This window comes from Homarus americanus, unplaced genomic scaffold (genome assembly GCF_018991925.1).
Source record: "Homarus americanus isolate GMGI-L3 unplaced genomic scaffold, GMGI_Hamer_2.0 scaffold32583, whole genome shotgun sequence".
Taxonomy (NCBI): Eukaryota; Metazoa; Arthropoda; class Malacostraca; order Decapoda; family Nephropidae; genus Homarus; species Homarus americanus.
This window is the reverse complement of record NW_024713129.1, coordinates 22187405-22259493: the sequence shown is the minus strand read 5'-3', so window position 1 is coordinate 22259493 and position 72089 is coordinate 22187405. Positions and strand designations below refer to the sequence as shown.

The 72089-nt window shown below is 39.7% G+C and overlaps 1 protein-coding gene across 2 annotated transcripts; it reads left to right on the top strand.

The window, feature by feature from the left end:
* Positions 1-21624: 21624 nt before the first annotated feature.
* Positions 21625-56026, top strand: LOC121869372 (guanine nucleotide-binding protein subunit alpha homolog). 2 transcript variants are annotated; one of them, XM_042370713.1, is made up of 8 exons: positions 21625-21707; positions 29299-29370; positions 38820-38966; positions 41056-41256; positions 47932-47982; positions 49104-49321; positions 50232-50397; positions 54437-56026. In XM_042370713.1, the coding sequence occupies exons 1-8, from the start codon at positions 21627-21629 to the stop codon at positions 54632-54634; spliced, it is 1134 nt and encodes a 377-aa protein (XP_042226647.1). In that variant the 5' UTR covers positions 21625-21626; the 3' UTR covers positions 54635-56026. The 2 variants fall into 2 exon arrangements, with proteins under 2 accessions (XP_042226647.1, XP_042226657.1); XM_042370723.1 differs by lacking the exon at positions 38820-38966.
* Positions 56027-72089: the final 16063 nt, after the last annotated feature.

Genomic DNA, 72089 nt, shown 5'->3' with positions numbered 1-72089 from the left:
GGGAAGGAGGGGGGTGTGAAAGGCATTTTACAATTGTAGATTAGTTAACAAAAGATAGTAAAGAAGAGATGTAGTTTCTAAAAATGTAATATGGAAAATGCCTTGTTAAAGTTGGTCCATATAAGATGTGATTTTTGGCTTGCATTTTATGGAAGCTAACACGGTGTCGTCCAGTAATGTAGACTCTGGTATTATGATAGTACTGGAGTATTGTCATGAGTTAAATACTACTAATCATAATATTCTTAATTATAAAGGTAAATTATAACTGAGTTATAAAGCAGAAGATTCATGTTATGATACAGAGATAGGCTATGTTGGTTTAACCTATAACAAATCACTGCATTATTTTTTTTATTTTATATCTTATCTCTGTTGTTTCATGTTCACAAGAATATGCTAGATATTGAAAAAGGAAACATGCCTTTTTCTGTACTAGTTTCATTTTCTTCTTTATGTGCTGTACTGCTTGAGCTATGATAAGATGGAGAGTAAATTGGTCATTGGTTACTGAAGTTCTTGGTCTGCTATGGTACCCAGATCACAACATTGCAGTGGTTATCTGTAATTCAAGTGTTTATTATCTTATTCCTTGTCACGTTTATAGGTCATTATCTTTGTAGAACATCATCAGATAGACTTTTAACAGTCTCTTCTATATTCATTATGAAACTTTTGTAATGTACTCTATGCTGTACTGTATTGTATACTGTATGTGAAAATGTGGTGCTAGTGCTGGTGAGTACTTGTATGTTCTTTGTTCTTTGCAATTGTCTAGTATAATAATGAGAGCATAAAAGTTATAATTTGTTTTTACTTTATATTCTTGATCATTTACTTTTGTACTTGCCAGTCAAGCTAATTCAGTGTAAATACAGGAGGAAACCAGAGTGTTCAGAGACACCTTGCCATGTTAGGAAGATCACACTAGACAACACTCATCACACATCTGGCCCAGGTGGAGATTGACTGAGGTAGCAGCAGTGAGAGGCATCATAGTACCACTGTATCACTGCAATAATATAGTAGAGAGACAAAAGTGAATGTCACAATATACTATTTAGGGATTTTTTAATGAAGCTATTTTACTGAAACCCGGTATTGAAAATATTGTTAAGATAATAATAAACCTAATTGAAATTTAATGATCATTGGTTGATGTTTGGTCAGTTTAAGTTATATTAAGTTCATTTTGGTTTTGTTATCAGCAGTTATCGGCGGTTCATACGACAGCGATAATTGTAAAGACACTCACCATGACTTTTACGAGTTTACATTCGGCTGTTTTCATTTCTCCCACTTGGTTTCCGTTTTATGGATTAAATTTTTTTTACAGTATATGTAAAATTGCTATTAAAAATCGATTGGAAAATAAAGTGGCAGGTGTTGTCTTTAAAAATTTGCTGATAAAATAAGGTAAAGGTTTGGGAGAAGATATCTGCTTTATTCCAAGTTACTTTCGTAAGATATCTTTATTATTATACTTACTGTAATGTAAATAATGTGTCCAATCGGGGAGAAAGAAATAACCAAGTGTGAATGACAAATACCTTAATATGGTAATCACAGCCACAAACTTTTTTAATATCTGCCACTTGGCCAGACATGACTTGTACTACAGACTAGAAAAACAAAAAACTTGGGTTATTTATAGTAAACTGCATAACATTTGTATAGTATTAATAAAGTTACACTTAAATTGAACACTAGGGTAGGCTGTCCTGTTTGATCTTTAAAGAATATTTTGGGTTGCACAGTACTGTGTCTAGATTGCTTTTTCTACAAGCATCGTGTGACTTCATCACACTTGGATAACTTACATGCTTTGTTGTAGACATGCAATTAGTTAATTGATGAAAGATAACATACAGTATACTGTAGTGTTAGGTGTGTCAGGTAAAGTACACACCAGGACAGTTCCAAAACATTTATTGCTGTTACTTCACTGCAGCCACTACACAGGTTTTAAATTAATGGGTAAACTGCATTAATGAATAGGACACATCTGGCATTTTAAATTGGCATAAAGTGTGATAGTATAATGGTGTGGGTATTGCATTAAGATGGTATCATCTTAGTAGCATCCTGTTTAAACATAGCATCATAATTGTTTGTCTAAAACATTATACTGTATATGATATTATGTTCAGTAGTATGTCTTTGTTTGTTTTGTAAGACTTCTACATCATAATATGCTTAGATTCTGTTTGTGTAATTAAATTAACACAGACAGGTGTGTGTTCATAACACAGCACCACTTTGTTGTGGTTAGTAACATGGTGGATGATCACACTTCAGCATATAGCATGTGGACAATGAATATTGCTTACTCCATCTTATTGAGCTCACTGACTCAATACATAACATTGGTGACAAGAAAATGTGGAAATTTTCATTCTCTGTTGATTATAAAAGTATCTGAATTCCATGATGCTATAAATTTTCTTCAATATTCATTTTGTATTGCATATGAAATTCATGTGACGTGTCATTTCCCTGTTTAATGTGTGGTTATCCCCTGCCTGGACAAGAGAAACTGACTCGGTGTGGAGTAACACTTGCTAATACAGTAATTAGTTTATTGTGTGTCATGTACCCATGCCCAGGGTTAAAACTTGCACATCCAAAAAACTTTTAGACTGGAGTATTTCATGCTACAAATAATCATCTGAACCATCAAAGAAATCATCACAGGATCATGTCAATCAGGTGGTAGTATATCAGACAGGATTCTTGATTTTGAGAAAGTGCAGTATGTACTGTACAGTATTTCTAATATGAATGATAGTTTTAGGGGTTTTGGTTATGATGTAGCATGAAATGATTCCCCTAGCCCTGCTGTTTCTTCTCATCTGTAATTGATATACATATACAGATATGTATAATACAAGTTTTGTATTTCTATTAACTTTGGACTGAATATTCCATTGCTTATTTGGTTGTGTACAAAATAAGTAATAAGATTGTTATTGATTTGATTTCTCTGGTGTCAGAACTCAGTTTTTTATTGGTACTGTACTATTCAAAATTGTATCTTTCTATATTGATGAAAAAGGTCTGGTACTTTGCATCAGGAATACAGCACTGTGGTAATGTTGATTGTGAGTGAAGCTCCTCTGCTTTTGAATGCTATTTCAGGCATGAGAAACTTAGTGAAATTACATACTTTGTAAAGAACAAAAAAATTGATGAAAAAATAAATGGAAAACAAATTATACCCAGACTTTGAAAATTAAATATTTTGTGTGAGAAGTGTCCATTTTGCAGATATGTTCACTCAACAGTCTACTGTACCTGTATCACATAAAAAGTTCTCTAAATTTAAATAAAAGCCTGACACCAAAAACATTCCATTGGTTATTTGATAACAGCAAACACACTGTATAAAGCTCAATGTGCAATTTACATAAACGTGTTTCTGAACTGTTTTATAATTAAATACATTAGAAAATAAAGACAAACATCACTGTATGTAGCTTCATTATTTGTCCTTGAAGTTTATCCTAATTACTATAACTTTTTTAAATGTGTGATGTAATGTAGAGAATTGTATGTGCAAGATACGTGTTACACTACAGTAAACCCTCCCAATACTACACTAATTTATGCTGGCCCCTGTCTGTTAATGGAAGGAATTATTTTTGTCCCCTTGTATATACATTAAATAATACAAGATTTTCACACATCTGTAAAAAAAAATTCAGTTCAATACTGTATAAATACAGTAAATTCAATTTATCTAAATTTTGGGGCTACAGTACATGCACTTCTTTGTGCTTGCCTGGCGCAGCTGATGCGTCCTCCTGTGTTGAGTTTATGAAGGCAGTGAAAAGGTCAATCACCATGCTCTGCCTTAATGGCAGATAGAAGATCCTTTTTCAAGCTTTTCAACAATTTCAAGCTTCTTTTCTACTGAGAGACTCACTCTCTTGTCCTTCTGTGGAATAACTTTTGGCAGTCATTTAATTTTAGCTCTGTCAATATAAAATGCAGTTACAGCACTCCACAATAATACTTCACACAAAGAAATGCATAAGAACACAATGGCACAAGGCATGGGAGAAGATAAAATAATCATACACAAGCAACAATGGGAACCCTCAATCAATCACAGTACAGCAATTCCCCTCCAGAGGGTTTGGTTGGCTGGGATGCTCAGCCACATTGTGTCTAACAAGCTCCAACATGCATTAGTTAATAGCAATTACTTCCATTAATGGGTTTTACTGGCTCATTCCGCTAATGATACTGGACAAAATGAAGTCTATTATTGGGAATAACTGGAATTGAGATGGATATTAGTGAGAGAGTTTATCATCTTGTGATAGGTAATGATGCATAGCATACTTGTATGTGCCAGGTATTCATGGAACCCTTTAAGTCTAAAGCCTCCTACAGCCTCTTGTGATGGAGTATAACCCCATGAGACCCTCCTTGGGAACCTTTGGGACCCCCATGGACTCTATAGGCCCATAACCCGACCACCCCTTGAGACTCGCCTGAAAACTCACACCTAAGGGAACCCCTGGAACTACCTAGGACCACCCTTGCACCCTCTGAGACCCACTGGGATGCCATAAGTCCCCAAGATAGAGGAATCTCTAGCACCTCTGGAACCCATGTGACTTCCTGATTTTCCCATGAAACACCCCAGGATCCCCTGGTATCTCCCATGAAATGCCATAGGACCCCATGGCATCCTCTGGGGCCCCATAGGACCATCCTGGGAGACCCAGGAACCGGGATGCCTTGAGGGCTAAAGTGGGCCCCTAGGGACTGGGACCTTGTAGGTCTCTGAAAAGGAAGCCCTAGCTCTTCCTGACATCCATTAAAGATTCTATTAGCCCCCCTGAACTTCACAGTGCCTTAGGTCCCCTTAGCACTGGAATCCCAAGGGACTCCCTAAGCACCTCTGGAATGCTGTAAGACCATGTAGGACCCATTAGAATAACCCTGGTGCCCCCCTAGAACCTCCTACGTGCCCATGGGGCCTCCCTGGCATCCTATAGAACCAACATGACACCTACTGGAACTGCCTTGGATTTGCTAGTCCCTGGAATCATCTGGGACCCCTTGCATTCTCCTATGACCCTCCTGGAACCCCATAGAACCACCTTGGTGCTTTGAGACTTTTTATAATATTATAGCTATCGAATAAGGAGATACTGAGAGTAACGAAGTTGACAGTAAAGATAATGTTATTCCAAGGCATAATTTGATATTACAGTATAATGTTTGTAAACTAGGTTTTGATTATTTTCTGCCCAAAGCAGCAGTTATTTTGTCAAGTTTAGGGAGATTATCGTGTATATATTGATGTATTACTTATGTAAGAATTTTCTAGAATGTATTGCATCATTTTTTAATGATTTGCTTCCGATTGTAAACCTCGATCAGAGTAAAATGTACTAGAACTTCTCAGACCTGTCTGGGTTGTTCTAGTGTCATTTGACAAGACATTTATAAACACCCACTGGTAAGCTCGGAGTCAGTCAACCGTTTCTGCTCAGAGTGTAAAGAACAAGCCGAGTATGACTGCTGAAGATAATTGTTGTGCAAGTATTGTGGAATTGTTGTGATCAATATAAAGTTAGAAGACTAAGGAATTGTACACTGACAGTGTGCTGACTATATATTCAAAGTGAGAAGTCCAGCTGTGAAGACATTACCCTGTGAACAGAACTGTGAAGAATTAGTGTGTTTCTGTGACCTGGTGGAAATCTGTCTACCTGTTGTGTGTCTGTACAATGATACTGATCGTCGGGAAATTACCGGAGAGTGGCAGGACAGCCAGTGGTAAATCGACAACACTTGTGAGATATCTACTGCTTCTGTACATACGACCTGGCCGCTGGTAACCAGCGGTGAAAGGAGGGTTGTAACACTAGTGTCAGGAGTAGGGATAGCCTAGCAGTGAGATATTAGTCAAGATGGAAGGTGAAGGTGTCCAGACCAGAAGCCAGGCCAGGCAAGGGGAGATTTCCATGGCTGATATGATGCAATTCCTACAATCACAAGGAGAAGAACAAAAACAATTACTGCAAGAACAACGAGAAGAACGGAAACTTCTATTGCAGGAAAAGAGAGAAGAACACAAGAAGCAACTACAGCAGCGGCAGGAAGAGATTGATAAGAAAATTCATGAACGGGATGAAGCTCTGCAAGTGATGTAACAGGTGGAATGATGCTGTAGGATTACGTGATATAATGTTGTCTAGCACTCAGGATGGATGGAAACTCTAAGGTGGTTTTCTCGTATAATATAAGTTATATGAAAGACAGTCTGGTGCTGGAGGTGCCGTGTGGTGAGGAGCTGCTCAGTAGAGACGTTCGGTGAGTAGCGTGGTTGAAGGAGGTAGATGTACAGGAGCTTCGTTAGAGAAGATGTTGCCTGTTGCTGGCCTCCTGGTTGAATGAATGCTGGACAGTGTGGAACTTGCTGGAGGAGGTGTTGCGTGTTGTAGAAGTGAGGCCAGAATGAATCTCAATGGAGAGACAGAGCTTATATACCCAGCAGCCGTGAGTCATCTATGAGTCATGTTGGGAAAACCCGAGAAGTAACCGGTCTTTGCCCGTTGCTAGATACGGTAGCATCTGGTGACGCCGCTGTTTGGTTGCTAGGAAGGCGTCGAGGTGGGATGCAGCTATGCAGTTTGTAGGGGAGACGTCCACTACAATACTCCCCTTCCCTCCAGGGTGTAGGAGACTTGTTGTCTGTAGAGTTGTTAGCACATGTGAGGCAGACCGGGCGGTGCATGCTTCATGTGACAACGGCGATGGCGTGAATGAGCCTGGTCGCTGATTACAACTGTCAATATACACACTATCTGTGGGAGAAGGGAGAAAAAGGGTGTGTGGAGGCGATGAATGTTGTGCTTCCTCATGACAGGTACAGATGCGCTGCTGGGGTGTGTGTGTGGGCCTGGGTCAGGCAGGCCAGCAGAAGCGGATAAGGGCTCGTGACAGCAGCTGGGTCCACGACAGCAGCAGGGTGCAGGACATTAGCAGGGAGTACCTGAGGGAGAAAAGAGGGGTGTGTGGGTCCGCACTCAGGAACAGAGGCCACGTCAGGGGCCACGATCGCCAGCACTGTGCCAAACGCCACGTTAGGCGACCCCATCACCGGCACCCCAGATGCTTCTGTGCATCCCCAGGCAAGGCAATGCCATGCTCCAGTATCTAACAAGCTCTCCCCGGATGTTACCCTGCGGGAATTTAAGTATGGCATAGTGCTTGGTCAGATTATGAAGAGTTGCTTCAGCTGAGGAACCAGCCACATCGAACACAGCTGGCTTACCCTCAGGTCATTACTTACCCGGAAGTAAGGGTCTGCCTCTGCCTGTCCGGGTATCTGAAGGGCCACCAATCGGTGAGATTCGTCCTTGAACTGATCAGGTAGCATCTACAAGCGGTGGAACATTGTTCTCGACGAATTATATTTTAAGGAACAACAGCAACACGATGGTAGAGTCTTTGATGAAGTTTTTTATTTTGCCCCTTAAAGACTGGCAGAGGATGCAAGAATTTGTGGGGCGGTGTCTGGAAGCTCAGCTAGCGATAACCATTATGACATCAGGAATCAGGTTAGCCAGACACGAAAGCGACTTCTGGCCATCGACCCTCCACACCTGAACTACTTCAAATTTTGACTTATGTTCTAGGTATGCGTAGTAAAAGGTCTGCTCAAATCACGGATGCTGGGTCTGGAAGCACCATTTGCAGAAGGTCATCGTTGCTGGCTGCATCTATGCAGCAGTTTCCGCCAAGAGACAGTTGGGGCGCCACCAGCATTGTGATGGTTGGCAGTAGCTCCACCTCATCCCGAGGTTCACGGCAGCAATGCCTGGGGTAAGAAGTGCAATAACAGCATCGCGGGCGTTTTTCGCGCGTATAATGCGAAACAGACTCAAAAAGCTCTTCGCGTCAGGAAAACCCTCAACGCCAAAACTACCGTGGTGCCTTACTGTATCAATTGCGGAGACTTCACAGAGTCCCAACCTCATGCGTCAGGCGCCAAAGGCCAGAATATCCACAACAATGAGTAGTGAAACCGCCCTATTCCACTCCCGACACTGGTACTGGGGCAGCCAGCTATTTTTTGCAGCAGTTAGGCATTAGAATTAACCTTGGCCTCCCTGGGAGGCCGAAGGACTTCTCATGGCTAGCTTGCGTAAATGAGCCTGGATCCTGAACATCAAAGTTGATTCATCTAACTACTGTTGGTGTACAGGAGCTGGACGGTGCACTACTGATTATGATTACTGGCATTCCACTGTCTTCAGACTACCTGAAGCAGATCAGGAGGCACTTCGTGATCGGCGGTGGGTCACCTGGTCTGGCGATCCAGCGTGGTGGTTGGGGCATGATCACCCAGTGGTCTTGAAAGTTTAAGGATGTCATTGATCCCAAAGGGATTTTCACAATGGTTGCAAAGTTACCGGCTATGTCTGGGGATCCCGCTGAAATTCTTTGGAAAGGAGTACGACCTTGCAATCCATACTCCTTGAACCATTCCTTTGAGTGTGAATCAGACACCGCGCCGATATGTAGTCCAAAGGTAATTCAATCTCTTTGGTGGTGAGCGTCTGGTGGTGTCAAGCCATTGGTGATCATTCCATGGGTTGGAAGGGTGTGTTTCGCATTAAAGTAAACTTGGCGAAACTCAACAAACGCTATTTTTACGTTCCGCCCGTATGCATCTCCCGACACCAAGCTGCTGCGTAAGCGTGTAACCCTGGGTTCTAGGTGCTTCGGCTGTGGATGCTATGGCTGCTATTGGCAGATCCGCTTCGCTGAGGACTGGCAGCCAGCTGACAGCCCTCCGCCGGGGAAGATCAAGTTCCTCGGGTCAAGAGTGATTTGTCTCAACAGGTTTGAGCGAGTTTGCAATCGGGGTTGATACCCTGAGTTATCGCAGCCTTCCAGGTAGTTGTTGATGTGGCAGTTTGGAACTCACTGTATGCGTAGACATGTTTTTGCTTCTGATCATTCATTGACGTAAGATCCTGGAACGTGAATAAGTTTTGTTCACGTCAGTCTGTGTAGTTGTTGTGGCATCACGGGTGGGATGATTGTTGACGTGGTATGGTCAAGGGTTATTATAGACTTCCCAGTCCTGTCAGCATTACTGATCTCCATTCCTTTTAGGTCTTGTTGTGAAAGGCTGGAACTTCAATTCGAGTGTCGCATCAGAAGTTCAATTGCTGCCTTCGCACGCTTTAAGTACTTTGTGTGGACTGAAGCATAAAATTCTTTTGATAAAGTGAAGTGGCTCTATTATCACCACCGGTGCTCGCCCACTTCTACCCCACACTTCCCACAATGTTGCAGACTGACGCCTCACATCTCAAGGGCCTTGGTTGTGCCCTCCTGCAGTTTCATGGTGAGAAGTAGAGGCTTGTTCAGTGTGGTTCTCGTTTCCTCAGTGTCAGGGAGACCAGGTACGCCACTGTGGATCTGAAGCTCGTTGCAGCAGTCTGGGCTATGTGGAAGTGTCGTCTTTACCTGATTGGACTACCACATTTCGACTTAGTCACCGACCACAAACTTCTGGTGCCCATCCTGAACGACTACACGCTGAATGCTGTGGAAAACCCACGACTGCAATGTCTGAAAGAGAAAACAGCACAGTATTCCTTCACTGCAAGGTGGTGTAAAGGTAAGGAGCACACCATCCCTGATGCACTCTCTCGTGCACCCTTGAAGACCCAACGCCTTCTGACTTGAAGGCTGAAATGAGGGTGACCCACCAAATCCGTAGTTGTGGAGGGCTAGGACAATGGAAGTGTCGTCACAACCTTTTGAACATTTGCATGACCCCATCATCGAATAAATCCGCAACACTGCTGCCCAGGGTGAAATTTACTACCTCCTGCATGACATCGTTGCCTTGGGATTCCCATCCGACAGAAAGAAGGTACCAGCAGTCGTGAGGGAAATCTGGAAGATCGGGGACACTTTAGCGGTAGAAGATGGCCTTGTTCTTCATGGTGCTCAAATCGTAATTCACACCGCAATCCGTCATCAGATCTTGGCTCGTCTTCATGACTCTCACAGAGGGATTGAAGCCACAAAGTGTCGAGCACATGTGACAGTATGGGGGCCTGGCATCACAAACGACACCGTAAACACTGTCCAGTCCTGTGTCTCATGCCAGACTCTGCTGCCATCTCAGGTTTAGGAGCCATTAATGTGTGACCCGGTCCCAACCCTGCCATTTGAAGACGTCTCAGCAGACCTCTTCTCCCACGCTGGAAAGGACAATATATTCTATGCAGATTGCTTAACTGGGTGGCCATACGTCGATACTTACAGTAGGGATGCGACTTCACGAAACACCGTCAAGCTTCTGCGCAGCTTCTTCGTAAATGTTGGTGTTCCTGTTCACCTTCGCACCGAAGAAGGACCACAGTTCTCCAATCATGACTTCCGGTCCTTCCTCAAACGATGGGGAGTCAACCATGACATCTCATCGCCACACTATCCACAGTCTAATGGTCATGCTGAGGCTTATGTCAAGCAAGTGAAGCATTTGATCATAAAGACCATGAAGGGTGGTAACCTAGATGATGAAGTTTTTGACCGTGGCCGACCATTACAGACAGCAATGCCAGCTCACTGGCGATCCTTTGCTCCCGAGTGGCAAACTGTAGCGAAGGAGTATGACAATCAGCAGTTAACGCCGAGGCAAAAGGCAGAACACTACAAGAGGTCTGCTCGTTCTCTCCCTCCTCTGAAGGTTGGCATGCCTGTCCACATCCAGGACCACACCTCACTACGCTTGGATAAGGTTGGGACAGTGGTAGGTGTTGGTCGCCACAGGGACTATCACGTCAGGCTTCCGAGCAGTCGCTTGTATTGGCGTAACCGCCGATTCTTGCATCCTCACCATGTGCCATCCCCAACACCAACACCTACTACAGCACACATCGGCGCTCGAAGTCTGCTAGACAAGCAGAGCGCCACGTCAATTTCTCCCTGCACCATTCTTGCTGTTTATCCCAAATTTGCTAGCCCACACTGATTAGTCTTCAATTAGAATATGACGTCCAATGTATATGACCCACTGTCCTGCATGGCAGTGAACAGTGACATCACCCACATGACTCTGACCTATATATACTGTTAATGAATATGATGTATTTCTTTGTGTACGAACCTCTGTCCTGCATGGCAGTGAACAACGACATCAACCTATATGAATCTGACCTATATATATACTGTAAATGAATATGATCTATTCCTTTGTGTATGAGCCTCTGTCCTGCGTGGCAGTGAGAAGCGATACCAGCCCCAGTGTCAAGACCTGACTGAATTACTCAGAATAGGCAAACTGTACTCCAAGCTTTGTCAATAATTTGTTAAACTAAAAGCCACCTGTTTCGTCCCCCAGGAGAAGCAAACGCCACCGCAGATGCCCTCACTGACTGGATATACGAGTCCTCGATTCTACCTCGGACTCCCCCAGGAGGGAGGGAGATGAAGAGTGTTCAGTTAGCTGGGTGTAAATGTGTATGTTGTATAATTTATGTAGGTCCATATGTAGAGTATATATGTATATTCTATGTATGTGCTGTTACCATTACTTTGTATTGTTATATTGTCCAACACCTGGCAAACTACCACGCCACCCAAACTACCGTCAGGGTAGTAAACCATATCAACAAGGGTAGGTCTGGCGGCTCATCCGGCAATCTTACCAGTCTGTTCATACAGAGCACACGTCTGTCCCATGCTCTTGCCTCTGTACTGATACTCCTTCAGGAAGCTCCAGTGAATTAATTCTTATTATTTGTCAACTCCTATCACCACAGGGCAGTGTATTGGGCCCACTGTTGTTTGTTTGCTTCATAATTGACATGCCAGAAGCTGTACACTCCAACATACGAATGTTTGCGGACAATACCAAGTTATTCAGGGAAATTATGAACCAAGCTGACTGTGAGGAGCTGCAGAAACATCTCAAAGGGCACTACTCAGTTGAGATGTTCTTACCTGGAACTGGTGGACGCTCGCCCCACAAGGGGTCACAGCTCAGGGTTGAAGAAGCGGCAGGTCCCAAAAACTGTGAGGGCTAACTTTTCCGGAGTGAGAGTTGTGAACTCGTAAAGCAACCTGCCAGAGTGTTATGACGGCACCAAGTGTGAGCTGTTTCAAGGCCAGACTTGACCAGCACTGCAGCAGGTTCAGATACATTCAGGAGCCATTGCATACCCAATACTTGCGTGACAGAGACCTTGAAGATCCTGTTCTGTAAATGGCTGGATGAACAAAAGGTCCCCAGTGATTGGAAAATGGCTCATGTGAGTCCTATCTTCAAGAAGGGCGATCGTCACCCCACGAACAACTATAGACCGGTGAGCCTGACCAGCATAATATGTAAAGTACTTGAGAGTATTATCTAGACTTTAATGTGTGGTGCTGCAGGGTCCGCCTCGTAATGGCCTTGTTCCACAAGTCTTAACTGCCTATAGTAAAAAATATATAAAATCTCATTAATCCTAGACCAAGGGAGGAGTTGAGAGAAGTGGAGTGGTGTGTAGTGGGAGGAGGTGAAGTAATGCATTTGTAGTGGATTTCTCCCCTACAAACGCTGTTTGTCGCTGAGTAGCCGACCCCACCAATTCCCCAGTGTATGCCTCGTGGTCTAGGTCAACCAGCGCCGCCATACATCACGGAGCGGGGGTCAACTACAAAGCCACGCCTACCCTCCGCTATTTAAGACCTGACATCGTAGTGACCTGTCTCTTTCTACCTACACCAACCAGCCAGCAACACCTCAGCATCCAGAGCTGACCCATCTCAGCTATCCTCCATCCCTGGATGAGGTAGCTACTGCCATCAAACAGATGAAAAAAACAAAGCCTCAGGGCCTGATGGAATCCCAGCCGAGATATATAGAGCAGGAGGACCTCTGCTTACTAGCCGTCTCCACTCTCTCCTGGAGAATATATGGGAAAAGGAGGAAATCCCCCAAGCTCTTTAAGATGCCTACATCATCAATATTTATAAGAACAAGGGAGGCCTGTCAAACTGAGGCAACTACCACGGGATCTCTCTGTTGTCCATAGCTGGCAAGATTATTGCGAGAGTCATCCTAAACAGACTTCTTCCTGAGGTGGAAAACTGCCTCCCAGAATCTCAATGTGGCTTTAAGCCATCATGTGGTACCACTGACATGATCTTTGCTGCCCGCCAGATACAGGAAAAGTGCAGAGAATAGCATCGTACATGGCCTTCATTGACCTAACCATGGACTTCGACTCGGTCAACAGGGAAGTCCTCTGGTGGACCCTCAGCCATTTTGGCGGACCACAAAAATTCATCACCATTGTGAGGCAACTCCACGATGGTATGAACGGCAGTGTCCTGCACAATGGTACCCAGTCTGAGTTCTTCCCCATCCAAACGGGGTTAAACAAGGATGTGTACTGGTACTAACTCTCTTTTCCATTTTCTTGGCTGCCTTCTTTACCTGTGCCAATGCCAATTTACAGTAGCTGGCAGGGTGGACATCCAGTACCGGATGAAGGATCTATTTAACATAAGATGACTCCAGGCAGGAACAAAGGTGTCGGCAGCCTCCATTACTAAACTTCAGTATGCACACGACCTCACCCTTATTGATCACACTGAACGCAACCTACAGGAGATCCTGAACACCTACTCAGATGCATATGTGCACACTTCAGTTTGAGGTAATTGTACCTAAGACTCACATTCTCTTTCAGCCTGCCACTGGTTCAGCCACACCTCCACCATCCATCCAGCTTAACGGTACTACCCTCTCTAATGTTTCCCACTTTCAGTTTCTCGGCTCCCACCTGTCCACCACAGCGGACATCGATGAAGAGATTCAACATTGGATCAGATGTGCATCTCAAGCCTTAGCCAGACTCCACACTCATGTCTTCAGCTGTAGGGAGCTGAAATTACCTACAAAGTTGCACGTATATCGAGCAGTGGTCCAACCCACCCTGCTATATGGCAGCGAGACATGGGTCACATACAGGAGGCACCTCAAGGCATTTGAAAACTTTCACCAACGTAGTTTACATTCCATCCACCGAGTTCGCTTGGAAAACAAGAGAACAAATGCCAGTATTCTCGCTGACACCAACAGTAGGAGCACTGAGGCTACCATTTTCCATGAACAACTATGTTGGACTGGCCATGTTACCCGCATGGACGACAGTAGACTGCCAAAGCAGCTACTTTAAAGTCACCTAACAAATAGTAAAGGTAATGCTGGTGGGCCACTGAAAAGGTATAAGGATAGTTTTAAGACAAACCTGAAAAAGTGCCAAATCGACCCCCTCACTTGGGAGACGATTACTCCACACTGTAACGCTTGGAGGAGCACCACACAAGGTGGTGTCAATACTTTCGAATTAGCCCGACCGTAAACCAAGGCAGACAAGCACCAAAGCCGGAAAGATGCTGCCGCTGCCCTCCCGCCCTAGCTGTAGCCCTCCATATGTGCAACATCTGCGAATGACTCTGCCGGTACCGTATCGGCCTCTTTAGTCACCTTAAAAATCACCAACGAAGGTGACATCCTTAGTAAGACATATCATTGTATCATAGCTGAATGATCATGATAATCGATTCCGAGTGACAGCAAAGTAGCAGTAGTAGTGGTAGTGGTAGGTGTAATAGTGGTAGTGGCAGGTGTAATAGTGTCTTTGGCAGCAAGATCTCTCACAGAAGAATCCTCCGGTGGGGTTCTGCCAATAAGCAAAGAGACATTAAAACAACTGTAAGAAAAACACCCCCCTGCAAGTGAAGACGAAGGCATCAGGTTCCAGGGTGACTATATCCCACCAAATGCTGTCCTGTTTGAGAAAATAACAGGAGGGATGGTGTGGAAAAGGGCACTGAAGACTCGAGGAGGTTCCGGCCCTTCAGGTCTGGATGCAAATGATTGGAGAGTCATCCTCAGCACTAACAAGTTTGGCCCCGTAGCAAGTGATCTCTGCACTGCCATTGCCGTCCTTGCAAGAAAGCTGGCATCCTCGTGCTGCCAACACCTCCATGCTCTGACGGCCTGCCGCCTCATTCCCCTGGATAAGAATCCAGGATGTAGGCCTATAGGGGTGGGGGAAGTGCTGAGGCGGATCATCGGAAAATGCATAATGGAGGTGGTAAAGGATGAAGTCAGGGCAGCAGCAGGGAACCTGCAAGTTTGTGCTGGCCACCAGGCTGGAGGGGAAGCTGCCATTCACGCCATGAGAACGATATTTGAGCAGCGTGATTGTGAGGCCGTTCTCCTGGTGGACGCTTCAAACGCATTCAACATACTTAACCACCACAAGGCCGCACTGCACAACATCAAGATCAAGTGTCCAAGCATTGCAATGTATCTTGAAAACTCTTATAGGAATCCATCAGACCTCTATATAGTAAACAACAAGGCTCTAAGAGGTGACACCATCATACAGTCAACCGAGGGAACAACGCAGGGGGACCCTGTTGCAATGGCATTGTATGCAATAGGCCTATCCGTGCTCCAACACACAATAAAATTTGAAACAACTGTGGTCAAGCAAGTGGCGTATGCTGATGACCTTACAGGAGCAGGAAAAGTGGAGGACATAAAAAAGTGGTGGGACCTGGTAACACGAGGCCCACAAATAGGGTACCACCCAAACGCCAGCAAGTCCTTTCTCATTGTGAAGCCAGAACACTATGAATGGGCAATGGAGGTGTTCGGTGGAAGAGAGGTCAAAATAACAAAGGATGGCCAAAGACACCTAGGCGCATTAATCTGCACGGTGGACTTCAAGACCGAGTACGTAACGGGAAAGGTGAATGAGTGGGTTAGGGAAATCCAATCTCCGTCTGAGATTGCAATCACAAAGCCACATGCGGCTTTTGCGGCATTCACCCATGGAGTCAAGCATCGCTGGAGCTACCTGATGCACACTATCCCTGATATCGGACCCCTCCTCCACCCTCTGGAAGAAGCTATCAGCGTCAATTTCATTCCCAAATTAGTGAAACACCCTCACCTAACCCCAGCAGAGGGATCACTCCTTGCACTACCACAGAGACTGGGAGGAGTGGGATTGACCAATCCAGAGGAGATTGCTGCCACCGAACATCAAAACTCAGTTAAGTTCACGGCAGCCCTCACAGACCACATAATGGCTCAGAGCACAACAGGAGGGGGTGGGGGGGTTACCAGTGAAGTAAACAGGATTCGAAGGTCCATTACGACAGAACGACAGTACGGCCAGAGGGATAAGTTGCAGTGACTATTGCTGCAGGTGCCAGAGAATTTGGAAAAAAGTAGCTATAGCGCAGGAAGTGGGCGCCTCGAACTGGTTAACTACGTTACCGATAAGGGCAAATGGTTTCAGCCTTAACAAACAAGAATTTACAGATGCCAATGCTCTAAGGTACGGTTGGCCAGTAGAAGGATTGCCCTCCCAATGCGTGTGTGGCTCTTCCTATGACGTCGATCACGCCATGGTGTGCAAGAAAGGGGGCTTCATATGCATGAGGCATGACGAAGTATGGGATCTCACACCAAATATGTTGAAGGAAATCTGCCGTGATGTCAGGGTAGAACCGACCCTCCTTCCATTGGACAGTGAGAATTTCCAGCGTAGGACTTCAAACACATCCAACGAAGCCCGTGTTGACGTCAGTGCTCGAGAATTCTGGACGTGGGGACAGCGAGCCTTCTTCGACATCAGGATTTTTTATCCCATGGCCGCATGTCACCATAACTAGCTCTCGATGCTGCACACAGGAGGAACGAGAACGACTAGATAAGGGCATATGGGGAGAGAATTCAGAACATTGATCAAGGCAGCTTCACTCTTCTAGTGTTCACAACCTCTGGTGGGATGGGACCAAGTGCAAGATGCCTCTACACCAGACTCGCGGAGGTGCTATCCGAACAGAAGCAGCAGCCGAGAAGTTATGTTACAGCCTGGATGAGATGCATCGGCCCCAAAGCCGTCAACAGTTGCAGATATTGACTACGGTATGAGGCAACAGTCACTGAATGCCGCATAGATCTACGGCTCAACTAACTCAACACAGCTAGGATAGTTACTTATGTATTAGGATATTTAATATTAAGGTAATAAAATGGTGGCGAAGGTGTGGCTATTGGGGGAGGCTGCAGGCCACGTTTAAAAAGAAAAAAGAAAAAAAGTATTATAGTGTAGTGGTTGGTGTAATAGTGGTAGTGGTTGGTGTAATAGTGGTAGTGGTTGGTGTAATAGTGGTAGTGGTTGGTGTAATAGTGGTAGTGGTTGGTGTAATAGTGGTAGTGGTTGGTGTAATAGTGGTAGTGGTAGGTGTAATAGTGGTAGTGGTAGGTGTAATAGTGGTAGTGGTTGGTGTTATAGTGGTAGTGGTAGGTGTAATAGTGGTAGTGGTTGGTGTAATAGTGGTAGTGGTAGGTGTAATAGTGGTAGTGGTTGGTGTAATAGTGGTAGTGGTAGGTGTAATAGTGGTAGTGGTAGGTGTAATAGTGGTAGTGGTAGGTGTAATGGTGGTAGTGGTAGTGGCAGGTGTAATAGTGGTAGTGGTAGGTGTAATAGTGGTAGTGGTAGGTGTAATGGTGGTAGTGGTAGTGGCAGGTGTAATAGTGGTAGGACAGGTGTGAGAGTAACTGTACAAAGTGTGACGTAAGTCCCCACTAAGACCAGTTCTTCACACTATCAAATCCTGTACTGCACGATAACAGTTTTTTGTTAAGTTTATCACAGACTTGCAATATTGCGACATGATTATTTCCATACTGCATCGGATTACGCCACTCTCTTGTTTCTGACCACACTGCTGGATAGTTTGCAGGAAATTGGACACAAACCTGCAGTATAATAATGATGTTTTTTTGTGATCACGTGGGCCTGGTGTCACTTATCACACATAGGTTGAGTTAGTACTGACATATTTTCCCCTGTGGTTTGGATATTTGGGAACACCTGTGAAGAATCCCCTTCCAAAGTGGAGAGGGCTGAGGTGAAGATTCTTCAGGTGAGGTCATTAAAACAAATGGACGTGGGGTGTATAACCTTGAACTCACTTGTATAGCTAACGCTATACTGTTTGAAGTGAAATGGGCAGGGAAAGATCTTAAGGTGGAGCGGGCTGGGGTGAAGAATCTTCAGGTGTACAATCTGGGTAGAAGATTCTTTAATGTTCTGATATCTATTTTGTAAGTCAGTTGGGTTTTGCGACAAGCCGGTGGTGGTGGTGGTATGGTTTTACAGTACTACTTTTACTGGCCCGCCGCGCACCCTCACCGGATATGAGTCATGTATTGCTCTCTCTCTCTCTCTCTCTCTCTCTCTCTCTCTGGACTTTAATCCGGGACATCTGGGCTGCCATCCCAGTAATATAACCATCCCGCCACCATAGTCTTAAATTAGCCAAGGTTAGGATCACTGGGGTGTGATATCTGAGCCGCTGAAAATATTTAGCGTAAACAGACCCTCCCTGTGTGGTGTGTTGCCAGATATAATTATTCGCGCCATTTGACGTCATTATTAGCAATTACTCAGAGCAAGTATAATTGCAGGAGACATGAGTAGGCAATTATTCAGGATTAACGGGCAGTGATTTATTTAAAACTGAGTTAAGAGAAAGTGTGAGGTTAATTGAAAGGATCATGACCTCGCTTGGTGCTGAACTGTACAGTAGCGTAGTGCGGCAATTTGAGTAATTAATCGGGACGAAAACCTTCTTTATCCCAAGTGTTTACCAAGTAACCTAACACGTGATCTCCCTCTTTCTTCACGGCCAGCCGCTTTACAGCCTCGTTTAACTGACTGTGGTTATACACTTTCACCTCGTTGTGTTAAGTGATATGGAGCGCGTACACACACACACACACACACACGCAGTTATCCCCCAGTCCCCCACACACAGTTATCCTTATTCCACACACACACACACACACACACACACACACAGTTCAATTAATACAGTTATTTTTATCTCTCTCACACACGCAGTTATCCTTCACACACACACACACACACACACACACACGCAGTTATCCTTCACATACACACACACACACACACGCAGTTATCCTTCACACATACACACACACACTATAAAGTATGAACAACCTCCTACACTCATACCGTCTAATTCTCTCGGTAAATCACAAAAACAAATGACTCACCACAATGTTTTTGTCAAGAGTAACTTTTGAACCACTAAATTTCCACTCCAATTCCGTCTGTGCTCTACTCCACCTTCACACAGTAGATAAACAGATAGATATAAGTAAAATTCTCATGCATGTTTACAATTATTGATTCATCATGTATTTCCAGCCAATGCGATAGTTGTTTGTTAGAGATAAAACTGTGATTTATTCCATTTTAATGTGTTTATGAATATACGATAATGGCCGGGAATATATTAATGAGCCTGGGTGTTAAGTGGTTGAAGGTATATACTGTAGATGATGTACTGTATTATAAGGTAGAGTGTGGCGGCCTGGGTGGTGGGGATCCTTGAGTCTGGCTCACTAGCTGACTCATTTAATTCACTCCGGAAATCCTCACTTGTACGCTATATTCCCACTTTCTTCCTTCTAGATGCTGTAGTGTTGGCTGATATCATGTTAGATGAATCAAAACCGTTTTATCGGAAATTATCATGTAAATAAATAAGTAATTACCATTGCAATAAACATAAGTGCCAACTAGACATAATCCTGATAGCTTTGTCCTCTTGTTCAACCTTATTACTGTACAACCCAGGTTGTACTGCTCCCCCATTATACTTATGTTTTTCAATTCCACTGTAATTTATATGTATATGTGTATGTATATGTATATGCATGTGTATGTGTGTGTGTGTATAATAATAATAATAATAATAATAATTAAAGGTTTATTGAAAGAGCTTGGCAGCCAGAAGGCTGAAAATATACAGTTACATATTTGGGGAATGGGTTTCGAATTACAAATAATATACAAGTAACATAAGTGACACAAATAAAATATATAATAACTAGATGGGGAAAAGCTCAAACTACAGTTCATTTCAACATAGTGACAGTGCAAGAAGTAGTATTTACTGGGAGTGAATACACTGTGTGTGTGTGTGTGTGTGTGTGTGTGTGTGTGTAGGTGTATACAGTATGTACAGTATGTATTTATAAATAAAAAATAAAAAATAATAATAATAATAAATAAATAAAATAAATCAATATTGAAGTGATAACCGTGGTAACATTATGAGATGTTCTTATTACCACTATGCTATTGTACTATTCCAGATGATACTTAATGTTACATAATACTTCCTTGAGATAAATGTATAGTATATATCAGGTGCCTCAAAGAGAGCTCAGGTTCTCAACTGGCTCAGTCATGTTAATATTGTTATTATAATCCACTCTGTATCTGTATTTTTCTGGCTAAATAAACTGTTTCAATTCAATTCAATGGTATTTCGTAATGGCTTTCAGTTTCCCTTTTTATCGAATTCTCTTGATTTACTTTATATTCTGAGATTATTTAGTGGTACAGTTTAGTTTTTAGTTTAACAAATTTATTGACAAAGCTTGGAGTACAGTTTGCCTATTGTGAGTAAGTCAGTCAGGTCTTGACACTGAGGGTGGTATCACTTCTCACTGCCACACAGGACAGAGGTTCATACAGTACTATTTTACTTACTTTTACTTTTATCCTTTTCACCACTGACCGGCTCGTTAGCCGCTTGGGCGATCGATCAGTCTCTGTCACGCACTGTTGGCAAGTACTGGGCATGCACCGGCTCCTGAATGTACCTGAACCCGCTCCAGTGTTGGTCAAGTCTTGTCTTAAAAGAGGAAAGAACTCACACTCGATGACGTCACACCACTTTCTGGTAGATTGTTCCAAGAGTTTACAATGATTTTATATTTACGTTTTCTACTTAGCCATCTTAATATTGTTATAATTATCAACTCTGTATTATTCTGGCTAATTAAACTTTTTCAATATTAGTATGAGTGTGATAGAGGGTGTGATGATGACGTCATAATTTGTACAGGGTATCTGTAGGAAGGGATGGAATCATTACGTCATAACTTGTATTATATGGAAGGACGGAATTATCAAGGATAATATCCTTGGGAATTATGACATTACAATTTGTACTTGTCGGAAGGGATGGGAAAATGATATCACAATTTGCAATTGTAAGAGAGGATGGAATCAAGACGTCACAACATACTTGTAGGAGAGGAAGGGATTATGACGACATAGTTGTAGGAAAGGGTGGAATCATGACGTCACAACTCGCCTGTCAAGTACTGAGAAAAAGATTGTTAAAGGAGGAACATAACTAGATGTGAGGTTATTTTAGAAATATATCTTGCAAGAAAGAAAATTTATAGCGATAATATATATGGTAAAAGTGTATGTCAATAAAGTAGCATAAATAAGACTACACTACTGAATATTACAAGAAAAGAAAGAGATTGACATTTCACAAAAGTAAACTTCTGTTGTTTTTATTATAAGACTATACTTCTAAAATATCATCACCATATCATCTGATGAAAAAAATTTACGATATTTCCAAGTAATGATGGAAAATAAATAGCGGATGATAATAGCATGTTCCTCCGTATTAGTTCCTGGCTGGTCAGTGTTGTTATGGTCACTGGTGGCAACATGGCGCGGGTGACAATGCTCAGCTGTGCCTGTTGTTTACGAGCATTATGGACCCCAGAGGAGGTGAGTGTATAATATAATAAATCACAAATTATTTTACGACACATCTCACTTGATGAACTAGATTCGAGATGTTAAAATTAATGATGTAGGGGTATTTGTTTAACCAAGGAGGCTGGTGTAGGTGAGAACATTTGACGTGCCTTAGTACAGTATAGATTTACATAGATTGATAATTATTGAATAAAACTCATACTGGTTTATCACGTACATAGACTGTGCAGGTTTATAAATAATGGTAAACAGTAAGTCAACGTCGGATAAACCAAGAATACTGCCAAAAGGTTATTTCATCTTGACATTAATATATTGTGTGAATGTTTATTAATTGATGTTTTCTCTGCATGACAGCTGAGTTAAGTGAGATCTATATGTATAAGACTCTGTCTACCTTCACTGTCTATGTTCGTGACTAACAAATGTGAACTTGTATGACAGTTTAGAGAATATATGTCTGTCTATCACACACACACATGCCACTTAATGTAAGGTTAATTGTCTTATCCAGATGTTCTAAAAGTAAGAAATAAGTATTTGTATTCATTAGCTATAGAATTTTGGGTAAATTTACATTTTATGCCCCACAGAGGTTTAATGGTGAAAGACATGTTTATACGGTGGTATTTGATGTGATTTGAACGATTCTGACCCTTATTTCCACCGTCAATGACTCGTTTCTGAGATATCCTCTTCCCCCATAATAATAATAGTGGGTATTATGGCACAAGTCACCTGATACAGAGAACTGGAAGTTTGGTATGTGCAGTCAATAGAATTAACCAATCTATAACATAGTTTTTCTATACTGTATTGCTCAGAAATTACTAATTAGTGAGATATAACATGCCATTACTTAGGTTAGGTTTGTTTAATGAAAACTATAAGAGGAGGTATGGGGGGGTCTACCTATGAGACACCCTGTACATTGTGCACTACCTATGAGACACCCTGTATGATACATGTGTGTGCACTACCTATAAAACACTATGGTACATGTGTGTGCACTACCTATAAAACACTATGGTACATGTGTGTGCACTACCTATGAGACACCCTGTATGGTACATGTGTGTGCACTACCTATAAAACACTATGGTACATGTGTGTGCTGTACCTATGAGGCACCCTGTATGTGTGCACTACCTCTGAGACACCCTGTATGTGTGTGCACTACCTATGAGGCACCCTGTATGGTACATGTGTGCACTACCTGTGAGGCACCCTGTATGTGTGTGCACTACCTATGAGGCCCCCTGTATGTGTGTACTACCTATGAGGCACCCTGTATGTGTGTGTGCACCCATGTGTATGTGTGTGCCCCACCCATGAGGCCCCCTGTATGTGTGTGTGCCTCACCCTGAGGCCCCCATGTATGTGTGCCCCACCCATGTGTGTGTGCCTCCCCCCCTGTATGTGTGTGAATCCACCATGAGACCCCTGCATGTGTGTGGCACCCCCATGTGTCCCCCCTATGTGTGTGTGTACCCATGAGGCCCCCTGTGGTGCAACACCTACTGTGTGTGCACTACCTTATGAGGCCCCCTGTGTGTGTGCACTACCCATGAGGCCCCCTGTATGTGTGTACCCACCCCTGTATGTGTGTGTACCCATGAGGCACCCTGTATGTGTGTGCCCTATCTATGAGGCCCCTGTGTGTGTGCACCACCTATGAGGCCCCTGTATGTGTGCACAGAGGCCCCCATGTGTGTGCACCCATGAGGCCCCCCTGTGTGTGTGCATACCATGAGGCCCCCTGTATGTGTGTGTGTGGGCACCCATGCACCCCTGTATGTGTGTGCCCACCTATGAGACACCCTGTATGCGGTGTGCACTACCATGAGATACCCTGTATGTGTGTACTGTGGCCCCCTGTATGGTACATGCATGCCCCACCTATGATGCCCCCTGTATGGCACATGTGTGCACTACCCATGAGGCCCCCTGTATGTGTGTGTGCACTACCCATGAGGCCCCCTGTAGTGTGTGTGCACTACCATGAGGCCCCTGTGTGTGTGTGCATACCCATGACGCCCCCTGTGTGTGTGTGCACCACCTATGGGCCCCTGTGTATGTGTGCACTACCCATGTGTGTGTGCCACCCATGAGGCCCCTGTATGTGTGTGCACCACCTATGGTGCCCCCTGTGTGTGTGCACTACCCATGAGGCCCCCCTGTATGTGTGTGTGCACCACCATGAGGCTCCCCTGTATGTGTGTGCACTACCCATGTGTGTGTGTGCACTACCCATGAGGCCCCCTGTGTGTGTGTGCACTACCCCATGTGAGGCCCCTGTGTGTGCACTACCTATGTATGGTACATGCGTGTGCACTACCCATGAGGCACTCTGTATGTGTGTGCACCACCTATGAGGCCCCCCTGTATGTGTGCACTACCTATGAGGCCCCTGTATGGCACATGTGTGCACTACCTCATGAGGCACCCTGTATGTGTGTGCACCACCATGAGGTCCCTGTATGTGTGCACTACCATGAGGCACCCTCATGGTACATGTGTGCACTACCTATGAGGCACTGTGTGTGTGTGCACCACCCTGTGTGTGCACTACCCCCTCATGTGTGTGCACACCTGTATGTGCAGCACTGTGTGTGTGTGCACCACCCATGAGGCCCCCTGTATGTGTGCACCACCTACCCATGAGGCCCCCTGTGTGTGTGCACCACCCATGAGGGCCCCCCCTGTATGTGTGTGCCTACCATGAGGCCCCCTGCATGTGTGTGCCCACCCATGAGGCCCCCTGTATGTGTGTGCACCTGAGGCCCCCTGCTGTGTGTGTGCACTACCATGAGGTGGGTGTGCACCACCTGAGGTGTATGTGTGCACCACCTATGAGGCCCCTGCATGTGTGTGCACTACCTATGAGGCCCTGTATGTGTGTGCACCATGTGTGCACCACCTATGAGGCCCCTGTATGTGTGTGTGCCCACCATGAGGCCCCCTGTATGTGTGTGTGCACTACCCATGAGGCCCCCTGTATGTGTGTGCACTACCTGAGGCCCCCTGCATGTGTGTGCACTACCCATGAGGCCCCCATGCAGGTATTACCTACGAGGAACCCTGTATGTGTGTGCCCTACCTACGAGGGCCCCTGTATGTGTGCACTACCTATGAGGCCCACTGTATGTGTGTACACTACCTATGAGGCCCCCTGTATGTGTGTGCACTACCTATGAGACACCCTGTATGTGTGCACTACCTATGAGGCCCCCTGTATGTGTGTGCACTACCTATGAGACACCCTGTATGTGTGCACTACCTATGAGGCCCCCTGTATGTGTGTGCACTCTCTGTATGTGTGTGCCCATGAGGCCCCCCTGTATGTGTGTGCACTACCTATGAGGGCCCCTGTATGTGTGTGCACTACCTATGAGGCCCCCTGTATGCATGTGCACTACCTATGAGGCCCCTTGTATGTGTGCACTGCCTATGAGACACCCTGTACAGTCACTCATAAAAGTTCGTGGGGGGTCTCTGTGAGTGTGGGTGAATCCCACCTCCAGCCCTTTCTGGACAACAGGTCTCTGTGCACGGGACAATGCACACACTAACATACTCGGTGAAACTGTTGGAACTGTGTGTGTTCAATTAAGACCTGTTGTTTGACAGGAATATTTGTCCATGCAAATATTGTGTTATGTCATATAATGTTTACACATTTGCATTTGTGTGACAGCATATGAGGGTTAAAATTGTCATGGACAATATGACCACAGTCTTCTGTTACCTGAACCATGAGACGCTTCGATATGTGAAGACAAAGCAATACGATAGAGGGGGAGTGGTGGAGGAGGGGGTAAAGAGAAGGTTTTGCCAGGTGGAGACTAGAGACGAGAGGGGTCAAGTGTTTAGCTGCCGCTCTGCTGTACTAATTGAGGTAAAATCCTTATATTAATAAAGGTGGTAATGATATGATATATGTTAAACACATGAAACTTTCACAGTTCCTTTTTTTTAATTCGACCGATTACTCTCTAGAAATGGCTTGGTGTGTTTGCTCCAGTAGACTGTTGCCGTAGATTCGGGACTGTTCCATTACGACGTTGGCCAACCGCTTCACTGTTCATTTTTTCGAGTCTTTGTCTACTTCGAATGTTTTATTACATATTATTCAGAATGGGTTTGCGTTGGATATATAGAGGAATATATGAAGAAGATATATTATACGATGTTAATGGTAGATACTGCCTGAGTTGAACTCCTAACAGTTTACAATATTATTCATGTGGATACGAATCAAATTTTCGAATGGACTGGAATGCACCTCGACCTGCACTACCGTTGTCTCTGCTGCTTAATTAATACTTAGAAATTGAAGGGTCTCTAACCTTCATATCTTATCATACAACACTGAATGTGTAGAAATTGAAGTGGCTCTCACCTTCATATCTTATCATACAACACTGAATGTGTAGAAATTGAAGGGGCGCTAACCTTCATATCTTATCATACAACACTGAATGTGTAACATGATTATTACAAACGATAATAACTGATTGACACGCACACGGAACCCCACGAACTTTTATGAGTGACTGTACATGTGTGCACTACTTATGAGACACCCTGTATGTGTGTGCACTACCTGTGAGACGTCCTGTTTTTGTGTGCACTACCTATGAAGCACCCTGTACGTGTGTGCACTCACTATGAGGCACCCTGTACAGTAATACTATATCTGTACTGTACTAATCTATATAATGGCTCAGGAGCCAGTGTCAGTACATATGTAGTGTCACAGACTGTTTGTAGGCATTTGGCTGCATCCAGCATGGTAGAAGCTGTACTCTTAATACAGGTAGAAGCTGTACTATAACTATAGCCATAAGCTAGAGTTAAGTGGCTTAAATAAGCAACTTATTAGCTTCTCTAATTGATTTAAAACAGAGCTAAATTTGAATGTTTTGAGCTTTGGGGCAGAAGGGTCTCCCCATATTTTCGTATAATAATACAACAATGATTGTTAGTCTTCATGGATGGGTGAGCAGGGCTGGCATGATTTAAATCAAATGATTTAAGACAATGATGTAAATCATCAAAATTTGACACACGAAAGTGTTAAAAACGAATATTTTCATATTGCATGTATGTACAGTTGCCTCCACATGAATGTACCATGGCCTGGGAGTGTATGTGGGCACAGGTATGGGACGTGACAATGCAGCACTTTAGTCATGAGCGTGAAATCGTGGATTACCCTGTTTACCAATTCCCCATAGTTTAGACCTAGTCACTCAGTTGTGGCTACACACCAATGCTGCAAAACATGTACTATTACAGGATTAATTTATCTGTTTACCTCCTTTATAATTTGTATACAGTATTATCATATACAGTGATCCCTCGGTTAACGAAATTTTGGTTAACGAATTACCTTCCATAAGATTCTTTACTTCTGTTAACGAGCAAACCCTCGGTTAACGAATTCCTTACGAATTTTCCCAACATGTTTTCGCCTGCATTTGGCTGCCCACCAGCTGTAGTAGTTGTCCGCCAATACAGTAATCGGTTTTAGGGCTTAAATTCCTTACCATTTTAGTAAATATCAAGAAGGTTGTACTATTCAATAATTTTAAAAGTTTATATTAAATTTTTTAGTCATTTTAACAATTATTGAACATAATTGAAGTGCAGGAAGCTATTTTTTGCGCGCCAAACAGCCACTCAACACACCAAGCTTGGCGTCAGTTTGTTTACCAGTTCAGAGGAAGGAACATCTTGTTTGAGACTTTTCAACATAAATGCTTTTTTTCTGTGTTTCAGTCAAATTATTGGTCATTTTGAAATATATTTTACATATTGACAATATATAATGCAGTGCAGTGTTGATTTAAAGAAAATAATTTTGAATTACACCAAGTGAACTAAAATTTTATGGGTGAAATGGCGGCATGGGGTGACTTCTCTTCCACCCCAATGCCTTCTCTTCTCCCTTCTCCTCCACCCCCATTCTAATTCCCATCATCATGATCATCAACCAGGAGCCTTCTACATGCACACCTCAAAGTTAGTGTACTTTACTGCATTTATTTTTAGTTTGTATGTAATTTTCGGTGAGCTGGAACCAATTACCTAAAAACCCATTGAATTAATCGTTCCAGTTAACGAATTTTTCTGTTAACGAGCAACCTTCTGGAATGAATTGTGCTCGTTAACTGAGGGACCACTGTATATTGATCAAAAGGGTTATTTTAGTTTCATACCCATTCATTCAGCAATGACTACAGTGCTGCATTGCCAAATCTCGTACCCGAGCCCTCACACTCTCCCTGGGTGTGGTATGTTCCTATGGAGGCAACTACAGTATACATATATTTTTAATTCCTCTTCAACCTTTGTAATAAAAAATCAACGAATAAGAATAACAGCTGTGACTCAAAAATGGAGAAATTATTTTGAATTAAAAAAAATTAGTAGTGAAGTGATTTGATTGATTCCTGTTTTATTAAAATACCTGCAGTATATTACAATATTGTATTATAGCTGTATCAGCTATTGATTTCATTTATCTCTGTAAGAGCGTGCTTCAAAATACATGATCGAGGGAATTCCTGCCAACATGTAAATTTTGATCTTATTAAAGCAAGTTCAAGTGCAGGTGCTTTATTTTAGTTGTATTTCTCCATATCTGACCCATGGTAAATACCTGAACAATTCTGCACATGAAATTAACTTGAGATAGATGTTTTTTCATTTTCATGTTTTTTTTTTTCTACATGTCCCGTATACTGTATTCCAGGTATGATTTTGTACACTTGTGATTTCACTATGACATTTATGATATGATTAAAATCGGTGTCTTGTCATAAATAATTTATGATGTACTTTTTTGCCAACCCTGGGTGAATGTGTACCAACTTAGTTTGTGTTGTTAATCTTAAATTTTTAATTTTATATTTTTATCATTGCTTTCTTGACCCAGCTAGAACAAGATTATGTTGAAGGTAAAAAAAAATCATGAAAATGGATGTTCTTCCATGTAATGTTTTCAACTAAACATGTGTTTCATATACAGTACAGGCATACCCATCCCCTTATACTCCTAATGTTTGCTTCTCCATCTACTGTACTGTATCCTCTATATAACACTGGAAAGATGTGTAATCCTTGAAGAGTGTTTACATTTCTAAGGCTCAAGTTTGTACACATTGCTTCACCCTTAGTACAGCCATACAGGGTCAGCTCTCAGTGTCAAGAGGACTGGAACTTACCGGTAATCGCTGTTCCTCTTAGAAGTGTATCAAGTAGTACAGTATTGTTGGAGGCAAGATAAAAAACATAACTTGCAGATTTATCTTCACAGATCACTCACTTAATTACCATCTTCCATTGAACTGTCTCTTGCAATTACTTGAAGATTAATTAGCCCCAGCTTGCTTCATCTTAAGATTAACCATCCTGATGCTAACCTAATGCAATCTAACCTAACATAACATAACCCCTATCCCCTCAGTTAGTATTAGGATGTTTAATCATCAGATGACAAAAGCTGGGCGGCTAATTTTCAAGTAATATGTCATTTGTTAATTATAAAGCTTGCTTATACCTGCCCTCACTTATGCTCTGATTCTTATTACAGGTAGAACAACACACAAGGTCACAACAGATTGATAAGGAAATACAGAAAGACAGACACAAATTCAGAAGACAGGTTAGTTACAAAGGTTGTTACTGTACTTACTGATTACTCTTTCCTCTTGTGTATACATTACAGTATTTACAAGGTTCAGTTATTCAGGACATAGCCACAGTTGTTTCATATGTATGTAAACTATGCAGCATAACTCTCAAGATAGTACTTAATGTTCTCATGATAACTATAACAACATACAGTGTCTCATGCTGAACGTTGATCGGGTCCTGGATAATAAACAATTGTGGATGTTTAAGCTTATTAACTGCATCACTATTATACACGTTTAAAAATTTTGAGGTAGTGAGTAGTGTGTCAGATAATATTTTTGATGTACTGTACAGGTCATCATGAGTAACCTGTGAGATCCATACTGCCGCTGTAACACCTGCTGGCAAACCCATTTAAATAATGTTTAATGATATGGTAGACAGGCCTGTTTAAATGACAGGTATGGTTTGTACTGCAAACTGTACAAGAATTCTGATCTAGAGGGCTCAGGGTCAGTTCAATACCATTTGAATCAGTGGTTGAATTAGGCACTTCGACCCCTCTGCATCCTGATGTTGAAGTACATGTGTGAGGTGTCTCGTACAATAAGGGCGATGTCGCCAATCTGGCTTTTTTTTTCGTTTTCGGTGGACTTGGATACTTGAGTTCATGCTCTCTCTGGTGGGCCAGGAGGCTGCAGGGGGGAGTGGGCACTGGAGATGAAGGGGAGGACTCCCTGGATGATGACCTTCTAGACTACTAACCCCATCACCTCCACCCACTCACCACTCATGCCAGACATCTTCACCCTGTGTAGTGACTGTAATTATCTCCTAATTACCTCAAAATAAATCATTTCCATTGATTGAGTCATCAAAAAAGCACATTTATGTATAATTTTCATATCCTGTAAATTTCACAATACAGCTGTAATCCAAATTGTAAATGAGTACTATTTTTTTTATTCAAATTTATGTGCCTCATTTACATAATTTTTTTAAAGAATCTGTGTCAATATTTTATAACAGGTAATTAGTATAGTTTAATTTGGATAAGTAAGAAAACACAAAAATGCATTTTTTTCCATTTTCTACTCTTGTTTCCATATTCAGCTTGTCAAGCCAAACAAAAGGATGTATAAAACATGAAAATGTGATTTATTTTTTTTGTTGCAGTACAAAACAAAAAGTAAAATTTTAAATGCGATTATCTCTCAACCTAATTTTGGCGACCTCTTCCTTGTTCCACGAGGTGCCTCATTCAATATATGCAGATGCTCTTAGTTCCTGCTGCATCTCCAAGCTTATATGAGGTACCTGATCTTAGGATTTTTGACTACAAGTACAATTACAAGATGGACTAGTGTTAAAACTACACTTTCTTACCTTTGAATTCTAACCAGACACCCTCTGCCAGGTGGTCTCATTAATGCACTAGCCAGTCTGGATGTTTTGGGACTGTAAACCTCCCCTATTTGGTCTTGTGAACACCCATCCCTCCTAATGGTGATGGAAGGCACAAATGCATTGTATTTCTTGGCCTAAAACCTGCATTTGATTTTACTAATAGGCTGCTCTTATGAACTAGCCAAAATGAACCAACACAAGGCTGCTGCACTGTTTCAGGGCTACAAAACTGAAGTCAAAGATATGCCACTAGGTGGAGTGATCAGTCTTACTGTGTTTAATATGCTCATGAATGCAATGTTAGGTCCATCCCAGACAGACTCAGAAAGGGAACACATTCATAAGGGATTCATTCCCTGGCCTTTATTGCTCTTACTGTACTGCATCATATTATGTTTGTGTCAGCTCTTGCAACATGACCTAACAAGATTTTGTAGAAAATAATATCAGGGAATAAAGTTTTTGGATGTGACTACAGAGTAAGACCTTTCTGTTATACTGAAGGGTTCATGTATCAGCTGCAAATGGCCTCACTAATGTAGCTGCCAGGAAAACCTTGTTTTCAATTCTATCATTTAATTTTTCCTGTACTAGTTACACTTTTATGTGTTTGATTTTGTCTTAGTGTACAAGTGATGTTGTTGCATGTGGGTTAAAATTCAAATAATGGTTAGTTTCAGTAGTTCCTTGATACTAACCTTTATTTTTTCATTGCATATTTACAGTATCTCAAAAAAGTATCTGTCTACACACTGTGTGAAACTTTGAGACCAAGGATGATAGATATTGGGATATGTGTATTCCTGCCCTATATAGTTTAACACAAGTAATGCAATGTGTAGTTACTTTGGCATAAGTATTATGATGTTCAGTTACCAAATGTAGCAGGATCAGTATGCCACAGAGCCAAGCATACCAACCATCCCGGGACATCACGAGTTGCATGTAGCATTTCAGAAGTCATCGGACCCTTTATAGTAGATAATTTTTTGAGTTACTGTACTGTCCATGCTGTTAAATTTTTCAAAACCCAATCTTATGCCAAAAATCCTATACAGTATTGACCAATTTTATCCTCAAGACTCCACTATTTAGCCTTAGATGCATTCCCCCCAAAAAATTTCAAAGAATTTTCTTCTCCAAATCATTATTTCAATTTCAAGAATCCCATAAAACTGGCAGAGAAAAAAAATCCACCATAAAAAAATTTATTTATGGCAAGGTGAAAATAGTGTGCCCAATGGTTTGTTTACATTTTTGTATACTGGTACCATCTCCCAAGCCTTTTTTTTTTTTTTTTTTTTACTTTTGGGGCACCCCCCCACCCTAGATTCTGTGCAAGGTGAAGCGCTTACAGCGCCCATCTGGGAAGCATGCTAAGTTCATGCTTGCCTTTATGTCTCATGAGTTAAGGGCGTAGAAGCCTGAAGGTTCATAGGTTTTTGTCAGTAAGTTATTGGAAGCTCCAACAACTTTCCCTGAATACAAATTCGCAGCTTTTCGATTTACAACAGGTACCTACTTTACTGCTAGGTGAACAGGGACCAAGGGAGGCTAGGAAGTGTGTCCAAACAACTTTCCACCGGCCTGGGAATCGAACCCGTAACATCTCACTTGCGAGGCAAGAGTGGTACCGCTCTACCATCGGCGCCCCTATGCCAAGCCTAATAACTGCTTAAGAGTTGTATTTCTATGAATTTTTCACTCAAACTTTTTATCATCATCTGAAGAATGTAGTGAACTTGGTAGAGAAAAATTTTATTGTGGGAGAAAATATTACCTGTAGTTTATGATTCTCACCCAAGCTGGTCAGGTGACGCATCAGTCTGCCACAGGAGTTTCTTACCATTTATTTGTATGACCATTAGTTGACTTATGAGTTTTCAAGATGAACAATGTTTTGCACTTGTTTATATACAGTAAGTAACACAACCAATAAATCAGAAACATGATGAAGAAAGAAGAGGAATTTAGAGCTAACTGATAGTGTCACACCACTTTGTCTAGTTTTATAATGTCACGACATAATCAATTAGGCAACACATTCACCTTTCTTTTGTTATTGGATATTTTGGTTATTTGAGTGACTGATATTTTGGATAATACTTATAAATAATTATTACCATGCATGAAAGATATTAAAGGTCATCGAATTCTACTGAGAGGATCTTGGTTTAAGGGTGGCAGTAAGAGAGTGGCAGAGCACTGCGTGTGTCTTACTAGGATGACGAATGGTAAATTCTTCTCATGGAGCATAATGCTGCTCATAATTTTTGGCATTTAAAATTGTCCAATATAGTATACAGAATTTATATATAATGTACAGTACAGTATATACTGTATGGTGTTTACAGTTTGGTTTCATACTTTAACCTCTAAACTGCTCCAGGCTGTTTGGGCAGCCCTAGTTTCATGTTATTGTTTGAATGGGACCACCATGTTTGAGAGGGGAGCCACTCTTCAGACATGTCACTGGAGCAGTTACCATCCAGTAGGGAGTCACAGTTACTCCCTGGATGCCACGTGGGAAGGGTGGTAAAATTTTTTGGGTAAAATATGTGGAGTGTGGCAACAAGTGCTGCAACAAATGTTTCCCAGTGCTTCACAGTGTATATCTATGGGCTTATAAGTGCTTCTATGTGAGTAATAGGCATTACTGTGGTGTGTATAGTAATTTTCCAATTATTTTTGTTGGTTTTTATTTTTTGTGATCACCACTAAAATTGCATCTATGGCTTCCCTAACCACTGTACGGTACACCAATTAACTTGGTACCAAAAGATTCCTTTTTGACCAGTCTATGACCTCATTCTTTTCCTAAGAACTGTTTTAATTCAGTTATTTGGACATTCCTAGAAAAAATAGGATAAATTTAAAGGTTAAAACAATGGCCAACAACTACTGTATCACTACAATATACTGTAAGTAAATGCAGTCATCTTTCGATTTACACATTTAATTTGCACGTTTTTTAAATAACACTATTCTTAAATTAATACCTAGTTTTAAAATAATTTTTTTTTTTTAAATACCGTAGCACGGTTTTGAAAAGAGCGATGTTGCACCAGGCAGCGTAGTTCAGTACCTCATTGCTTTCCTACTTTACAAAAAAGGAAAGGGTAACATCACCTGAACCTCAACCATTAACATCTGGCATCTTGAAAGCTCCCACTTCTCCTCCCCATCACCTGCTCTGTCATCTGATTCAGATGACTCCCTCCCCCAGTAACCTCTCCTCCACCACCTCCACCAGCTCCCACACACCATCCCAGCCATCATTCATCATAAGTGTTAGCACAAATTTTCATTTAGAATTATTTTTTCTACTGTATTATTAAGTTTGCTTCTGTTATTGTATTATTATTATTATTAGCATTATTAAAATTTTTATTATATTATTATTGTTATTATATTATTGTAAATAAAGCATAATGAAGGAAATAGATAATTATATAAATAAACTACAGTTTTGGGGGAGTTTCCCCTAACCCCTGTCAATTCGTTTATTTCTTTTGGTATAATTAAGTTTGATTAACACGTTTTTGATTTACACGACCATTAGGGTGACAATAGTGCATAGGGGTGAATTTCTAAAATTGATTAAATGGAATGGCCATTGGTCCAATACTGCGTACCCATGAAAAAAGAACACAGGCGAAATCCTGGGTCATTTGGACAATATTTAGAGGTAGCTCAAGTCAATTGAAGTTTTATCCTTTTGGCAAAAAATACGAATATTCATAATATGCCGGTTTATTTTAAAATTTACATATTGAGCAAGTTTATGTGTACACTGTACATATAAATGATTAATTCCTTTTTAAAATGAAACTGCAGTGAACACGCTTACATCAATGGGTGGGAGAGGTGTGGACAACCCATTCATTGTTTTCGCTTTTGCTTGTAAGGTCCTGTTTTGATGTCCCTGGTTGTGACCGCCTCTGCTCTTCAACAACCTGCAGCAGATGTTGACGCTGGTCTTCACTCTTCGTGATCTTGCTGTTGAATGCCTGTATCAAGGCAATCCCTCTCTCTGCAGTGTCGTTGATGACTCTGAGACCACCCACAACTGCGACGCCAGTTTTGAAGTCTTCATCATCAGACCATGTGTCAGGTTCCTTGGACAAAAAAGAAGTCTTCATTTTGAGACTTTCAAATAGAAAGTTTGATCCTCTAGAAGCAAAGTCTGAGAGCTGCTTTGTGGGAAGGGAAGATGTGGCAGGAAGAGCAGCACGTTTTGGTGAATCCTCGGTCGCCTTCCTCTCAACGATTGCCTGAACTATGTTTGTCTTCATTGTTGCATTAACTTGTGGATCGAAGAGTGCAAGACCCACCAAGCCTTCACTGAGGTACCACAGGTGACGACCGAAGACTGTGAGACATGTTCTTGATATTTTGACGTCGTGGTACTCTGACAGGTCTTGGAGGAGCCGCAAATCATTAGCAGGAGCGGAGGATGGAACGGAGGCCGTGAACCATGCACTGACATACACCTCTAGCACAAAGAATGTGAATCGTTTCAAGCCTAATGTCTCACGAGCAGTTAGTTTAAACTGATTAGCAAAAATCAGGATCTTCATGACATAAATGAGCTTAGCCATCCACCGTGCTCGGTGAAGTGCTCCGGGCCGTCGGAGATTAAACTTGGGTAGAGCTCCATCGAGACACCTGATTGCTAGCTCCAGTACCTCACGGTAATCATCACGTGGCTGCTGCTTCTTGCCCAGATGATGTTTCCAGCAACAGATGAGGTCATCTCGTTTCTCGTACAAACTTGGAGGGAGGTCTGAGAGAGGGCTGTAGTCATCTTGACTGATGTCCTTCCACTTATGCTTGAAGCGAGAGAAGAGAGTATTATCTGGTCCAGAGGAAGGCCCCATGCATTCCACATACGCTTTCTCGGCAACAAGCTCAAGGATGTGGTGACGACACGCGAGATGCAGAAGACGGCGGCCGAGTTTCTGCTCCAGAATGACACATGCCCCCGACAAGTGCCCAGTGTTTGAAGCTGTTGTGTCAAAACTGAGTGCTGAAACATTCTCTGATATTTTCCACTCTTCCAGCGCTGCACTGACTGCTGTAGCAATGGCCTGTCCAGTCCCTGACAATAGTTTCGGGACACCAAGCAGCTTTTCAGTATTGATTCCGGAGACAAGAATGGCGATTCGGTCAACACTCGCTCCTTGTTCATCAGGAATAATTTTTCCATCCCAGTGCACAGTGAGCACTTCACTAGGTTGAAATTTTTCTTTAATTTCGTTGGCAATCCCAGAACGGTGGGTCGCTCGCGAAGTACGCACTGTCTCATAGTTTAAAACTAGTTCCATTGGGTCATGACCTAGACTAGCAGCCGTGGCACTGACGATCCGGAGAGCAGAGCGGTGACTGATCCCAGTGCGGTCCAATGTACTTGACAATTCAGGGGTGATAACTTTGAGAGTAGCACGTTTACGATTGGAAGAAGATACCACTGGTGATATCGCTAGGGAACTTGTAGATGATGACGAGCTTGATTGTGATTCTGTTTCAGACGAAGAACCCAACTCATCATATTCAAGAGCAGAACTGGCTTGATTCTGTTGTAGAGATTGCTTACTCTTGCTTTCTTCCCGACGCTTGATGGAACAAGCAATCTTTTTGTCTACTCCTGCCATTACACCTCTTCTCCCTTTTTCTCGTTGCGCTGCCAGGAATGCTCGGTCTTCTTTGATGGTCAAGAGCTGCATTGCCTTGGGGTGGGCAACATCGAAGAGGTCCTCTAACTCATCACAAAAAGTTTCCTCTTTCTTACGTTGTGTGTCTGTAGTGCGAGTGCAGTTTTTCTTAAGTCCCTTCCACATTAAAAAAAGATCCACTACCTTTCGTCCAATACTCTTCTCAGTTATGGTAGGAATCCGTGCTTTATTCCAGAAACTAATAACCGATGCTGCAACTTCACTCGCAGAATCATTCACTGTTTTCTTATGTTCATTGTGACCGTGGAAAAACAGACGTAGAACATCTCCTCTTGAAGGAAGTTGTGCACCCGTGATTTCGGTTATGTGTTGACCAATGAGCCAAACTTCAGTTTTTGAACGTGTACTCTCCATTGAACCTGAAACAAACAAAAACATTTATGTAACTTATGTTGTTACTGTTATGCAAACAACAGCACCCATAAAGCATACGGCATGCAAGATCACTTGTATAAAGTTTTTAAAGTGTTATATACCTAAATTGATGCATTGATTTTAGACAAAGACAATGGTACTAACCGTAATACTGCAACAAGAGCGACGCACACACACCCACCGTCACGTCTCACACACAACTGATGCTACTGTACCAGTCAGACACTGGCACACAACCTCTTCCCCCTACCCCGACTGACACCCGCCTCTCCCTCCCCTCTGCATTGCCAATAGCTGCACCAGCCAAAATACTCATTACTCATTTTTAGAAAAAATGTTAGGAACAACTTTAGTTTGAATTTGCATTCTACATATACCTGCAAAGTTTCATAGTAATCGGTTCATAAATAAAGAAATTAGAAAAAATCAATAATAATTTCAGTAGTGTTAACTTCAAATGGCTTGAGCCACCTCTAAATATTGTCCAAATGACCCAGGATTTCGCCTGTGTTCTTTTTTCATGGGTACGCAGTATTGGACAAATGGCCATCTAAAAATAAAAACTTTCACTTTTTATTGTCACCCTAACGACCATTCTCAAGAACGTAATTACAATACAGTACTGTACTGTGTAAATCGAGAGATGGCTGTATCAGCTCTTGAGTAATGGAGGCTGTGGTGGTGGTGGTGAGCGGTAGATTTTTCTCTTTAATATTTATAAAACATGATATCTTCATAAACTTGGGTACTGTACAGTATCTGTAAGAAGTGATCAAATATGTAAAGGACAGTAACCCAGTTCAATGAAGAGAATAATAATGATAAATATAGTACAGTACTGTAATTAACTAACCAGAAACTGGGATGTAAGTGGTGGGACAGCAAATGTCTTTGAAAAGAATAAAATGCATGTACTGTATAGACAAATGGTGCAATGTACATTTAATGTATGTTTAAAAAAAAAAAAAAAATATTATTTATAATTTTACAAACCTTAAAATGAAACACAAATTCTATGTCGATAAAATGATGCTTTTTTTTTTTTTACAATCCTTAAAATGAAAATTCCTATACTGAATCATCCTATAACTGTGTGACTTTGTAAACCCTTCAGGAATACACTAGTGTACAACATTGTAGCTATTTGTGGTGAGTAATTCATCATGTGAAGTTAAAATATTTTTGGGAGTGAAGGAGTATGACAAGCCAACAGCCCAGAGACAGACGTGCATCATTAATAAGTATTAATTCATACATGATGAGATGACAAGTACAGAGAAATTACAAAAATTACATGTTGTTATCCAGGTAGATGATGCAACTTAAAAGATAAAGTGTATCATTTGAGTAATATGGTCATAATATTTCAGACTACAGCCACTGCCTCTGTGTGCTACACGACCTGTGATATATTAAAACAGCCCAGTGTTTAGCTGTGTCTGATTCTGACAGGAACAGAGAAATGTTCTTTGCAAAAGAATATATTATCCAGTATTTAGCCTGAAATTTGTATTATACTGTACCATTAAACAATGGTCAGGGGATGTTCTGCTTTTTGGATCTCACAGGATATATCAGTCTAGGCTATTTGACTCATTTTAGATTAAGCCTTTATTTAATAATTGTGTTTAAATATGCATGTAAGACCAGCTAACCAGGTTTTGTGTGTATGTTTGCTGTTTGTAATTTGTTAAATAATGTTAAGCAAATAAGTGTAATAGTTCACAGCTTTGCACAATAATACCTGATACATTTCATGTTTTTATAACAGTAAAATAACTGACTAATATTGTTGTTCTTTGGTGGCATTTGGCAGTACTGTAGCTACTGTATGGCCAAGACTTTGTTTAGAGTGTTAGTGAGTCATCTTAATACTGTACAGTATATTGTTTTAATAACAGTAAAGTTGGCTGGTGTGAGAGGCTAACTTGTATATGTGATGTGTAATTCTTCTCGTAAGGTTAAACTGCTATTGTTGGGGGCGGGGGAGTCTGGCAAGTCAACGTTCCTGAAGCAGATGCGCATCATCCATGGGTATCGATTTGCACACGATGAGATCGACGAGTATAGAGAAACTATTTACAAAAATGTTGTCTTGGGTATGAAGGTAAGTGATACTATACTATCCATATTGTCCTAAGCAATAAGATACTTACTACTGTATTTATCACTGACAGTCTTTAACTTGTTCACAGTTAATATATATAGGGTTTCCATAAAATATCTGATTCATTTTAAAACTTAATAACCTCAAAAATATTATAGATAGAACATGGTGCTCTTGTGGAGGTATACTGTATAATGTTTTTAAAGTTATTAATTGTTAAAATGGGTCAGATAGTTTATGGACACTTATAATCCTGGGTACCTGTTATAAGCTAAAAAATATTGTTTTTTGGTTTATATCCCTTATGTCCTGAGTAACATATCTTATGGCAAGAGTCAACTGGGGGCACTAAATATTTTTATTATTAAAAAATGACATTCATATACCATAGTGATTGAATTTATGTTTACTGTGGTAATACAGATACAATATTGGACTGTTTATCCGGCGTCCCAGTATCCGGAATGCTCCAAAAACCAGCAATGTTCTGGGACAAATAATTTTAAAAAGAGCACCAAGTAATTTCCAGGTCGAGCAAGGATATTTCCAACTGTCCCCTATCTGTGGGCTGTATGTTGTGTTATCGTTATTCTTTAACTTGTAATTTGGGGAAGATATATGTAATTTTCTTATTTATTTATTTTTTTTGCTCGGTTACATACACACTCAATCTTACACACAGAAAGTACAAAACAAAAAAATATGTGAGGAACACATATCCCTTAAACAACCCCCTGAAGGCTCAAAACCATGATGTGTGTAATTTTCTTCATTTCTTTCTCAGTTACATGCACACAGTCCCACATAAAGGAAGTGGAAAAAAATTCATAAAGCTTAAAATTTTATGTATCTACAGGTGACATTTGTTTGGGATGCTGCTGCATTGCTATAGTGACCACTGGGGGTGACTGTGATGCAGTTTGTACACTGACTTGTATCATTTTTGCTCCTTTTATGTTTGTATTGTTGCTATCTATATGGGTTTTTTATTGCTGTTTATATGCCTACAATTTTAAGTTCTAATGTTACAGTGTAGTACAGTTAAAGCTACATTTAGGGGTGAATCTAGTGATCTGAACAGTAGCTTCACAGCCAGTTACAGCAGGCTTACTGAACATTTTGTACATTTTAGACCTGGCGCTCTAAATTCTGGAACCCCCCCTTTTCGGCAATATCAGGTCCCAAGCTTGCCGGATAAATGGTCCCATACCTATACTGTACTTACTCTCATATGATATTTATACTCACAAACAGTAAGTAGTGAGTGACTGAGTTGGATGGAGAGTATGTGATCTTGTTTCATTTATTTTCGCTTCTCTTCTTATAACACAATATTCACTCACATTAATTTTGTGTACAGTATTTACACACCTCCCAGAACAAACAATATTAATTAACTGGTTCTCTCTCTCTATACCTAACACAGTATGAGCTGCTTAACACCCTCCTTGATGCAGGCTTGGTTGTCAATCAGTTATTTTTCTTACTTTGATAGAGAATATGATTTATCTGTTACTGAGGACACATACAGGATAAACCCATCATCATCCATCACTTGGACATCCTGTTGATTCATTAGATGAATTAGGTGCGGGTTTATGTAAATATTGTATTACTTTTTTGAATAGTCACTGGTCACTTCAAATGGGCAAAGATAGATAGACACTGTAAATATTTATTCAGTAAAGTTATCATATAAATAAGTTTACAATTGGTTTATCATGTATTCTATATAGACAATGTAGGTACAGGTATGCAGGTCAACATGTATACAGGTGATGCAGATATACAATACAGTTCAGCATGTATATAGTGTAGGTTCCCTGCGACTGTCCATGACTTTATTCCTAGAGTGCCTTGCAGGTATACAAGCAATGTACCTTGGCAAGGCAGGTATGCAAACAATGGTAAACAGTAAGGCAGTTTGACCAAGAATAACCAACAAAGTGATCAAATGCATATTTCCAGTACTATACATAATTTACTTATACTAACATCTATCCAATTACGTTGCAAATACTGGTGTAAACTTTTTAGATGTAATCTATGTAATTTGACTAAATTATATACGTTGGCTTGTTGGTTGCAGGTCCTGCTGGATGCAAGAGATAAGCTTCGGATACCCTGGGGAGATGAGTCTCGAGAAATATACGGTCAGCACGTCATGAAGTTTGTTGGTTCTATGTTACTCGACCGCCTCTTGTTTCTAGACTATGTACCAAGTGTTAAGGAACTCTGGAAGGACACTGGTATAAGACAGGCGTACAACAGGCGGGCAGAGTACCAGCTGGTGAGAAAATTTTCAAGCTGTTAATGTTATCTTACTTTAGTTGATAATGTTCTTATTAGAATTTAATGATTTTAAGAAGTGTAGTTAACTTACTTTAATAATAATTAGGAAGTACAGTACTGTTTACAGTATTCCAGTGTGGGTATTATGCTCTTTTTTAACCATTTTGTGGCTGGAAACAAGAGCAATTACCCTTTTTACTTTTTATTTTTAAATTTTCATTAAATCAATCTTACCCCAAATACAGTCCTTGTTCCAACACATGAGCCAAAATCATCCATCAACAGCACATTTCCCCCCCAAACTCACTCAGTGTCTCTCTCTCTCTCTCTCTCATCCCTTCTATTGCTCTTGGGTCAAATTCATTACCGTTTGCTGACACATCTGCTCCTCTTCCATCTCTAACTATTTTTATCACATTATTTTTGTTCACATTTACAATCAACTTTCTCCTGGTACACACAAATTAACTAATTTATTCACAAACTTTGTGATTATATAATATATAAAAGATTAATTTATATAAATTCAAAAGTAAGCTATCTGAAATTTTTTTTATCGAAGGTTTATGTAAGGTAAACATTAGTATTGAGCAAATGAGCATCTTTTAAAAATAACATTCAGGTACTGTACAGTATGTGCTTATTTTGCCCATACAGTACATCTGCTCTCAGTGGCTGGCATATTGTTCTATTATGACTAGAGGGTTAAAACTCAGGATCCCTACACAGTGTTAGATGGAACTACAGTAATTAGATATGTTTTCCTGTTGAGACTAGAGCCAATGAAAAGTGGTTTTAGAAACAGCATTTTTCATTTAATATCCAAGACAATGAGTTGTGGCACAAGAAATGTGGAAGGAGAGAGAATACTACAGTGGTCCCTCGGTTAACGAACGGTCTAGTTAACAAAATTTTGGTTAACGAATTAGCTCCCAAAAGGATTTTCAGTTTGATTAACGAACGAAACTTTGATTAACGAAAGCCTTACGAGAAACACGTTTTGTTGTGCGCATCATCTGTTCAGCTGATGGGCTAGTCCGCCAATACAGTAATCGGTTCTATGTTTACATTTGTTTCCAGTGGAGTAAATATCAAGAAGGTTGCACTCTTTAATATTTTTGCATTTTTTATATTAAAATTATTAGTCATTTTAAAATTTAGTTAACATATTGATAATATATGCAGTACAGGGAACTAGTATTTGTGCGCCCATCAGCCGCTTGACTCACCCGCCAAAGCTTCTCGGTTTAACTTTGTTTACAGTGGAGGAAACATTCAGTTTGTTGGTCTCCTGAATATTTTTACATTAAAATTATTGGTCATTCTGAAATTTAGTTAACATATTGACAATATATAGTGCAGTGCAGTGTTGATTTAAATAAAATAATCTTTAATTACAGCTAGTGAACTTAAAATTTTATTGGTGAAATTACTGTATCAAGCATGGGTCCAAAGAAATCTAGAAAGGCGATTTCAATTCAAGTGAAACAGGAAATTATTAAGAAACATGAAGAAAACATTAGAACCAATGTACTGATTAAAGAATATGGCATGTCGGCATCAACTGCGTCTACAATAATTGCGCAGAAAGACAAATTTAAAGAAGTGAAAGTGAGAAATAAATCTACCAGAGTGTTTAAAGGTAGATCATTAATTGTAGAAACAGAGAGGTCACTTATTATTTGGATTAAAGAAAAACAAATGAAAGGAGATAACATTTCTACTGAATTCATTTGTGAAAGAGCCAGGGAAATTTATGAACATTTGAAGGAAGATCAACCTAGTTCTTCTGAAACTGTGCTTGAAGAGTGTAGGGCCAGCAAGGGCTGGTTCGATAAGTTTAAGAAAAGAACTGCCATTTATAGTGTTGTTAGGCATGGTGAAGCTGCCAATGCGGATACAGAAGGAGCTGAAAAATTTGTAGTAGAGTTCAAGAAATTGATGGATGAAGAGGATTATCTTCTACAGCAAGTTTTTAATGTGGATGAAACTGGGCTGTTCTGGAAGAAAATGCCCAAAAGGAGATTCATCACCAGAGATGAAGTTGCTTTACCTGAGCATAAACCCATGAAGGACCGTCTCACTCTATTGCTTGGTGCCAATGTTTCGGGATTTCTGACTGAAGCCTATGCTCGTATACCACTCTGAGAACCCCAGGGTGTTCAAGCAACAAAAGGTGGTAAGAGGACAACTTGGAGTTTCTTGGAAGTCAAACCGTAAGGCATGGGTAACTAGACCTCTTTAATGAATGGGCAGTTGAGGTGTTTTGCCCTACTGTGAAGAGTTACCTCACCACCAATAAACTTCCTTTAAAGGCTCTTCTTATGGATAATGCCCCTGGTCACGACCCTGAACTTGCAGCACTTTGGAGGCTAGATTTGACTTTGTTAAAGTTTTGTTTTTGCCTCCCAACACTTCATCAATTATGCAGCCAATGGACCAAAATGTAATCAGCAACTTCAAGAAGCTGTATATGAAGAAGATGTTTAGAAGGTGTCATCAGGCTGACATTAAAGTGTCATGTATGAGCAGGTAACCATATGCCCACAGCACAGCCAGAGAAATGCAACATTGGGGATATGTCCCTGAATTGTGTCGATGAGTTCTGTTACCTGGGTGACATGATCAGTGCTGGTGGGGGCGCAGAAGCTTGCTCAGTTGCCAGAGTCAGAAGTGACTGGAAGAAGTTTAGGGAGCTGCTGCCTTTATTGATGGCAAGAAGATCTTCCTCCTGAGTGAAAAGAAGAATGTATGCATTGGTGTGAGAAGTATAATGTTATATGGCAGTGAAACATGGGCAGTTAAAGAGGATGAGATAAGTAGACTTAAGTGAGCTGGAATGAGTATGGTGAGGTGGATGTGTAATGTGACACTGAAAGACAGGAGGCCCTGTTCAGAGGTAAGAGGGTGGCTAGGCATTGAAGGTGCAGTATTGGCAAAGTTCTGCAGAGAGGTAGGCTGAGATGGTTTGGTGCATGTGGGGAGAGTGGATTAGACCAATTGGGTCAGGAGGTACATAGGCCTAAATATGGAGGGGAGGAGAGCCAGGGGTAGGCCAAGAATAACATGGGAGAGGTTGTAAGAAATGACACTGGAGCTAGGAACCTGACAAGAGAGACTGCAAGATACAATTCAGCATGAATAGCTGCCATTGGGTATAACCACAGCTGTCCCACACAAGCATGGAAAATAGCCATAAAACAAAGATGATGATGAGGTGGAGGGGGGGGGAACTTCAGTGCCATTCTTTCTTAACTTTGCATTAGGTGGTACAGGATGATCAAGATATATTATCCAAATGGATTAACAGGTTAACCCCAGCTAATATTGGGAGAACATCTAAGAACCTGAGGGCCCTCTATCAAGTCTCCCTGTGTTATGATAATTGCCTGGCTTTGAACTCCAGAAAAGGGGATCCTAGGGTTAATCTCTCATACATTGGAGTCTTGATAATTCACAAAATACAAAATCGTGTTCTTAAATTTTTCGGTACCTCTATTACTCTCTTTTAACCCCTGGGCTTCAGGCTATAGCCGGCCTCCCCCACGTGGGCATGTTCAGGAATATTTAAAAAACATATAAAAACCAATTCTAGTGTTACCGACTGGTTATGAATGATATAAACAAGAAATAAATATGTGTCCTTACCGCAGGTTGGCAACACGGGCTAGGAAGAGTCGAGACTGTTCGTAAAGTGGCGTATGTATGACACAATAGTACGAGGTAAACAACACTAAGTTGTAGGCAGTATGAAGTACAGGACACTTGTTTTACTGTGTTATTACTATTTACACTGTTAACAATCATTATCACTACGCCAGTAATTGATGACAAAACTAAACTTGTATTGTGGGGTAGAAACACAAGGTGAAGTGAGTCAAGACCAAGGACGAGATTCCTACATCACAAAAGCTGAGAAGCTACTGAGACGAGACTGGGAGGCTCTCATGTGTGAGTGAGTGAAAGATAAATACCTACTTGGCAATATAATCTAGCCAGGCCCACAAAGGATCAAACGTATGTGATGTGACCCGAAGCCTGTTGTTAAAATTTTGCAGTCAAATATTCAGAATTCGTGGCTGAATGCTGGCTGCTGTGGTGTTTGTTTACATAAGAAACAATAAAAGATGTGGAAATGTCTTTTCATTGCTGTAATTTACCTTGAAATTACCGAAAATATAATATGAGTATCACTTCAGTGCTCCAATGTGACTTAGAATTAAAGTAAATATAAAATAAGAAAAATTAATAGTAGTAACTGAATTGTTTGTGAGAGGCAGAGAGGTTGGCTGGTGGACTTAACTTACCCTTTCTCCCTCTCCCCCTCCCTTTCCCCAAGCTAAGCACACATCACCGACCTCATTAATACAACATTATGCAATTTCACCATAATTCCTATATTATTTAGGTTCATTTGGTATATTGGCTTACCGTAACCCACAGGAAATTATGAGAAGGGAATGAGCTGCTTATGTAATATAGAACTACTTTTTGTACAATATCTGCTACTGTATAATTTTTATGTATTATGTACTATGTTATGTGTTTATTAAAGCAGTTTTGGAGCAGTTTATGGGTATTTTTTGTCATCTGGAACCGAACTCATTATTTCCATTTAAATCAATTAAACTATAATTAGGTATTTGAAAATTCATGATGTCTTCTGGTACCTAGCCCATGAATTATGGAGACTCCACTGTATCTCCACACTGTAGATGAACCAAGTACTGTACAGTATAATCTGCATTTACGCGGTCAATTGAACCCGTGGAGGTCCGCGTAAAACGAGAAATGCGTAAACGAAATAACAGAACATATGGGATTAATTGAAATTGAGACTGGGCCGACCCCCAAACTTCACTTTTTCCGACACAATACGTACGTTGTAGTAAAAATAACATCTTAATTTTATGATGGTATGAACACACAATTAATATTTAAGAGAAATATCAATAATACAGTAAAAGTCCAAAAATCCGGATGCCAGAAATCCGGACCACCCGAGAATCCGGACTTTTCTTCGATTTTTTTCCTTTTTTTTAGCGGGCTTTTGAAAGTATGTGTGCATGCGTGAGCGCCACAGCTGCACAGCGACAACAAGCGACCACGTGGTCGCCACTTTAAAACGAGCAATCAAACTGTGACAACGTATGTAATTTTGAGTCCTACTCTTTCCATTAACAGAGTACTGTACAAGCCCATAATAATGGCTCCTAAAGTAGATAAACTTCGTTGTGTGAAGAGAAAGAAGAACAATTTGAAATTGAGTGACAAACTTGAAATAATTAAAAAACTAGAACGTGGTGTGAGCAATGCTGTTCTAATGGAAACATACGACATTGGAAAGTCTACAATTTATGATATAAAAAAGGCAAAGAATAAAATTCTAGAATTCACAGCTTTTTCCTTAAAACTGCTCGTTTTGATAAATGAAGCATGTTATATTTGCTAATGAATAAACTATCAAAATGTACCTGTTCATTTCTTCTTTATTCCTCCTTAAATTTGAATTTTAAAAGTACTGCCTTAGAATCCGGAAAATCTGAAAATCCGGACCGACCCAATCCCCGAGCAGTCCGGATTTTTGGACTTCTACTGTATTAGGTTTTTTAACACATACGTTAGTAGAAAAGATGGGTCGGCACATGTGGATGGCGGCTGGTTCCGAGGCAGAGGGCAGATTAGTTGCCCTCCGGTGAATCACTTTCACTACTCGCAGAAGTTTGCAGAGCTTCCCAGACAAACCCCTCAAAGTCCATATCATCACTGTCACTATCACTGACTTGGGCTGGCTGTGGTTGTGGCGAAGAAGTCCTTAATACTACGTTGACGACTAGCATTGATGTTGTCGAGATAGATCTGGATATACGGCTCCATAACTTTCGTCAGATGGTTATTACACTCTTCATACCGTTGCTTGTTTGGGTCGTTATCAAGGATGAGCTTTACTTTCTCCCCCAACTCGATGATTTCCTTCTCACAATCATGGCTTGGTCCAGGTAATTCAAGGTTTCTCTCGGGTGGTGGGGGTCCAGCGGAAGCCATTGTGAGGGGAATAGTGGGCACAAGAGAGAACTGTATACGCGGACTGAGAACAATGAGACTGGCCCGACTAGGTCAGCGACTTCTACCCTCTGGTGGCAGGGCACATCATGTTACATTAGACCAATTACAGCTAGCGGCGGAGGGAATGCGTGGGTGGTAAGGATGCGTGGCCCAATCACAGTCCGATACATCATATGATGTCAGCGATAACGTAAGAGGGGCCTAATGCGTATCCCTCACCGCGCCGCTTCCCGCGCATGGTCAAGAATGGACTGCGTGGGTAAAAAATGGCGCGGCGATCTGGACCTCTCCAGCCACTCGCCGCGTAAATGACCAAATTTACCGCATAATTAAAACATTTCATTCTGGCAAGGCACCGCGTAAATGACCAAACGCGTAAACAAAAACCGCGTAAATCCAGACTATACTGTGCAGTAACAGGAGTAATTTTAGCCTCATAACCTTCATTACACTTACTCAAACCTCTTGTTGAAGATGCTATCAAATTTTGTATAAAGATTCTTGTGGGTAAAGTTTTGAAATTGTGTGTTTGTTCCTGGAATTGTGAGATACATGAAGTTGAACCATTTGAGTACACACACTAATCATAAACATTTTCTCTTTCCAGACTGACAGTGTTGCATATTTCTTTGACTGCTTAGACAGAATAGGAGTCTTGGTAAGTGATACTGTTAGTAGAAACGTTTTTACTACTGTTGTACTAAATAGAATAAATGATTAAGGTTATATGGATGCCTTGGTTTAAGTGGCTTTCCTAAATCCACAATTTTGCCAACTTATCTTGTTCTCATCATAACTGCTATGTAGCACAATTACTGTATACTGTAGTTACTGTATTTTACGGCATATAAGACACACTGCGTCCTTTATGTAGAGTTGCAGTCTCCTGTAGTGAAGGCGATGCAGGTACTGTACAATATATGAAATCGAGAAAGCTGACGAAACAGTGGGTGGTGGAAGAAGTTTTCATGTTGCTGATTGGATGTATGTGTGATGCAATATCATTCCAAGCCCAGTCAAAAACAAACTTTCAGAGATTAGGTTGGGTATTGAGATAATGGCATTGGGGCATAACTCATTAAGGATTGTAGGCTCGTTGACTTGGGCACTGGTGACACATAAAATACATAAGTAGGTGTTTAAATTTGTGTGACCCCCCTCCCAGGCCCCCAGATGATCACTATTTTCTCTTCTGAAACATAACCCCCATAATGCATTGTTCGACCATTCAAAATAATGTTTTTTCACTTAAAGAATTTCCAGGGATGCAACCCCTCCATGTATTAGGGGATGCCTGTATATCTAAATATGTCTTCTGTGAAAGGAAAAATATCTCTGGATGATATGGATGTTGCTGTTTGAAGCAGAAAGATAACAAGACTATGATAGTTACCAGGATAAACCATTTCCTACTGTACTTGATCAGACACTTGCCTGTGGAGAGCAGAAGATTCTGATATTATCATTCCTCCAGATTTTAATAGGATAAGATAGGTTCAGCTGGTCATCCATTATAATATGATTAAGTAAGAACTATCTCTCACTTGTAATTATTCAAGGTAGCATGAACAAACAATTGGCCAGTTATGTTATATACCATGACTGCATATTGTTTAGTGCTCCAAGAAATTAATTAGGTTGCCAGCAAATAAGACTATATGCTTTTACAATAAGTCATCAGTATACTTAATCATTCCCTTTTCTTATGCAGCCAGAATATGTTTGCTTAATTAATCTTAATACTGTCCTGCATTACTGAGGAACTGTATTTTGTTACAGGAATACATGCCAACAGAGAAAGACATTCTTCACTGCCGAAAAGCCACCAAAGCAATCACAGAGTTCACCATCCCCATCCAGAATGTTCCATTTCTGTTTGTGGATGTTGGAGGACAGAGGACACAAAGACAAAAATGGTTTCAGTGCTTTGAGAGTGTCACATCAATAATTTTTCTTGCATCATCATCAGAGTTTGATCAGAGGCTCTTGGAAGACAGGTACAGTAACTCAAAATTCTTACACAAGATTAAAGCAATAATTCAGGGCTAGATATCACAGGCAGGTCTTAAGCCTGTATTCAAGACCCATTATCATTATCACCATTTTACAGTTTAATCCTCAAGTGTCAGAATCGTGAGATCCATCACTTTAGCCACTGAATGATGTGTGTGTACAAGTGCTCACTATTGGACCCAGAACTCAATTTTCTTCTTAATAATACGGTATGATACTTTTATTAGTTATGACTTATCATTATCCATTGATTTGAAATTGTACAAAAATTCACTTCAACTTGGAGATATATTGGTGTTTTAATTCTTGAAGAAATTAAGACATTAGCATATATATATAGTTTATGTACATTTTTATGAAGACAAAAAATTTAAGTGGGTGATGATAAACATACTGTATATAATATGAGAAGTGCAGTGCCAAAATGGGAGAACCATCATGATCGGCCAAACATGTTTTCTTTGTGAAATGCGCAGTTCAGATACAAGTGGTGGATATCTCTTTAGGACACTGAAAACATGGTTGACAATCCATTGAAAATTATGTCGACGTGACTATGGATGGGATTTTTTCACTTTTTTAAAAGTGGCACTTGTCCCATTCTGGTGCTTGTCTACTCATATACAGTACTAGTATCATAAAGTATGAAAAAAGTCAAATTTATTTCTTCTTAGTATGGCTGTGTTATCTCTACATGAGGCTTAGTAGTGAGTTTCAGACCTAACTTACCTACACATCATCACCACCACCACCATTGTGATTAAGTGTACAGTACTGTGTCGAGCATTAGTTTGTGACCCTCCCTACATAGTATTTCACATGATGTTTAGCATTAGAAGGAACTTTATTCTCTTCAGTTCATGGTATATAATTATATGTATTTATATTTTCCAGGATCACAAATAGGTTAGAAGAATCACTCAACATCTTTGGGACCATTGTTAATAATCGCAACTTTCGTGAAGTTTCCATAATTCTCTTCCTCAACAAGACTGACCTCCTCGTCCAGAAGATTAGGTCTAGACAAAGCAACGTCTCCCATTATTTCACAGATTTTGTGGTATGTGGATTATTATTTATTGTGCATGTCATTGGCTTATGGTAAAACCTTCCACCCAGTGTATGTATTGCCAAAGATAGTGTAATACTGTAGGTGTGAAATGGCTTATGGACATGGATGGATGTGCTGCTGATACATGATGCTGGGGTGTATTAAGTAACAGGTTGACTGGCTCTAAACTTTGTGACTTGTGGAAAGGGATCACCACAACAGCCCAAATGATTTAATGACAGTCAATGAGAAAGATTATGGATATCTGTGTTACACTTAAAAAGGACTTCTGCGAGTTAAAAAGAATGAAAAAAATGAGTAAGGTTTGAAGAAGAAAATGTGAAATGCAGGTTACTGAAATTCTGTAATGAAATTTGTAAATGATGACCACAAAATTTGGGATATGAAACAAAAATTTGCCCTTACTGGAATGATTTTTTTTTTTTCAAAGTTTTCAAAACAAAAATGAGTAAAAGAAAAAACAATCATCAAAATGAGAATATTTTGTGCATTTCATAATGTCTTTGTTTACCACCAAATGTGCCAGTCACGTTTACATCTGTAAGACTGTGTAATGTGTGACCCTTACACTCTCTTGATTCCTAAGCATCCTTATTGTTGATATGATCTTTAGGTTCATATTATTTTGCAAGCTTGTGTCAAGGTGAAGAGACATACTGCTTGTGTTGGCAATATGTAGAGCATCACATGTTCAACAGGGCTTCTCTCTATTTTTTCCCCTCTTGAATATTTGCTGCCATGCATTTCTAGTGAGTTAAGTCTTGTGTACAGGTAGCCCCTGCTTAAAATGAGATACACAGTACACTCATAAAAAGTCTTGGGCTGTGTGAATCCAAGAAAGCCATTGAAAACCATGAAAATATGAGAAATGTGTGTTGGAGGGAAACAGAGAGCGTCTGGTAGCAGGGTATTGGACTGCAGCCCCCCCCTAAATCTTTAAAACACCACTTTTTCTCACTTCAACACTAATTCCATTATTTCAAAACACACTTTAGTAAATTATAACTCACTTTGAGTCAGAACAACTGCTTCCTTGACTGCAGTTGTTGAGACTCAAAGTGATTAAGGGAACAGTAGAACTCTCGGTGTCACGAATTGTGTCAGTCGTGCCACATTGGACACACTGCTTCTTGTCTGATCAGCGAAATTAAGTAACATTGGGTCTGGTTAGTACAGTACTTGGATGGGTGGCCACCTGGACCTAAGGACACCAGATGCTGCTGACAATAAGGACTCTACTGGAAACAAGCCTCTTATGCTTTGTCAGCTATCATTGTCATATTGACTGACTATCAATATTGCTGCTGGCCTGTGCTGCCATCTATTGAGGGCAGGGGAACTTTAATTATTCATCAGGTGATACATTGTCTTTGATAAATACCTGTACAGTATTTATTAAACCTTTAAAAAATATATTTAATTAAACATATTAACCCCTTCGCTATGGGGACACCAATTTGAATATTTTATTTGAACGCCAGATGATTTTATTCAGCTCAGAGGCGACACCGTGCACAAGGGGTAAAAGTCAGTAATATGAGACCACTAATCCCCCACCCTATCTCCATCTGACAGTGCATCAGGTCAATTCAGGTCTCCCCCAAAAATACTTTAACCTTCATCTTTATTCAAGACATCTTCAGGTCATGAGACCCACTAATCCCCCACCCAAGAAAGGGTGACCTGACATTCCATCCGTGTAAATTCAGTTGACTCTGAAGATGTCTGGAATAAAGACGAAAGTTAAGGTGCTCCAGTGTAGTTAGTTGACAGAGAGGTAGCAGTGAACAACACACGCGGTGGCAAGAGGACACAGACTGAGCAGATGTAAACAAACCAGATGCTCCAAGGAACACGTGGCACGTTTGGTGCAGAATTTAACGGAATCACACTTGATTTAGCAGAAATTTAGATTTAATGAACAGGGGTGGCTTGAATTAGTTCATTAAATCAAGAAAATACTGTACATAGCATATCATAAAATACAATAGCATATACAGTATATTATGTACAGTCACTCAAAAAAAACTAACTATACAAAATTGTCTTGAAAAATGACACAACTGACGAAGGGTTTTGGCAACCCTACTGTAAAGGCCTGGCCTGTAGGATATAAATCCCTTGCCAACCTAATCAGGATCTTATCAAAGGAAAGTCAAGAACCGTAGGTTTCCAAGGGGTAATAAACAACCGGAAGAGAGGACATCTCTTTACTAAGAAATAATCACAAAAGTTTAACTCTGTCACCACTTCCACAGACATTAGATAAACAGCACCGGAGTCAAACACAATTGTTAAAACAGAGCATAATCAATAAAACAAAGTACAGTTATTTCCTACTGTAACGCGGTGATCCGCCCTCATCAGGGTGAGGTCCGAGTGAAGCAATCGGGCTCGCCTTCAAAACTCTCAGGGGGAAAGTCCAGGGCAGCTTCCTCACTTGGCACCGACGTTGGTGGGCGATGTCTTGCCACACAGGAGAGACACCAGGGCATGGACGGTGGATAGATAGGAGATAGGGCGTGGTGGAAGTGGTGATCACGTGGCAGCCGCGGTAGTAGCTGGAGTAGGTGACTGGAGTTGACAGTCGAATAGTGAAGGACCAGGGAATCAGTCCACGAGCTCAAGGAACCTCCGATGAGTACACAACCAGAGAAGGAATAGAACAGCTGGGTGAAGTAACAACTGTGGTGAAGGCTGGGTTGTGCCTGCCTGGCGACGAGGCCGTGAACAAGTGAACGAGCGGCGGACAACCTACCTGCTCGTTACAGCCCTTACACCTACTGAGACAACAGGAGCCAGTGTTCATTCTGAAATTCATCAACCTCCCCCAAGTAGAGATAGTTTTTGAGTGACTGTACAAAAAATAGCTCCTTCCACACTCAAACCATCCTCTAGGCACAGTGAAACAATTCAGTTGAGCCGGGCAGTCACCCAACTGACTCAGAGATGTGTGTGGCAGCTGCCCCACTGCTCTGTGTGTCACATGGGGGAACGGAGAGTGCAGTGGCGAGTCATGATTTTTTCACAACTAATTAATGTTAAGTGATATAATGCTAACTAGGGATACCTATACTGTCCAAAACCACATTTTGTAATTCTTCTATTAAGCTTTCAAAATATATCTATATTTTTTTTAATTAACGATAATTATATTAGGGTGCTTTTTAACAGCTGAAACATCTTATGGGCCAGAAAAAACAGTATATAATGTTTTTCATTGGGAAATTGGTTTTGCTCTTCTGAATTTCACGTTATAGAAAATTTTTCAGGAATGCACCGCTTTTGTTATGTAGGGGCTGCCTGTATCTTTGAAGGACAAGAGTAGGTGAAGATTATATACACGGTACTGTAGTCTTCAGTGCTAAGAGCCAATAAGTATGTTGGACATATGTTGTATTTCATTAAATTATACTGCATGCTTATTTTAGCTCTCCTGCACAGGTAGTTAAGTAGTTAAGGAATAAAATATTACAGTCATTATAGGGCTAATCAGTCCCAAAGCTTTAGTCCATTCTATGAAATTTAGGTAATTGTGATTATTTGGGGAATTATAGATCTGGGAAATGATACAATCACCAAATTGCAAGCATAGACGTATCTAATCATGTTTGATCACCTGCTAGAAATATATTTGACCATGACTTACCTTCTAGGAAACTTAGTTCATATTATATTTTGCTTCCAACAATGTGTATACAGTACAGTAATACAGTACAACCTGCTATAGGCACCATATTCTATTCATGTTAATAATTACACCTAATTACCTTCTTGAAAGATAGCATGTAGTTAAACTCATACAGTCATAAGCATACTTTCTTGTCTTCACACAACTCTTGTCTGTTTTGTGAATATATTTCCAAACAAGTCTTTAAAGATAGATTTCTTGTTATATGTGCACAGCCATTTGAGATATGTTGTGGCTGTATCTCATATAAGTTTTAAAATGAACTTTATAAATGTAGTTGAACAATAAACTGTACATGTTAACAATGTATTCATGCACTTCAAACTTCACTCACAGGGCAATCCTCATGATGAGAAATGTGTTCAGCAGTTTATCTTGCACAAGTTTGTGGAACAGCGGAGAGCAGACAACAATCGCCGTCCAATCTTCCACCACTTTACCACAGCAGTTGACACAGAGAACATTAAGGTGGTATTTAACTCTGTCAAAGACACAATACTTCAGAGGAATTTAGAAACACTTATGTTACAGTGAGGCCAACAGTCTTAACAGTGAAGTAAAAATTTTGTAGATGAACTACAATTTTGACAGTGCCCCAGTGGTCAAATTTCTCTTATTAAACATATGGTGAACAGTCAGGAATCTGTGCCATTGGGATGTGACTACTTCTGTGTAATGTCATATTTCAGGTCACATTTTTAATAATACCTTTGTATACCGTAATAGAGAACTCATGCTGCTGATTTCATGTTCACCAACGTAAGTCTTGTTCCATTATCATTTGATAACAAAATACCCCCACTGGTTAAGTTTGCTCCAGTCACTTGTCATCTGATGTACATTGATGATAGAGATACTGATGTTATGTGTTTCACGACAAAGTTCAGTGCTGCTGTGTAGTACCTGTCTCTGTTTGGATAAATTTAATGGTTTTTTTTTTATAATAATTTATCCACCTCTTCATTTTATTCAAAAAGTAAAATAATCTCTCCGTAGATATTAACTAGATTTTATTTTCTCAGTATATCGAGTTTGCAGTTTGTGTGGCACAGAAGTTAAAGTTATGCTAGTGGCTTCCATGGGAATACATGCACTAAAATTACAAATGGTGAATTATGGTAGAATGTACAGTTTGCAGACAGAATTCCCTGAACACTTGGTAATATCTGGCATCTACTTGTTGGTCATATGTATATACAGTATATGATTGGTTTATACCTATAATACTGCTTTTCATCACATATTGTGTCAGAACCACAAAATGGAATAAAAAAATACTCCTTAATACTGTACAAAGAAAAATCTGAGAAAATATATTAAAATTCCAATCCTCCTCACCTAATGATCCAAAGATACTTACAGTACTGCCAAGTGTCCAGGGAATTTTGTCCACAAATGTGCACCATTATTACAAACTGATAAGATTCTAAGCTGTGGCTTATGGAGTCTTGCACTCTTAATATCAATTTAAAATGATCAAATGTGATAGTAGATGACTCAGATATTCAGTTAGGAAATATGTGAGGTTTTATTCTCCAGCAAACATTAATTGTTTTTGGTCTTTTCCTGCAGTTCTATTTTGTTTGGGAAGACATCATTATCTGATGAGTATACTGCTCAAAGCATTGATAGAATGATACTCTTATGTAGCCAAATGACTCATTGATGTGAATAGACAGAATTATGTAATAATCTACTCTTTAAAACTAGGTAAGGTTTAAGCAAATTTTTTAATGTATATAAATAATATTGCCTATAAATGGTCTCTGGAAGTGTCTCGATAATTCTCGTTTAGAATCACTAGCTTTTTGTACATCCTGGAATGTGACGGCGTGTTTTGGTACGGTAATGTTCGTCGTCAGTCACCCTCTGTTGTCACTCTGATATTTGTTTTCTGTCCATTAATTTTAGTTCTGTGTGTGTGTCTCATTTCATTGATTTTTTTGGGGGAGAGAATATTGCTTATAGGAAGGTACAGGATAACTTCACTCTTGACAGCTTTATTGTGTATGAAATAACCTGGTTTTGGCTTCAGTGTTTCTTCCCTGGTTGTTGACTTGTTGTGCTCCTTTGTGACTTTTGTGCTATTTTTGATGGTTTGTTGTGTAATAATGAAGAAAACGTTGACAGTATCCATGAAGCTTTCTGGTTCCAGCTTGACGGGATTATTTAACCAAATTAATTAGCATCAATTGTTCTGTGTTGTGTGATTATTGGCCTTGAGAAACAGTGATGGCTTTTATTATTATTATCTTTATAATTTATATTTACTACCAGTCAAGGATAAAGTCGTCACCTTTAGCTTTCATTTATTGTACAGGAAAAGTTTACCAGTTACAAAAATATTAACTTTATTTATGCTTAACTGATTGTTGTGAAGAAATACTCGCTTTAGAAGTTACAGATATTTGTCTGATCGTCTCTCGGTAGTTTTTCTTTGGTGTTTATATCTGAATCAATTAATTGTCATGTAGGAAATTACCTTTTTTTAATGAATGAAAATGAGGCGACTTTGTTACTGAATGTAATATTGGGTCTCGGGAAGTGATGATAGATTTTTTTTTTTTTTTTCAAGGCTTCTCATGCTGTTATGTAAGGTGGCCAAAACCAAGAGAAAACACACACACACATTCAGTTTGTTGGTCTTCCATCTTCTGACACACTTACTCTCTGGTTCTCTATCTTAATTATTTGACCTCTTCCTTTCTCTCTCTCTGTCTTTAAACTAACATTCATATCACACTGTGTCTTTAACATCCATATAACACAGTGTCTCGTTAAACATTCATATCACACTGTCTCTCTTTAAACCAACATTCATATCACACTGTGTCTTTAACATTCATATCACACTGTGTCTCGTTAAACAAACATTCATATCACACTGTGTCTCTTTAAACCAATATTCATATCACACTGTGTGTCTTTAAACTAACATTCATATTACACTGTTTTTCTTCCCTAATTCATTACATTACAGTATACTTAAATTACTTTGTCATTTACTTGCTCCTAGTTCTATATAAACAGTCTTCCAAACGCACACAGTAATATATGTAACTTGACATCAAAATTGTTGACTAGGTTAAAATCAAATGCAAATGGCAATTGATTCACTTCCCATGCACTTCCCATATCATAAATTATCAAACTTGTTACTCATCTCCATTAATCTTGCTTTTCTTTCTCTTATTATGCCATCTATAAGGGTATTGAACAACCATGGTAAATTTATGTATTCCTTGAGGTAGTTTTACTTTCATTTGGGGACCCGTTACTCTTTTCTTGATAAACTCTTTAACATGTCTTTCACTCTTCATATAAAATTTCTGAGCAGCATTAAAAAATTTCTTTGGTTACACTTTCTCTCATCCTTCCTTAACCACTGTTTGTGTGTGTCTATTTTTCCTCATTCTTTAAACCCTTCAGCTGTATTCACTTCTAACAGCTTATTGCCTTTTTAAGCCTTTTTCTCATTTCTAGCAAGTAGTTGTCAGACAAACTGTGCAAGGGTCACATTAGCCAATTTACATATCAATCTTCTGTACGTACACCAACCCTGAGTTTAACAACCCCTGGTCTATTTTTCTGTGACTGAATACAAGATGATTAAGTTATCCACACATCCCTGGCATAGGGAGGAGAGAAATGTGTGTCAAATTCCAAGCAGGTGACCAACTTCTATGCCCATAATTACGCAGATATTATAGAAGTAGAGGAGTACCTGAACGATGGGAGAGCTTAGTATACCGTAGTTTATGGAGTTATTAAAGAAATAAGAGTGAATGTTTGACAGCATTTTTTTTTTTTTTTTTTATCCACCCACTCTACTATATCAAGGAAAAGAACCTGAAAAACATCTAAAAAGAAAGTTAATGTGAAATTTGAGATAGTTTATAAAATGTAAGAATCAGTGCCTCATTAAAAAAAATATATTATTGTGTCACAGATGTTTGTGGTAATAAGGCCATAAATACAGTAAGTCAATTACCGGAAGTTAAAAATATTAATTGTTTACAAAATTGTGCGTAGAATTTGCTGATATATAGAAATATTCCCAAAGAGTTTTGCACATCCATTTTTAATGCCATTACAAGGTAGAATTATGAGATGACAGTAAAAGTAAAGTCTTGGTGTGTTGTTGAAGAAAGTGAACACCGCATTGAGTTGATGTGTTGTGGCAGCTACAATACAGTGTTTGAGTGACTTTGGTTGAGTCTGTGATGCTCTTGACCCAGGCTGTCATACTGTGTACCAGAGCAGTAAGACACTTGCAAGAGTAAATAATGATTATACTCAGTAAATTTGAGGTTTAGTACAATAATTAGCAACACAGTGTTGCCAACACTCCAATGGCACTTATTTTCAGCTCCTATTTTGTCATACTGTAATTTGTTTTTGATACACAGTTGATACACAGTAGACTTTTTATCATACTTCATAGTTCATGTACCTTGTGTGGAGCAGCTAAGTTTCAAAGATGGATTAATGTAATTTGTAAGGGCAAAATTTATCCTAAGAATCTTTAAGAGGAGCATAAGTCATATTCCTTTGTTCAGAGTAACCCTTAAAAGAATGTCCTTTTTAATTATTTTAAACCCACTCAAAGAGTTTAGGGTAAAGCAACTACTTAGTTCTTATCAGTGCCATATTTCAGCAAAGGTTTAACTGTTACATTTCTCACTGACAGTGATTTGTCCTTTCTGAAGATAATATCTTGGAAGTCACCTTTTAATTTGTCTCTTTCTCAAACTAATTTATATAGTGGCATGACTGTTCATCAACATAAGAGATTACTTTATAACTACATTACACCTCAAACTAAATCAATTTGTTAAGACAAAGATATATACCAGTATTGCCTTTTGGAGACATTTCTAATTTCACTTTTCACAGAGGAAAGAATGGTCATTTTGTTTAAGTAAAGTATATTACAATATTTACTTACACCAGTTTTTCATGTCTTTGGTAATGGGAGGTTCATTTGTCTGTCTGTAAACATGAGTATTTTGTAATCAAAGGTTGTCTACTTACTGGTAATCATGAGTTTGTCACGTCGGCTTGTTCCACAATTTTTAAGGGAATTTCTTTAAAGGTTGCTGTAAGATTGGTGCAGTATATTGCTGGAGGATGTGCCAGGATAGTGTTACTGTAGTCAACCCTCTTTGGCAGCTTTATGGTCCTTGGTTGTTTCTTAAGCCACAGCTGATGAAATGTAATTTTTTTGATGGATCTCGTTTTATCAGGTTTTCTTATTCTTTGTGGTTCTATAATTTGTGATGCACAGAATTAACATTGTAAGTATTTGTGTTTCACATTGTAAAGCCTGTTTTACTTGCAACTATAAATGGTTTGGCAAAAACTTGGTACTGTATTGTGCCACACTGGGTCTTCCCTTAGTAGGCAATACTCTTCATCTTTTTTGCTTCATTCACTCATACACAGGTCCTTTCTGAATATGGCATCCTGTTCTCCAGCAAGGTTGCACAGAGACTATATAATATTGTACCAGCTAATACTGTTTCTTTGCTCACTAGTGGCTGTGCCTTGTGGCAGAAGTATACTTGCTCACTTTTTTATACCACATAGGAAGAGATACAGTGTTAATGACTCATCCTATGCACTCTGTGCACAAACCATCTCCTCATGTTCAGGTGTCAAAAATCTATCAACATTTCTCAATATTTGCCAGATAGTTGTGCTTTATAGTGTCTTGTTGTGTTTAGATGGTTCTGTATAAGTAAAATGGATGAAGGATCAAAATAAGTTTATGTTTATTTATTATTTTATTTACTTTATTTCTTTTCACTCTAGCCATTTACAACAATGGCTGGTAAGGGCAGCAGAGAAACTCAAGCATGAGATAATCATTAATTTTTCATCACAGTTTTTTGACAGCTGCTCTTTGTAGGTGTGTTTTTCATTATGTGTGAGATCACAGAATGAGAACTGTTCAATTGCTAATGCAATTTCATGATCTAAAATTCAAATGGAAAATAATTAACCAAAGATTGATCACGTTTGACTGATGTGATTAAAACTGTAGTACAATACTGTATTTTGATCTGAAATAATCAAAGAGTGAGGACAGGTGCCAGTCAGTAAAAGTATAATTCTCACTTCTTAGAAAGGAGAAAATATGGCAGTCATGATGTAACACAATCCTTACCAACATTGTGGGGAGACAGAAGGTCACATTATTTAGATTTTAGTTTATTTTAATCATGCAGTAAGTTTATAGATGTGTATTACCTTTATGGTAGTTTCCTTGTGTAAGTGTTTCTTTGGATATTTAAGTTGTCTTCACTTTTATAATTTCTCTTTCATTAGATTTATATGAACTTACTTTTAATGTTCATATATCAACCAGCCAGTCAGGAGTTGATACAATTACTCCAATTGTTTGACCGCTAAACAAGGAGATATTTTCTTTAGATATTTTGAATGTTGATAACTACTTTGTAACACTTAAAATACTGTATAACCTAATACGTATGTTTGTGAGTTCAGTGATGTCTCAATGTTCCCAACTGTTTTGTTAATGTTAAATTCACAAAACTAACAATATTAGATTTGTCACATCATACTTTTACAATAATTAATCTAAATCTTCTCCACATCAGAGAAAAGCTTAACATTAATACTTGACTTTTGGTCTGATAAATTAACAGATTTTTTTTTTTTTTTTGTGACATTTGTGTTGAGGAAACTATTTTTGTAATTATCATAATAGTCTAGTACTGTATAGATAAAGAGAGGAAGATAGTGGAGAGTAGAGGCCTTGCAGCCTTTATAGGACCACTTGTAAACTTTGTCCTTCTATGACAGGACATAATACTTCAGTAGACTTTGTGTGTTTGTTTATTGGAAGATTAAGACAATTTTCAGAATAAACTACATATAAAGAGGTGATGTCTGAAGCTCAGGTCTCCAGTATCCAAACTTCCATGAATACTGAAAGTAATTTGAGGAGCGAGTTGTTAACCTTTATGTAGAGTAATTATTGTATGTATATTATGAACCCTCAGAGTTGTTGGTGTTCTAGTGAACCTCAGTGTTATCACAGCTTGATGATGGAGCGATATGTCTGGCATTCTCTGATTTATTAGGTGTTCAAGTTTATACATCATGTACTGCCGTGGAGCACAGGTAGGAAGTGTCAAGGGGTAATGCTCTTTTGTCTGAGTTGTTTATATTTTTTCACGAGTGTTTGTCACTCTTATACTGGTGGGCAGACACTAAGTGAGTCTTGTGTACTATATAAATGGCAGCCATCACAGCAGCTCAGAAAGAAACTAATATTTGAGGATTGTAATTTTTATGGTATACTGTATAAGGAGAAATCTTTGGAGTAAATTGGTATATTTTTTTACGTGTTATGTAATGTATATCAGAATTTATAGAGATAACTTTCTTCATCTAGCTAATCAGTTTATATTAGGAATCATATACTTTTAAATTGCATACCTATATTAGGAATCATTTACTTTTAAATTGCATACCTTTAACATTACAAGCCATGTACTGGACACTTGAATCTCTCACTAATGTTGCAGGTAACTTGAGCTGATGAGACAAGATACCTGCAGTAGATTGCAACAAATATTATTAGTGTAGATTTATTTTGCAACATTGTTCACATGGTTGTTATTATGATGTGCAGAGTCATGGTGGCAGTTGTTGAGACTAGTCGTATATATTTCTTTATTTGATTATGAAACATAAAAGTGATTTATCTTAACACTAATAGATGTTGTAGAAGTGTCAACATAAACTGTTCAATTTTTTGATGGGGTGTAAAAAAGGGGACAGTAGAAGTTGGGATTTGATAAGAGTCTGTTACTTGGTATGGGAAGCATCATAATGTTGATGGAACAGTCAAAATACCTCCATAAGAGTGAGCGACTCATTGGTAGACCGTCCACCTGACAAGTGAGGGTCATGAACTTGATTCTTGACACGAGTGAAAGATTGGGTTGTATTCTTGTATGCACTAACCCTTGTAGCTACACTCAGCAGTAAAATAAATACACTGTCAGGTGTACCTGTCGATAGGACGACCTTTGGGTGGACTAACAACTGGGGGGGGGGGGGCATCAGTTGCTGAATGCTAAGAATTAGGGTATTAAGACCTGTGTGGCCACCAGCATCATAGCAGAAAAAGACTTTTATATGTAAGAAAAGGCTGCACAGGTTGAATATATAAATACCACTACAGTAGTTGTACAGCTAATAAATACTGAAAAAAATAGTAGCAATATTATTTATATTATTTGTGCAAAATTAAAAGCAATATCAACAGTTATCATCATTATTGTATCACCATTTTCAACATGTGTACAATCTTCCCCCAAAATTATCATTACTCTTTCCATCTTTACAATTTGAAACCCTGGACGAAATACTTTGATGTACTCGTATTCTCCAGTGCATCATCATATGTTGGTATGCCTGCTTGACAGTATTCAAATATAAACAAAATATACAATGATAAAATATATGCAGGAATAACACTTAAATTAACTGGTCATTTTGAAATTCTGTGCATGGAAGTGTTACTGGGTAATTTGACCCACATTGTAGATAATGGTGTATACCAATACCTGTGATCGGCTGCACCAACTGTTGTGAAACTAGTGGACTAACACTATACTACAGTACTCACAAAACCGGGAACCATGTTGAGTAATGACACTTTTTGGAGAGGGGACTTTACTATAGACTTATCTTTTCTGACTTTCTTAAGATTGAATGGAGAAAAAGTGCATTGTAGGATGTTATAATTTCATTGTAAGTGTAAAATGTTCAGTCCCTGAGTTTAGGCATTTGTTGAAGCATTCATTAAGGTGTTTTATGATTACATTAATGAACACTGTTACTGACTCCTGCTCCACAGAGAAATAATGAATGTGTGTTGAGAGTGAGGGTTACGGTAGAGAGTGTGTGGTGAGAGTGAGGGTTACAGTAGAGAGTGTGTGGTGAGAGTGAGGGTTACAGTAGGTGTGTTGAGAGTGAGGGTTACAGTAGAGAGTGTGTGGTGAGAGTGAGGGTTACAGTAGGTGTGTTGAGAGTGAGGGTTACAGTAGAGAGTGTGGGTTACAGTAGAGAGAGTGTGGTGAGAGTGAGGGTTACAGTAGAAGGTGTGTTGAGAGTGAGGGTGAGAGTGAGGGTTACAGTAGAGAGTGTGTTGAGAGTGAGGGTTACAGTAGAGAGTGTGTGGTGAGAGTGAGGGTTACAGTAGAGTGTGTGTTGAGAGTGAGGGTTACAGTAGAAGGTGTGTTGAGAGTGAGGGTTACAGTAAAGGGTGTGTGGTGAGAGTGAGGGTTACAGTAGAGGGTGTGGTGAGAGTGAGGGTTACAGTAGAGGGTGTGGTGAGAGTGAGGGTTACAGTAAAGGGTGTGTGGTGAGAGTGAGGGTTACAGTAGAGGGTGTGGTGAGAGTGAGGGTTACAGTAAAGGGTGTGTGGTGAGAGTGAGGGTTACAGTAAAGGGTGTGGTGAGAGTGAGGGTTACAGTAGAGGGTGTGGTATGAGTGAGTGTTGCAGCAAAGGGAAAAAATAAGGAAATGGCAACAAGTACAAAGGGAAACAAAAGAAGGAGAATAATTGAAATGAAATTTATACCCATCAGTATAATATAGAGTGAGAATGTTAGACTGGCCACCAAGTTGTGTTGAGTGAGTGTGGCCCATGAAATATAGGATCGATAAGTGAATAAACACTTTTTTCATTCTTCCGTGGTAGTGCTTTCCAGTACAACTTAGGTTAAACACAGTCTTTACTCAGTGTTCAAGCTCCCCTTATAGCTGTAAAGTGCAGTAAAGCGGTGATTATGGTCACATGATTAGCAGTCGAATTAAGTGTTCATGCCTGTTAGGTTTGGCAGTGAAGTAATAGTTTTGAGCACTGGTCATCCAACTAAACTGATTAGCAATATGAATCCTATTTCACTTCATTTTAAAGATTGATTAATTTAGGCTGATTTGTCATGTTTACTTGGGTAATTTTTTTGTATATATTTGTAATTCATAAAAAATTAGATAGTTTGTATCCATTATAAGCTCAGAAATCTGGTGCTTCTGGGGCCAAGAGCCTTTTTTTTTCTTTCTTTATTTATTTATTTATTTATTTATTTTTTTACATATGCTTCCCGTCAACCTTCAAATCATGAAGCATTTCTGTGTGGAAATTGCAGAGATAAATTACTGTTGCGTTTTGTGGTGTGCAGCTATTTACCACAATATACTTACAAAATCACACAATATTCAAAAGACTGTACAGTTGATAGCAAAAACATTTGAACACACCGTGAGGTGAAACAGACACCCAAAGTGCCATACTTCGCTTCTTGAGTTAACAAAGTTACAATTCCTTATAAGGAAACCTAATCTTTCTGATGTTGTAATTATGTTTTTATAAGTTATGACCAGGGTTTAGAGTGCATTGTATTGCTTGGTAGTCCAGTGGTGATTCAACTAAATGAACCCACTGAGCAGGAACTCTCCATTCCAGTTCAGATTTCAAGAACCCTAAAGAAAAGAAAACTCTATAATCCTAATAAATTGTAGAGACATTGATAACCATTTGTTTTTAAATACTGTACATAAAATAATGGGCTGGTCAGCTCCAACCCTACAGCAGCATGGGGTCCCTACACTCACTGTTGACAGTGGTGGTTCAGATTTTTATACACTTTATCCTCTGTTTATGACTCGTATTATCCACATGTAATTTTTTTTGTTTCATCATTATCTCAAGTTCAGGTGATTTTTTTTTAAATTGATAGTAAAAGTCATAAGCGGTATAAAGATCATAAAGTATGGGAAATATTCAGCCTTCGTGGTAGTGGGCTTCGCAACAGAGCAAACGTGGTGATATCATTGGCTGCTTTGCTACTCTCTTACTGGTTCATTGTTTCTGAATGTTTATTATCTGGACCATTCTTATTCTGAAGACTTTATTTTTTACTCTACTGTGGCAGGTCCTAGTTGATTTTTGTCATTGTGTTTATTATTATGGTTTTGTTTTGCTATTATTATTTTTATTATTACAGTTCTGTAGCATTACGAGTACAGTACAATTTTATTATTTATCAGAAGTGCTGTAATTTTTAGATTTCCAGGTTTCTGAGGTTTTGGTGGATTTAGTTGTATATAATGTGAAGATGGCAAATATATTGATGCCAGACATGTAGAAGTAAGCTTTGTCATGTTGTCTTTGGGTATCACTTCTAGCTTTTGTTTTAAGGACCGAGGAAAGATGATCTCCCAGTGTTTTTATTTTTATATAAACTTATAATCGAGGTGTTATTACAGTAAGCTCTTATTATTAAGAAATTAGTGACCTATATTATTTAGGTAGCAAGTAAAGTTTTTTTTTTGGTGTCGATAAATTTTTTCCTCCATCTGAAAGTACTGCGTTGTACTGTACATGCTTTTGGTTGTCAGCAGAGAAAATTCAGAAAAGGTCAGAAACTTTTGGTTGTGGAATCAATTGAAGGTCTCTAATTTGATAATGATTCAGTGATGTTGTAGATATGATACAGAAGTGCATGGTAATTTATTTTTAAAGAGCCTTTAAATCAAGAAATATACAGTACGTATGTACAGTGTAATGTAATGTATGATAAGTACAGTACTTTCAGAAATACCCAAAATTTATTTTAAATGACTCCATCAACTTGCTGTTTTGTTTCCAAATGTTAAGAATCTATAAATCATTGTCAGTTAAGGATTGGATGATGATAAGGTTCATACATACACAGTAAGTTTAAGCAAGTAAAAATTACCTTGCTTTTCATTACATGATTTAGGGAAGTGAAGGTAATCAAGTGCATTACTGGTCACTGTACCTCCTTGTGCACCAGAAGAAAGGCTTAGTCAATAGTAAGCTGTATCCACACTGCCTATAGGACCCACTTTCACTTTCAAGGGAATTAGTTTGGAATAATATTTACTTACCAAGGAAAACTTATTAATAATGACATTTGACCTCAGACTGCACTGAACTTTTATATCACTGTACAGTTACTCTACTCAAGCGAAAAGTGTTATTGGTATATGCCTGGTTCTTGTTCCAGGTAATTGAAATAACTTTATAAACACACAGTATTCTGGCATGAAACCAACCTTGACTTTCAAATTCAACCTCTTTGTTAACTCAAATGTACGAGTGATGTATTGAATCTTCCACTGTTAAGAACATTCTGCTTATTGATTGATCTTTCCTTTAGTGAGATTCAATCTTGTTCCTGCCTCTCACACATTACTGATACTGTATGGTATTTTAGCTCACTTGCATATTATATGATGAAAAAATTACCAAGATTTTGGGGATTCCTCATGCTTGAAACCATAGGATTATTGTTCAGTAGACTAATTTAAAAAAAAAAACATTATTAATGGTCTGAACATGGCCTAGTGTTGTTCAGTATAATCGTTGCACAAAATATCTCAATGCCTCTGAAGAAATTAAGAGCATTGATAAATGCCGTCTATCATTTAGCTATGAATTTCTTATTATTGTTAATGAAATAAAGAAGAAAAACAAGTACAGTACAATACCCTTTGGTTATCATAAAGTTCTTCGTTTCACCTTAGATTCTCAACTTATTCCACAATGCTTAAACTTTGTGATCAAGGTTAAAGTAGTAGTTCATTACCTTGATCTGTAAATATATATTTGATGAGTTGGAAATGATTTCAGATGATTCTTTTGTAATAATAAAGACACTTTATGGTAGGTGCTATTATTTTGTCGCACACACAGTAGACCAGCGATATCCACACTAAATAGGACCTTAACATGGCTGATACTGTAGAAAGGAATTAAAATCTTAGAAGAAAAATATACGTACTGTACTTTTTCTCTTATTACAGAACTGAAAACAGTTACTGTATTTAATATGGAAACTCATAAGGAATAGAAGATCCACTTCACATTGTAATATTAATGTAGATGTTCAAATAGTAACACTATACTGCCACTGCTTTACCTGCACATGTAGGTATGATTAATCTAACTTAAGCATTTGTTATCTGGGGAGTTTTAGACTCACTAAAGCCAAGGTTTCCATGTCCTGAATTCAGATGATGTCATTAAGTGTAAGCGCTTCAGTGACTCCACCCCCCCATGTGATTACTTAGCAACAGTGCTTTCAACAATCTTCTTCAGCTTTTGAGATACAGTACAGTAATATCTCCATTAGCCGGAATTCCTCAAACCCGGAACTCTCCGATAGCCGTAATTGAAATTCTCTCAGGGTCGTTTCCAAAACTGTAATTTTCCGGAAAATTACAGCTTTGGGAACGATTTTCCAAGGGGCACATTTTCTGGAAAATTCTGATAATTTTTTCCAGTATCCGGAAAATTACGGAAATTCCAGGGATGAGGTTCTTTCCAGCTTTTAGAGTCGTCTCATTACCAGGAAATCTCTCATTCTCAGAAGTGCTCTGCACCAATTGTTCCTGCTAACTGAGATATCATTGTATTGGGTGTTGTGGGAGACGGTGAAGGATCTATCTTAACACAGCAATAATTAAATAGCATGCTGCATGTTAATAAAGTTTTGTAATTGTGGCTGTTCATAAACAGGAAAATTATACATCCTGTCAGTATGTAAAAGTTTGACTGGACCAGGCAGCCAGAGGGTCATATTCTCTCTGTTGATGGATGTAGATGCACAGGGGTTGAGTTCATTTTTGCCATTGATTGGGCAACTCATTTTCCAAGCACATATAAATTGGTGTGTTTGAATGTTATGTTAAAAACCAGCTCATTGTTGCAAAGATAAGCTGGAATCTTGTAGCATTTGCAAGGTAATACTCTAGAATGCGGATAGTGTGGAAGTTGAGTAACGCAGGGTCTACTGTACTGTACAGTATTGGGGACGTCTTGCTCTTGGTAAGCTGAAATTAGTTATATTTTAAGGCTGCTACTTTAGTTCATTAATTATTATGTTAGAGAATAATTCATTGTTCAGTATTAAGATTTTTGTCTCATTTTATAACTGAAGAATTTATTTATAGATAATTTTATGATACTGGATACCAAACATTTATACTGTATTAATTTTGTCATTACTCATATATTATAACTCACATTTAGAGAGAAAGTATACACTGAATAACTTATGTAAAAAGTATTGGGATAACCATCTAATTGAACCATAAAATGCGAATAAACTCTCGCAAAATAAGGATAATATATTATTATTACTATTATTATTATTATTATTATTATTATTATTATTATTATTATTATTATCATTATTATTATTATCATTATTATTGTTAGTGCAGTAAGTCCTCACTTAGCGTCGTGGCTCCGTTCCTGAAAACCGCGACGTTAACGGAATCAATTTTCCCCATAAGAAATAAAACACGGGAGTTATGTGCCCTAGCCTCCCTTTGCCCCATGAAATACATTACATATACAGATTTTCAATGGCATTTTTATAGAAAATATTATATACATTACAATTATACAAATTAACTAAATCATTTTGTATTGTAATCACGAATGGGCGGAGGTGGTGGAGCGAGTGTGCGGTGGGTAGTGGAGCGCAGGAGAGGAGAGGAGGAGGGCGGGAGCGGAGGAGGGCGGCGAGTCACTGAGACCCGGCTGGTGGCTCCTCCCGCTCTGACTGGGGTTCCTCCTCTGCTGCTGGCTGCTTCGCCTCACTTGCAGGCTGTTGTGAAGATGTTGCTTCTGCCTTTCAGCAACGAAAAAAATTAATTCAGCATTGACTGCTTAGTGCTCCTCTTCTTTTTCTCCTTGTAGATCTCATTATAGCTGTGAAAAATCTTTGAGCTACATCCTCTGTTTGGGTCGTCATCAATGAAGATTTGCATTCCTTGCTGGATCATGTTGAACGCTTCTGCTATCCTCTTGGTAGTTAGCGTTCGTTGTGGTTCTTCTTCTTTGTCGTCGTCTTCAGCGGCACTTTGTTCTGTTAGCAGTTGCAGATCTTCATTAGTTAGCTCTTCTGTATGGGATGCCAGGACTTGCTCAATATCCTCAGATTCCAACTCATGAAAGCCTGCCTGTCTAGCCAAGCTGAGGATATCCCTATTCACAGATGGGACTAAGTCCGTGAATCCCGTAAAACTGTTCGGGCACTCAGACCATAACTTATGCCACATACACCATTCAGGCAACTTTCTGAAACTTCTTCCCATGCCTTTCCAATGTTGTCAATTGCATGTAGAATGTTGAAGCCCCACCAATATTTTCGGATCCTAGGTTTATTTTCTCCATCAGTAGCCTGGAGCAGTTGGTCCATGGTACACCATAAATAATATGCCTTGAATGTGGCGATAACGCCTTGGTCCTTAGGCTGCATCAGTGCTGTCGTGTTGGGAGGCAGGAAAGCAACTCGAACATTGTCATGTAAGTTGTCGAGACTAGGAAGATGCGCCGGAGCATTGTCAGTGACAAAAAAAAATTTGAAGTCCAGATTCTCCTTGGCACAATAATTCTTCAGTGCAGGGACGGTGTACACAGTTAACCACTGGCTAAAGATGGCGCTGGTTATCCATGCCTTCTTATTTGCCTTGTAGATAACAGGAAGGTGATCCTTAGAGTAACCTTTCATGGCACGTGGGTTGGCAACGCGAGAAATTAACATAGGCTTGAGCTTGAAGTCGTCAGCAGTGTTCGCGCCAAGCAGCGGCATCAAGCAGTCTTTTGCCACATTAAAACCTGGTGCTATGTGATCAATGAGGTGGTCACATGAGAAGTCACCAAGTTGCCACCTTAACTTCATTCAAAGTGTTCAAGATTTTAGAGTACTGTACTGTACTGTACTGTATTTCCAAAACTAAATATTTGTCCAAAGCTCCACCCCCTCAAAAAAAAAAAAAAATCATTTCCAAAACAGTGAAGTCCAAAATTGCAATGGTTCAGTGTCCATGTGTGGCCCATTTTAGTTTGTTTGCTTCAGTCTAGTAAAACCGTTACTGTATATGGTACTAGTTTACATCATTTCAGCATGTGTATAGACCTGTACACGTACACAATATACAGTCAGTCCTCGACTTACGACGGGGTTAGGGACAGACGACCAGGTTGTAAGTCGAATTGGTCGTAAGTAAAAAATGCGAAAATAATACATAGAAAATCTGAAATGGGTGTCTCTTTTTTTTCTCAGAACCACGAGAACTCTCACTTTTATGCTTGCCAGCCATTTCAAAGGGAATTACAAACGAGAATTTTGTTAGTACACAGCGCTATCACTAACGTCGGGACTCGAAAATACGTAATTTGAAAAATATTTTGCAATTTGAAAAATATTTTATACGACTGCGGCGGTCGTATGTCCGGATGATCGTAAGTCGAGGAGTACCTGTACATACACAGAACAAGTTTCCAAAAATGTACCTAGACATTGGTAAACAATAAGGCAATTTGAGAAGGATAGCCAAAAAAGCCATTAGGTGATTATTTTTTTAGGGTCCCCTGCAGTTTATAAATTCCCTTTGGTGTATGGCACAATTTATATGTTCTACTTTGCTTTGAGACAATAAAAAAAATATTTTAGAGAATCAAAATTATTTAGTATATATGAACAGACATCATCAATATTTTACAGTAATTTTTCATGCTTGTATGGGTTAGTCACAATTACCTGATGGCAGCTGGTGGGTTAATCCAGAATGGAGGAATCACCAACCCCCCTGCTCACTACAGCATACCCAGGGTACCAGCCCAGAAAATGCAGCTGAGACCAAGGGATGGCACATATTTGGTGATCCGGTTCCCATAGGACATGTTGAAACAGAGTTTAACTACTGGATACTCTTCATAATGCCAACCAACAGGGTAACCAAAATTATTTCTTTATAATATAATTATTAAATACTGTACAGTATATATGGAGAGCAATTACTTGTTTTGGTCAATGGCAAAATTGTCGTGCAAATACTGTAATATACAGTATGTACATTCAAAGACAAAAGTCGTGTCGCAGTTTTGTCCGAAGATTAAATATAACTCGTGAAACATTATGAGAGCCCTTACCACAAGGCAGACCGCACCAAAAGTTTACCCCTTCGGCAAATTTCACGACATGACTTTTGTCTTTCATCGTACACATACATATGGGTAAGAGTATACAGTACCTGATTGTATTGCTTGGTCTAGTATGAGGAGCTCTTTGATGTGGAGAACTCAGGAGACCCAGCACTGTTTAGGCTTCCTTGTAGGTGTTCATGTGATAATGCAAGGGACATGTACCTTACACTGCAACACCACCTCTTACAGAAGGCTGGTACAACTCCAGCAGTAGATTATATAAGTAAAGAAGTGAACTTATGATGCTTGTCCTCCACCATCTTCCATCCTTGTAACAGTCATGATGCTTGTCCTCCACCATCTTCCATCCTTGTAACAGTCATGATGCTTGTCCTCCACCATCTTCCATCCTTGTAACAGTCATGATGCTTGTCCTCCACCATCTTCCATCCTTGTAACAGTCATGATGCTTGTCCTCCACCATCTTCCATCCTTGTAACAGTTATCAATGCATACCTTTCATCAAACTCTAAAAAGAATTAAATATTCGCCTTTGTATATATCCATTGAAATTCAGTGGTTGTGTTACCTGACTGGGATACATCTTCTAAGTACTGTAGTTCTCTGAAGTACCACACACACACACACACACACACACACACACACACACACTAAAAGTAAACTGTATCAACATTAACTACATTCTAATTATACAAGAGTTGTCAAAAACCAGAAATTATTCTGTTTTAAGAGTAAAGTTTGTTTATTATTAGTAGTATTGATATTATTATTATTATTACTGTATTATTATTATATTGTAGCTGTTATATTTATTAGTTACTGGAGAATTTTCAGAGTGCAGATTTCCAGTAAATTTTTATTTCTATAACCCTGGAAGTGTTAATCATATGACAAGTATTTTTGTGAAAGCTTTTTCATTTAGTTGTATACAGTACAGTATAAAATTTTCTTAAGTGA

Excerpts from the sequence above, each read along its gene's own strand:
- LOC121869372 (XM_042370713.1), top strand. The coding sequence starts at position 21,627 with ATGGTCACTGGTGGCAACATGGCGCGGGTGACAATGCTCAGCTGTGCC. Across the intron at positions 29,371-38,819 it reads GACACAAATTCAGAAGACAG|GTTAAACTGCTATTGTTGGG; the intron begins GTTAGTTACAAA and ends TCTTCTCGTAAG. Across the intron at positions 47,983-49,103 it reads TAGACAGAATAGGAGTCTTG|GAATACATGCCAACAGAGAA; the intron begins GTAAGTGATACT and ends ATTTTGTTACAG.